Source organism: Rosa chinensis, chromosome 7 (genome assembly GCF_002994745.2).
Source record: "Rosa chinensis cultivar Old Blush chromosome 7, RchiOBHm-V2, whole genome shotgun sequence".
Classification (NCBI taxonomy): Eukaryota; Viridiplantae; Streptophyta; class Magnoliopsida; order Rosales; family Rosaceae; genus Rosa; species Rosa chinensis.
This window is the reverse complement of record NC_037094.1, coordinates 22,454,095-22,513,655: the sequence shown is the minus strand read 5'-3', so window position 1 is coordinate 22,513,655 and position 59,561 is coordinate 22,454,095. Positions and strand designations below refer to the sequence as shown.

The following is a 59,561-nucleotide window of genomic DNA, read 5'->3' as shown; positions in this document are numbered from 1 at the left end:
TGTTAATCTAAAGTCAACTCTCAAATTGAACTCTTCGACTCATTTGTGCATATTCACCACTAGGCTCTTAGTTTTGATTAGGCTTTTGGTGCAAACTAAAGTCGAGCATTTCTAAGGCTTGGTGCCTTAGATTAGCATTTTTTATTTGTTTTATTTTCTTTTATTTGCTTGGTGACTGTAGTTCCGACTACCCAAGGATTGTGGGCTAGCCACTAATCCCCGTGTTACGATAATTTTGGGCTTAATACTTCCCTATCTTAACACGATTCGTACGCTTGCGAGAGTATATGCATCAAGTCACTCAGCAATCACAATAACCATATGTCCATTTTCTGAGTCGTTCTTATGAACTCAAAAAGTCCACCTCGTCCTTCAAGAAATAAGGGGGAATCTGGAATCAAACTCCACATTGCGACTGGCAAGTGTGGCATGCATAGCTATGAAACATGCAACATGAATTCCAGTTTAAGATGAAAGCTGTATATTGAATAGGGTTTAAACTATTGATTCAGCAACCTCATTCAGTATCTATGGGCAAAGATATATATTGAATAAACAATTATATTCAATGGATTTGCTTTCACAAACAAGGATATAAGAAGGAAAGGAACTCGCAAAACCCTCGACACATCGCAAAAAAGCATCCTCTTTACAGACCCAACAAACCAAATCCATGTAATTCCAAACATTTTCACAACTGATTATCATGTTAGTAAGTAAGGTGTGTACTCACTATCAATTCCATAAACATTCTGCCAGAAATCAATGCTTTCACTATATCTATCAACATGTGTGAAAGGTGCTATGTACAACTGCAAGCATTCAACGACAAAATCAGCATTACAGAACCAAATTCATTTAGCATCTAATGTTGTACAAAAATATATAGACGAAGCTGCATACTCTAGTTGATAATCCACAAGTTAACAACATATGAGGTTGAAATGATTGTCAATTCAATGACATTAAAGCAGCAACCGTGTATAGATCTCATAACTAAAGATGTACTGTCACAATAATTGAAAGACCAAAGAGATAAAGAAAATACCATTGCATTTGAAGGAAGTATAACACCTCCAGGTTTTAGCCAGCGATCTCTCGCTGTAATGACACTTCCAACCACTCTCTGTGTTGAAAAGTAAGCATGTCAACAAAATAATTTCGAACCATATATGCCCATGATATAATTCAGAGGCACAATTATAAACTAGCAGTAATTATACATGTATAAAATTATGATAATAATTTTATCAGTTCCTGATGAAAATAATCGAATACAACACAGAACATACCTCATTTCCTGTTTTATCAGTTCTCTTTATCTCAACAACTTCCTAACAGGACAATAAAATATATTCAATCTAAAGGCAATTAAACTAAAAAAATGGCTACCAAGTAAGAGTGTCTACTGCAAGCTCCTGACATACTTTTAATTGCAATGCTCCAATTTCCTTCTTTATCCCTTTAGCAAATGGGGAAGGAAAAGTAAATACTAGGATCAAAATGTTGCCAGCACATACCCATTTGTTCTGATAGAGCACTATCATAAAGCCAATTAAACAATTTGCAATACAATATCCAATATGTATTGTGGTCTTGTCATCACAACCCTCCAATTCATATAGTCTAATTCTTTTGTTAGAGAAGTCTTCTGCAACGAGATAGTCTACAAGTATAATTTACTATAATATGAATCTAGAAGCATGTTTGCTCCAACAAGACAAAGAAGTTATTTAAATAAAATTTATGAAAGCAAGTTGTATATACAAGACGAGAAGTTAATGGAAAATTAGATTCCTTTCTCTGGCCAACTCTACATAAAACAAAGGGTAGTTGAAGTTAGAAATCAATCCAGCTGGGTATGACATTGGCTCATACAAGACAATAGGAATTGGCTCAATTTGTGAACTAATGTATCAATCAAGCTATGAAAATAAATCTTTAAGGCTATTTGGTTCACACCTGCCACCGCCCCACTTGTAGGTAACGAATTAGAAAGCAGAATACTAATGCAAGCAGTGAGAAACAAAACAGAGATTAACACTAATAGAGCAAATCAAAGAATCAAACTCACAGTATAAACTCTACTTCAGACCATGTTCACTGTCATGTGGATCATAACTGGGAATCATATTTGGAAAAACAGGAAACACAAAGCTAATAAAGGAAGGAAAACTACAATCATAGTCACCATTTTTCCGGTCACCAAACAACCTCTAAGGACTGAAAAAGCATCAAATTCCAAGCACAAAATCAAACAAACAGTAGCAAAATCACAAATTTACAAGCCATTGCGAGCGAAATTTTAATAGAAACAAACAGAACTACATGATCTTTAATTGTTCTTTCCATCATGATGGAATAGCAGCCTCTTCTCTAATATCACACAGAAAGACAACTTTATGCATATAAGAAGTAATGTAAGGCTTAAGAAACTCCAATTACCTGTGAAGGAACAGGTGCTTGGCTTCTTTTGCCAGCTTGCATTTGGACATAGTACTCCTTGAACTCAACCTAGCAATTTCTACCAAGATCCACCATGTCCTCTTCATCACGCTGCAAAAGAAAATAGTTTTCTTATAGGCCAATATCACTTAAATAACTGGTTTCGACAACCATACACACATATGGATCTCTTTTAATTGTGCACAGAATCCCTGAAATCAACCCCATTTCCGCAGTTTCCGATCACAACCTCCCTAAAACCAATCAATCTCCACAAAATCCAAAACGCAAATTCAAGACAAATTGAAGAAAACCAAACCCTAAAGATCGGATTTTGAAACTGAACAGATTAGGGGAAGTCAAAAATTGAGAGAAATATGAAGTAGATATTGTTAGCTGTAGTAATTAGTCTTCCGGTTAATTAGTGATGTTAATTAGTCTTCTGTTACGTCAAGTTAGTTAGTTAGTTTCCATTTTCATAGATGCTTGACGCATGGCGTTCATCTATACATCCATTTCTTGTATAAATAGACACAACTCCTCGATTTGTAACGATGTGAATCATTTTATATAACAAACTCAGATATTTTACTTAAGAGATTTCTTTCTTCTCTCTGAAGCAAATACTCAAACTTTCATGGTACTAGAGGCCAGGTTGATCGGTGACCTCAATCTTTCAGCTATTTCTCAGTGATTCAAGTACAGATTCAAGCTTCTATACACTCAATTTTGTTCATTCTCAAGTTTCAGCAGCAACAGATATGTTCTTCATCTTCAATCAGATTTTTCCTTTTGTTATTTTGTTGAAATTTTCTTCCGATTTGCATCATCGAAGCTCAGATCTACTATAATTAGTACACGATTTCAGTATTGGAAGCTAGTTTTCATTATCAAGTTCAGAAACTCAGATTTGTTCAAGATTCACTAAGTTTGGTTGACAATCATTACTGCTTTACATCCTTGGAGCTCAGATCTGTTATAATCAGTGTTCTATTTCACTATTAGTAGCTATTTGCTTGTACAAGATCAGAGAAGTATTAGTTTTGCTCAAACCCTAGCTCATTTGTTAAAGATTTGCTACTGCGTATATCTCAAGGCTCGGATTGTTACAATTTGTGTTTGCTTTCACTACTGAAGACTTTACTTAGTCACAAACTCATGCTAGTGTAAATCTGTTGAAAGTTGAAACCTCAATTCTTGTACCAAGCTTTACTTCAATTATAGTCATGACTACTACTCAGGCCACACAAACCACTGTGTATTTGCCTAATATTCTACTGGATGAGACAAACTACCCAACTTGGTTGTTTAGACTTGAGTCTTTTCTCAAAGGCCAGAATCTTTATGGCTTTGTGGATGGAACTATTAGATGTCCACCACAATTTGTACTTGATTCAGATGGAGTCACAAATGTTATCAACTCTGCATATGTTGCTTGGAAAACTCAGGATCAAAGTATAGTCAATATACTTGGACAAACACTTAGTCCTCTTGCTATGTCCTGTGCTGTTGGCAGTAAGTCTGCTGCTGAAATGTGGGCAAACCTCAAACTCAAGTTTGCTGCTCCTAATCGCCAAAATATTCTACAGCTGAAGTCTAATCTCCAGGGCTTAAAGAAAGGGTCAGATAATATAGAAACCTACCTGGATAAAGTCAAGGCAGCTAGAGATGCACTAGAAACTGTTGGTGTGTTTCTTGATGATGAAGACATTGTGGTTGTAGTTCTGAGAGGATTACCTTCTGAATATGCTGCAATCAAGACAGTTATTAGAGCTCATGTGACTTGTACTATGGGAGAATTGAAAACATTGCTCAAAGCTGCTGAGGTTGATATTGAGAATGAAATGCAGTCCAGCTCCACACTGAATCTCACTACTATGCTAGCTAAAAATCAAGCATCACCCTCAAGTGCTCCTGGTTCATCCACAATTTCACTTCAATCTACAAGTGCTTCCAGCTCCCTCACCATTACACATCAGTCTCCTAATATTAATGTGCCTCCTGGATTTAGTCCTTTACCCCAGACTACTCAAGCTCAGCAATCTGCTGTTACTCCACAATCTCCATATATTCCCATACCTGCACTTCCATATGGTTTTTCTCCATATACACCCTATGCCATGATGGATATTGCTTTTCCAATGGCTGGATTCTATGCAGGAAGAGGTCGAAATAACATCTTTACTGGTGGTAGGGGCAATGGTGCTGGAAGAGATGGTTTCTTCAACAATAGGAACAACAATTTTTTTGGTGGAAATGGTTTTCACAGAAACAATGGAAATTTCAACAATGGGAATTTCAACAGAAATAACAACAACAATGTTGATGGCACATCTATTACTTGTCAACTCTGTGGCAAGGTTGGACATGGTGCAAAGACTTGCAGGTCTCTCAACAATTTCAATCCTGGAGGTGCTTCAAGCTCAAATGTTGAATGCCAATATTGTGGAAGAGATAATCACACTGCTGATAGGTGCTATTATATCATTGGTTTTCCTGGTCAACAACAGCAACAACAACAACAGAATGAAGAGATCCAGGCCATGCTTGCTACAACAACTCCACCTAGTCCACCACACTTCTGGCTTGCAGACTCTAGTGCTATGAACCATATGACCAGTGAAGTTCAGCTCCTCAATAACATTGCACCATACAATGCTACTGATTCAGTTCAAGTTGGTAATGGTAACTATCTCAAGATTACACATACTGGTGATGCCATGCTTGGTAGACTTAAATTGAACAGTATTTTACTTATACCTGAACTTGCTGCACATTTGCTTTCTATATATAAGTTATGCAAGCAAAATAACTGCTCCGTTTGGTTCGATGAATTCATGTGTGTTATACAGGACAAGGTGCTGGGCAAAATATTGTACCAAGGACTGAGTAAACAAGGCTTGTATCCGATACCATTTGACTTACCTCTTCAATTACAGAAACTTTCAAGTGCATCTACTTCAACTCAGATTTCTTCCAAAGCATCTTCAGCTTTTCTTGGCAGGATTGTCAAACACTCTCTTTGGCATAAAAGATTTGGTCATCCATCAAATGAGGTTGTCAGCCAAATGCTGAATAAAGGCAACATTGTTAGTAAGCCAGATAATAGCTCTATGTGTGAAGATTGTCTTTTCGGAAAATTTCAGAAACTTCCCTTTCCCTCATCACAAACAAAGTGTTTAGCTCCTTTTGAAATTGTTCATTCAGATGTTTGGGGGCCATCACCTCATGTTTCCATTGATGGTTTTAAATACTTTGTACTGTTCATAGACGATTGTACTCGGTATACTTGGATTTTTCCCATGAAGAATAAAAGTGAAGTGTTTTCATACTTCCAATCTCTGTGTGCATTTGTCAAAAATCAGTTCACAACCACTATTAAAACCTTGAGATCTGATGGTGGTGGTGAATACATTGGTGTTAATTTCAAAGTTTTTTGAATCAAAATGGCATACTACATCAGATTTCTTGTCTCTACACTCCTGAACAAAATGGCATCTCAGAAAGGAAAAATAGACATGTGAGAGAAACAACAGTAACTCTGATGCAAACTGTATCTTTACCTCCCATGTTTTGGTATCATGCATGTGCTTTGGCCACATATCTCATCAACAGAATGCCTACAACAGTGAACAATATGGAATCACCTTTTGCAAAACTCTATCACACTCAGCCTTCTTTGGAGTTGTTGAGAGTGTTTGGTTGTGCATGTTATCCACTACTGACACCATGTAGAAGTGACAAGCTGCAATCAAAGACTGCAAAGTGTATCTTTCTGGGGTTTGCTACTGGCTACAAGGGGTATATTTGTAATCATTTGAGCACAAAGAAATGTATTATTTCCAGGCATGTATTTTTTGATGAAGATTCTTTTCCTTTTTCTCAAGTGACTCAACATTTGTCCAGCTCTCAATCTTCAAGTGATTTGCAAAGATCATCATCATCCAAGTTTTCACTATCAATGGCACAGCCTTATCTTCCTCAATCTCAGTCTTTTACTCAGTCTATTTTGCCCACACCTGTCCACCATACATCACCAGCTACTGTGAACACTCATACAGGTCCATCTCCTAACTCTATCACTTCTTCACAATTTGATAACTCTTATTCAGAACATAATGCATCCTCTGATGGTTTACCTAATTTTCTCCCCATGCGTGTTCTCAACTCTTCCTGTGAGCTGGGTTCCATTCCACCTGTTACCAGTCCCATACTATCTTCTGAAGCTTGTAATGCTACTAGCCCTTTACCTCCTTTTAGTCCAACTACTCATACTCTGATTCAGTTTGAAGAAGCAAATGGCAATCTTAATGTTAGTACTCAGCCTGGAATTGGTATTGAAATGGTCTTGGATTGTCCTAATCACACTTCAAGCTACAACAGTAATATCTCATATTCAAATATTATGCATCTTGTTGAAGGTTTGACTAATGCTGTTGTCAATGATCATAGCATGCTCACCAGGGGTAAGAGAGGAGTTATACAGAAGAAATTTTTTTTATCTATACTCACTGAACCAAGTACAGACCCTGCAGATTTTGAACCATGTAGCTATAAGGCTGCTTTAAAAATTCCAGCTTGGAAGCAGGCTATGCAGGAGGAATATAATGCTCTTATGCATCAGAATACCTGGACTCTTGTGCCCTTACCTCCTGATAAAAATCTAGTTTCATGCAAATGGATTTTTAAAATTCAGAGAAATTCAGATGGATCAATTGCAAGACATAAGGCTCGATTAGTTGCTAGAGGGTTCAGTCAAGAATATGGAGTGGATTTTGAAGAGACTTTCTCCCCAGTAGTAAGACATACTACAGTTAGACTCATTCTTTGCTTGGCTGCTAACTCTAGTTGGAAGCTTCATCAAATGGATGTTAAAAATGCCTTCTTGCATGGCATTCTTAATGAAGAAGTCTATACGTCTCAGCCTAGTGGCTTTGAAAATGGATCATCCTTAGTGTGCAAACTTCACAAATCTATATATGGCCTTAAACAGGCCCCCAGAGCATGGAATGAGAGATTTACCAATTTCTTACCTTCAATCGGCTTTAAGAACTCCTATGCTGATCCATCTTTGTTTGTCAAAACTTCTGGTACTGCTAGAGTTTATCTCTTGTTATATGTGGATGATATTATTCTTACAGGAGATAGTGAAGATCTTATCTCAGAAGTTAAGGTTGCTCTTCAATCTGAGTTTGATATGAAAGATTTAGGTGACTTACATTTCTTTCTAGGATTGGAAATCAAGTACTTGCAAACTGGTATTTTTATGTCTCAACACAAGTATGCCAGAGATCTTATTCACAAGGCTCGTATGGATGCTTGTCATTCTCATATCACCCTTTGTCAGTCAGGTGTTAAGCTCCTTAAGGATTCTGGTAGTCTACTTCAACAATCTGATATCACTCATTTTCGAAGCTTGGTTGGTTGTCTACAATATTTAACCTTTACTCGACCAGATATAGCATATAGTGTGAATTCTATATGCCAATTCTTACATTCTCCTACCGAAGAACATTTATATGCTGCCAAGAGAGTTTTGAGATATGTCAAAGGCACTATAGATCATGGCATTCTTTTCAGGAAGTTTGATATGTTTTCCTCCAAATTCAATCCTGTGCAAGCTACACTGTAGGCTTATTGTGATGCAGATTGGGCAGGTGATCCCAATGACAGAAAATCTACAACAAGTTTTGTTATTCTCCTTAACAATTCCCCTATATCTTGGTGTAGCAAGAAACAGAATGTTGTCTCTCATTCTTCCACTGAGGCTGAGTATCGAAGCATGGCTGATACCACTTCTGAACTTCAATGGCTTATTAATCTGCTTCATGATCTACATGTTGATTTAGCTTCCACTCCAGTTCTTCACTGTGACAATATTTTAGCTCTTGCTCTTGCTTAAAATCCAGTCCATCATTCCAAGCTGAAACATGTTGAAGTTGATGTGCATTTCACAAGGGAAAAAGTAAAGGCTTAGTCTATGCGGGTTCAATTTGTTTCTACTCATGATCAACTTGCTGATGTTTTTACAAAAGGCCTATGTTCTCCTCAACATACCTATCTTTGCAGCAGCTTGATGATTGTTCCCCCTCATCAAGCTGAGGAGAGGTGTTAGCTGTAGTAATTAGTCTTCCGGTTAATTAGTGATGTTAATTAGTCTTCTGTTAAGTCAAGTTAGTTAGTTAGTTTGCATTTGCATAGATGCTTGACGCGTGGCGTTCATCTATACATCCATTTCTTGTATAAATAGACACAGCTCCTCGATCCGTAACGATGTGAATCATTTTATATAACAAACTCAGATATTTTACTCAAGAGATTTCTTTCTTCTCTCTGAAGCAAATACTCAAACTTTCAGATACCTGGTTGGAGACCTCTGAGAGCACCTCCGTTTTGAGGAATTGAGCCAAGCTCTCATCCTCGTCCTCTGATATCATCATGCCGGTGGCCAGAGATTGAAAAACCTGTAAAGCTCTTCAAAGCTGAGGCCACTAGCATGCTCCAAAACCTTCCACGTCTTGTCGGTGCATTTCGGATCCACCACCACTCTGTGCCTGAACGCCTCTATCTAGAAATTCCTCTTCTTTTGGTTACTCATCGATTCTCCAATTTAGTTCCTCTGATTAGAAAAATCTCATAAAACCTAGGTGTCAATATTTGCCTGAAATCCAAGGCCTTTTCCCCTTGCTTGTCGTAATCAATGACCCAATGGAGGAATTCACCTTATAGGGCAGACTCTGGAAGTAGATCGAGGTGGCCGAGATATTCTTACTGCCGGAGGTGTAATAACCATGTTCAAGTGACCGCCGGATGGGAGCCTATGATGCGGTCGTGGAGCTAGAACACGGCGGTGTAGTAGCGGTTTCCGGGCATGCCTTCAGATCGACGGAGAGGATGACGACCTCTTGGATTATGGTCGGTGATGACCTTGAGGGGCTAGTACCGGAGATGGTGAGGGAGAACAGCCTCTGCCATGACGATGTCAAGCAGTCAATTGGTTAGAGAGACTAGTTTTGGTTTGAAGGTGAGGCATGAGCAAAGAGTGAGGGTTTGGAAGAGTAAAGTTTTGGTTTTGGGGAGACGTTGTCGAGAGAGTGAGGAGCTTTAGGTTTTGGTTTTGGGTCTGTGTCGAGAGAGAGTAAGGCGCTATCGAGAAAGTGAGGAATGAGCTTTGGGTTGTTTTTTTCTTTTTTTTACTCAAGTGTTGGGATTTCAAGCCTGGTTTATATCAATTTGGACAAACCCTATCAATAAGCACTCGCACATACATGTGGGAAACTTGCCGCTCAATTTTTCTAGGATCATACAACGGTTTTGTCTTAAAACGTCTTCTGAATTCGTTCATAATTCCATATCAGATGACAGATTTTATAAAAAAGACGTTCAAAAAAAATAAAAATCAATCAGACGACGGAAAACTATGATGCGTCGTCTGATTCAATTTTTGTAGTAGTGTAAACAACTCAAATATTACAACTAGTTTTTTGTGAGTCGAACTCATAACCTCTCACTTGTAAATGAAAGAATATGCCACTAAATCAAATGGTATTGGACGTACGGTTGATCACATTGATGGTTCAAGTACCAAAATCTAGGATCCACAAGAAATATATAAAGAGTCTATTTGTATTCAATTTGACATCTTTACACTTAATTAAGATTTCTCATGTCTTTCGTGAAGCAAATGGTGTAGCTAATAGATTAGCCCACCTTACTAGTTCAAACTATCTTAATGATGTACGGTTAGAGGAGGCTCTTGTTATTATTCAGGATGTCATCTATGAGGATTTTTGTAATTGCACTCGAGGTCAAGGCCCTATGTTCCCCTCGCTGCATTTTTTTAATATAATAAGTCAGACATGAGGATGTGCCTCCCAGCTTGGCTGGGTTCCAAACCCCTTTAATATATATATATATATATATATATATATATATATATATAAAGAGTCTATTTGTATTCAATTTGGATTAAACCAATTCAGAAATAAATAAAAAAACCAACATATGTACCTCAACTAATTGAAGGAGACTACTTGTAATTTTTATAACATTAAACCAACTAACCAAAGCAAGTTGTTAAACTTCAATGAATTTGTGGGTTAAGCTTCAGTAATTAATTTTCATATTATGCACTCTAATGGAAGATTATTTAAGAGTTAAATACTGTTTACTCCCTATATTTATAGGGTTTCGTCGTTTCAGTCCCTGACCTTCGAATTTCACCTAAAAACTCCACGAACTCTCAATTTCCTTCCAATTGGTGTCTGCCGTCAAGCCTCCGTCAAAGATTCCGTTATCTTGCTGATGTGGCAGTCGTTTAACTCTAAAATATCTATTTTACCCTCACTTTAAAAAAAAAAAAAAAAATTATATATATTTTTTCTTTTTTCTCTTTACCTCCTCTTCCAACGGAGCCCCAATCTAGTAGAGAAATTTTGATAAATAACCATATTTGGCTCCTAAATTGACTTTTGACCTACAATTTAGAAAAGAATGAAAAATGACCTTCTCTGGTAGAGAAAAGACATAAGTACCCTTAATCAACCACCAACTGTTGAAGCCTCATCTTTTTCCGGATCCCCATCCAGTTTCTGCGTTTGATTGTCTATTGGGAGGATGAGGATGTAACGCTAGCACAAAGGAGGTGAAATGGTAGAGGAAGAAGCTGAACAAGGAGAGGGAGTTTACGGAGGTTTATGGAGGGCCAAAGTGGAAAAACTTGGTTAGGAAGTTGGTGCATATTGCAGGCGGTGTAGGAAGCAAAAAGATGGATTGTGCAAGGAAAAGAAGCCGAAGAATAGGTTCAAGTATGATATGAATAGCTATAATCTCAATCTTGATGACGGCAGTGAAGGTAGAGATGGGGAGAATCCAGTTGCTGACAGCTCCTTCGACTTTGATTTCTCAGCACTCAGCAGGATCCGTTTGTTGATGTACCGAGTACATATATGCTTCTATAAAATCTGAAGGTTAGATTAATTAGAGTTAGGCTGGCTGTCATTCTTTATTTTCTTTATTTGGTAAGTGATTGTGTTCTGCATCATACAGAACAGTATGTAGTATATTCTCAGTTGTAAATTTTGGGTGAAAATTTCAAAATGAAATTAAGGGCATGCCCGTTTTGGATGCATGCAAGGCTCTTGAATTTGATGACAGTGAGAAGCAGAAGTTCTACACAATTATTTCATTTAGTAATGTTCACAATGAAATCATCGAGCTCAAGGAATTGACTAGCTATTTTAATGATCCAGTGGTTTTTTTCTCACAATGACTTGATTCCTAAAAATATAATGGCTAATGACGAAGAAGAGACTCTACTTCATATATTTTGAGTATGGATCATACAATTACAGAGGCTTTGACATTGGGAATCACTTCAATGAATATGCAGGCTATGATTGTGACTACAACTTATACCCAAGTACTTAAGGATGAACAATATATTTCTTCAGGCATTATTTGGGACCTGATAAACCATAGGAGGTATCGGACAAAGATCTTGAAGCTCTCTATGTTGAGATCAATACATATTGAGTTTTATGGGGAATAATCTGGGCAAAGATTTCTCCAATCAAGTTTGATTATGTCAATTATTTCTTCTTGCGATACAATGAATACAAAAAGTGGAAGGAAAGGTGCTTATCATTGGCAAGATCATTCCTCTCACGATCGCATAGTTTATAGAATGTAGGGTATTTATGTCTTTTGACACTTGAAAAAGGTTAGAATCCAACTACTTTTTGAAGTGGGTTATAAATCAATTCAAAGTCTTTTTTTTTAATCGAAAAAGGTCAACCCGATTTTATAATTCAGTAAGCAGTACCAAACGACACACCCCTATGGAGTCGTTAATAAAGAGTCGTCATTTAGGACTTACAGAGACCCTATTCTAAGAAAATAGAAAACTCCACAATCCAGAGTACACCCACATTTTAGGAAATTCACACACCGTTATTCTAACAAAACCTAAGTACTCAGAAGTTTTTTAAAAAATTTCAACCAAGCACTAGATTTTGCTACCCAAATTAATATTAAAAATTACTAGTAGTCATAGCTTCCTTAAAAGAATAAGGAAGGATGACTAAACTTAAAACATAAAAGAAAATAAAGAAAAGAACCCTACGGGCCTTTTGGCTCCAAAGCAACCCAGTCCAGTTCTAGCCCAATAACAAATATGGAGTCCAACAATCCAAGGTTGCAGAAACCCTAAAAGACTCCATCAAGGTTACCTCCTAGCTGCCGCCTCCACTTGGACCGCCGTCGCAGTAGTTTTCGCCGGGAGAACCTCCGCCATCGCAGAAACACTTACACAAGCCGCCAAAACCAGACAAATCAATTCAAGGTCTTAAAAGAGGCTATTTTCTAAATTTCTCAATCTAGTACTAGAGCTTCCCTCCATCACTATCACTAAACCCATATTTCATTTATGTTCTTCCTTACCTACTCAAAACCCCCAATTTCATATCTCTCTCCGGACATGACGGCGACTCTGTGTCTCAAGGCCACTCCCTCTTCCATTCTCTCGCTCTCTCTCACCTCCCAAACACCACGACCACCTCCTCTCTTTCCCCAAAACCCGCATCCCCAAATTCGCCAGCGTCACCATGTCTTCATCCCCTGTCGTCGAGCACGTCATCCTCTGCACCGATCCTCCCTCTTCGCTTTCAGTCATCAGGTCAACGCCGCAGCGATCTCCTATTTGCTGCAGATCTCCATTGATCTCGCGAGGCTCGTCCTCGATACCCTAGCATCGGTTCTTCATTTGGAGTCGGACCCACTCGTCCAGGCCAAGCCTGACATCGTGGATGAGGTTGGAGTCGATGTGCATGATCTGGTTGTTCCTCTACATCAAGAAATTGTCGCCCAGAATGCACAAGGCTTCTGTCGTCGTTGCCGATGTTTGGCCCTCCACCTCAGCTTTCGACAGGATATTTGTCGGCTTTGTCGTTGTTGCAGGTGATGATTTGTGCCGAAATTGATTGCTTTTTTACTTTGGGGTGGTGGATTGTGCAATGTTGCTGCGCTTAATTGGACTGGTGAATTTGGGAAGATAAGTTTCAGGCAAATTGAATTGTGTTTGCTGAGATTAGTACTTTTTTGTTGTTGTTGGTTTGAAATGTAGGGTAAAATTTTATTAATTCGACACATAACATGTCGATTTATGGGTCTGCCGAATTTCGAATTGAGCCGGGTACTTTGCACCATCAATCAGTTTCTTCTGATTCTTTGAAAAATAGTTTGGATAAGTTTTTATTGATTTTTTTTATGTTTTTCTTACCTTTTTGTCTGATTATTTTATGAAGGTCATGGTAAATAGGGTGGTTGGCATATGTTTTCGGATGATTCTGGTCATGGGTATGCATATTCTCGGTCCAGTGAGAAGAGGATGAGAGCTTCCGAATAATAGATGGAGATAAACAGAGGAGAGGAGAGCTGTGGAAGAAGAAGGTAAAAAGGGGAGGAATTTTTTTTTTTTTAAAGTGAGGGTAAAATAGACATTTCGGCGTAAAACGACCGCCACGTCAGCAAGATAACGGAATCTTTGACGGAGGCTTGACTGCAGGGACCAATTGGGAGGAAATTGAGAGTTCGAGGAGTTTTTAAGTGAAATTCGAAGGTAAGAAACTGAAACAACGAAACCCTATAAGTATAAGGAGTAAGCAATATTTAACTCATTATTTAATGCTCTCAACGAGTCAGCATCAATGGTTTTACATTCGCTCACTTACAAGGCTGGCAACTCTAAAGAAGTCTTCATACCCGTTATTCTTCCCTACTACCACCATATGGAAGTAGGATTCCAATTCCAGGAATGATCATGCAGAAGCCTCAAGGTTGTATTATGTAACAAGGTTGCAATTAAGTTGAAACAATCCTTGGCCATCTCTACATACCATCCTTAGGATTAAGCGGAAGCTATTTAGTAGCATTAGTTTCATGAAATGGGGCTCCTAATTATACACACAATTCCACTGTAAGTATTTCTATCAAGATCAAATTTCTTGAGAAAGATAATTTGGAACAAATGCACATATGAAACCAACACTAATCAGTACATTACTATAGCATATATGCAGTACGTACGTATTACTTGACATTTGTGGCAAAGTGAATCCGTGTGCAGTCATAGTTAACATTAGGAGTTTCAGTATTGAGCAGAAGCCCCCTTGCATTATGCTACTTATTTTAATTTTAAGTTGAACATACCTTCGAATGAGCAGATGGCTGAGAATGAGGCTAGGATTGTTTCGTGAAATGGGATTCTAGCTAGGAATGTCATAACTCATACAAATTCCTGTGGTAAGTGTTTGAATCAACATTCAGACTCCTTTTGGAAAAGACAATAGGAACAATACACTGAAGGCCATCATTTACCACAAAACTGTAAACACAGGCGATTAGTTACTACTCCACCTACAGTTTTGCTATAAGAACGTTTATGTACATGCAAAGTTTTATATCATTGTGTCATATTTGTGTTCGTATCAAGTAATTATTAATCTTAATCTATTAAACAAAGGAAAAGAAGGCAAAGCCCGAAATCCGGCTTGGGGCTGAGCCTCCCAATTAAGTTGGGTTTCAAACTCCATTAAAAAAAAAAAAAAACAAAGGAAAATGAGACAAAGCCCAGAACTCTTGAAGTAATACAAAGTGTCTTTAAATCAAATATAACCAAATTTACTCTTCTACAGGCAATAAGAACTGTTATGCCCAGCCTTTTATGCATTTTGGGGCCTTCTCTTAAGTGGGCCTTTCATCACCAAATGCAAATGGAAATCTTTTGGGCCTGCCGGACCAAAGAAAAATAGTTAACACATGGCAATATCATGATAATAACGTAAAACAAAAACATGTTGCTGAATATCATGGTTCTTATGTGATAGTAAGATTTAAGATAGCTATAATCCTCAATTTTAGTTCAGTAGTTACATCCCAATGATCCCATGGAACCAAAAAGAATCCATTTGTTTATTTTTAACACAAAACACATCAACTTAATAATAATTCTCTCTGTTATTGGATTTATATCCAATGGTAGTTGAGCATTATTTTCTTGGTCAATAACTGACCAGGTGAACACCACTGTTAACGGGTTGTTGAGGTGTTTTGTTTTCCACCATTGGATGTAAATCTAAGGGTTGTTGAGTATAAATTTTTTGGTCAACAATTGACCAGGTGAACACCACTGGTTCACAATTGCTAGTTAAATGCAATTTTTTTTCTTTCTCAATCACTCACTTTAAATGAATGAGTTATTGCAAGAATTTTTTACATTTACTTTTTTGGTAGAACGCGCCCCACGCGCGAGCGAAAAAGAAAAAACAAAAGGAGAGTTTTCTCTCCCGGCCGTACGCCGGTGGCTCCCCCGCCGCTGCGTTATGGCCTGGGAGGGGAGTTTTGTTTCTGCGTAGTAATGGGGTCCATGGCAGCGGCGAGGCTCCGGGTTGGTGGATAGGTTGTCGGCTCCGGGTGTAGTCGGATCGATCTCGATCTGCTACCCCGATTCATGGAGGTTTTACGGCTGTGGTGCAGCGACGGATCTTGGGGCTCCAGCAGTGCTCTCTTTCGCCACCATCTCTGCGTGTTGGGCTGTGGTTGTCCTGATCTAGATGCGATGGTGCTGATCCCGGAAGGGACCTGCCCGATCTCGTTTTTGGATCTGTGGGGGTTGTCAGCCTAGTACTAGGGTGGTTTTTTGTGGCGTGTCAGGGCGGGGCTGCGGCGAAGGGTTTCGGCATGATGCTGTTTTGATGCGTGATGATGGCCTGGTGGCGTTGGCGTTGCTGGCGGTCGGTGGATCTGCTGGTTGTGCTTGGCCATGGCTGGGAGGGGTGGTCTTTGGGCTGAGCCTGATTCTTGGGCCTCTCTGATGTTTTTAGTTTTTGTGTTCTATTGTTATTTTTTGGTTGTTAGTTTTTGGTGGTTGTTTTGGTAAGAATAAGTCCCTCCTCTTGTGAGCGAGGGTTAGGGTTTTAGTCTGGTCTGCTGGCGGTGCTTTCTGGCTATCAATGTGTCGATGAATCACCCTTACACGTGGTCTGGCTGTTTTGGACACGGTGTCTGAACGGGTGAAAACAGTTCATCGTTTATGTTAATGGTGAGGTTGTACCGCCATAGTTAGATTTGGTTAAGAGTTAAGGTTGGTTAGGGGTTGGGTCTTTTTGACTCATGTAAGTCACTAGTGGTGATGGTCCCGTAACGTTGGTTTTGATGATATTGTAACCTGTATGGTTATTTGGTTATTAATAGAAGGTAGTACTTTTCTCAAAAGAAAAAAATGAATGAGTTATTGCAAGAATTTTTTACATTTACTTTTTTTTCTATTGGTAGTATGAGTCTTTTAAAATATGTTGATCTGAAACACTGACAAAAAAATTAAGTTGTCAAGTAATGACTAATCAGGTTATCGATCATATTCTCAGTAGATCGAGGAGAAGACTCTGTGAGTCTTACAATCAAACATCTCTCCTTGTCCAGTGCCCATTTATTTTAACTTTCGGGGCAAGTGTACAGTTAATTTACTTTGCATTCTTTCTTGGTTCAAATGTCACTGCTTCTCTTGGAATTCACTACTTCATATGGTAGATAAGAAAGTTTGAATATCTGCAGCTGTGTAAATGAAAATGAGAAAAGTACCAAATGGTTGATGCAGGGTTGGGGATGTTTGTTTTTGAAAACAATTAATAGTGGTGCAGTTTGTGTAGGGGTTTTACTCAGCTTACTTGAGCTGGGTACGTATACTCTTAATTAAATTTTAGTTTGATGGTTAAAGAATATCAGATCATTGCACGTAGAATTTGTGGTGAGTTGACATATTTTTGCTATTTTATCTTGTCTTCACATATAGGGTGTAATTCATTTTTTTTTATTGTTACTAAAATGGAACGGTATCTGCATTTTAATAATTATTGCTTTAAAATGTCATTATCCGTTTACACAATCAACAAAAAACAAAAAAAACAAAGTATTTGTTGAACTTTTGTCAGATAATGGTGGAAATTAAAAAGCTGCAACCATCATATATCATCCAGATTTTGTATCTACTCCAATTCCAAATGGGGTCTAATTGGTGAGTGTCAATTGTTAAATGGATCATCAAATCATGCTTCTCATTTTGTGCTCCACTTTGTGTGGATGTAATCGTCGACTTATGTTTGTCCAAATGAAATGAAGAATGAAATTGAAACTCTCAAAGAATCTACAAAGTGGTTTCCTCAAGGAGTCTGTCAGAAACCTTCTCAATTTTATTTTCTTGCTATCGTTCCATATGCGACTATTCCTTTATAACAATCCATATTGGGAGTTGAGATAATTGAAATGTTTTGACAAACTGTATGTTATAGAACCATATAATGAAAGCCACTATTTCACAATAAAAACCACAACACATAAGCTTATTATTTGACTTGAAGAGTATATATGTGCAAAGTTTTTATTGGTTTGGCATTAAGCAGAGGGACTAGGCAAACAACTAGCCATAAATCCCTCTCTTTCAAGATTTAAACTACTCAAGTTGTTTGCCTTACTGATATACAATTTTTTCACATTAGATCCTTGATCTTGAAGCAACCTTACTAAACTCCTCTTAGCATTCTTTCTAAAAGGACAGTTAGACGCCAAGAACCCATCCACCAAATGCAAGTATGCCTCCAAGTCATGGCAGCAAGCCACATCAGCGTTGGGCTTCAAGTAGGGTGACATTTTTGTGTCGACCCTCAACTCTGTTCCCACGTGGGCGTAGGCCAAGGGCAGATTCTTGTCAAGCATGTCTCCGAATTTCGAGTTCTTGAGCTTCTCTTCTAGCGCTCCTTCCCCAATGAAGATGCCCGGAACCCTTGTGATCAAGTCTTGGGAGTTCACGATCCGCAAGACCTTCACGTTCTTTGCTTCCATTCGGTTTGCGAAGCCTCTGTTTCCTACTCGGGGTCCTCCAAAAGAGAACACCGCCACGGGCGGCATATCCTCAGCGCAAGTTTTAAGCTCGTCACCAACTAAGAGGGCGATGGCTGCGCCAAGGCTGTGGCCCGTGACGGTTATGCTCAGTTGCTCACCTTTGTACAACTCCTTCAATCTTTTGATTTCTTCGACCACGGACTCTGATAGACTCGGCACGTGGGCGCCGGGTGTCTTGTAGAGGCTTTGGAACCCGCACTCGACCTTTGCCTGTGCTTCCTCTCCACCCTCTTCGGTGGGGGGCATTTGAATGAGTTGGGCCCTCATGTTTTCGGCCCACTCGAGACACGTGGAGGTTCCGCGGAGGGCGATGACTATGTCTCGTCGTCCCATCCGAGCAATCTCCCGCCTGTCGTCGCAGACCGCCACATACCCGATCCAGCTCGACCGCTGGGTCATCCACCCGAGATCTGGGGCCACATCATCGACCCAGTCAGGCAACCCAACTGCTGACGTCGCATAAAGACTTTTGGTTACCTTATATGACCTATCAGGCAAGGCCACGTTACGTGGCATCTGAGTTTCCTCCACCGACATAGCCGGATTCGAGTGAAATGATTGGTAAGCCGCCTGGATGAACTCACCGTACCTGACGACCTCTCGCCGGAGATTCTCATCAAGAGGGTCAAGTAGTCCGGCCCAGTTTTTGCTACCGTGATACTCCCTCCACTTGGAGCTCAAACTATTCCGGGGAGAATACTCTGCTGTCTTGGACAGAAGCCTCCGGAGGGTCTTTAAATGCCTCGGAGACATTTCCTCCGCCGCTGCCTTCACCTGCGGCCAAAGCCTGGCGAGACTGAGCCCTTCTAGAAATCCCTTTCCCTTGTTTTCCGTAGGCCTTTTTGTTTTCCGATCTTCAATCCCGGGTTGCGGGTCTAGCTGGGGAGGTTGGGGTGGAGCCGACTTTGGGAGCAGCTTGTCGAGATTGGCGAGAGACAACTCAGTTTTTGAGATTGAGGTTGCAGCCGATGACTTAATAGTAAGACAATTCGAGGCAGAAGCTGAATAGGAACAAGAAGACGGAGTTCTTGTTAAGGGGTTCAACGGTGACGTGTAGTTCTTGAAGCTCCGGTTTGTCGCCTGAAACAGGTTCACGCTCTGAGACCCAACTAGCATCGTGAAATCGACGTGACCGGTTGAAGAGAGAGAGAGAGAGAGGGAGAGAGTATATTCAAGTCAGATATTAGTGGGATTGAAAAGATCAACTAGGGTATATATAAACTGGAGCGTTCGAAAATGGGCAGGGATTGGTGTATTACTACGGGATATGCCATTCTAATTAGGTCTGACTTTGTTGTAAAAAAATAGTATTGACCTTTTCTCAATTACGTAATTTAAAAAAGAGGGCATTTACGTGGATTCGTGTTTCGGGTGTACGAAAAGAAATGGTTCATAAATGTCTGCGACCAGGCAACGACGCTGTCTGCCTGTCTCCTTCACTTGGTGAGGGAACTAGGGCGTTCAATTGAGCTACGAGACTTCAAACTATTCGTAGCGTTTGACGATTATACCCTTTCTTGGTGTTGATTGGTTGACTAGACTATGTTTGGTTGAGGTGTGGACTTTCTTTGAGTTACGGTTATTTAAAATTGTGCTCTCTTCACATATGGATCTTCATTTGTCCGGACTTTTCTCTCTGTAAGTAGTTTAAGAGAATGCAGAAGGAAGGAGGAAGCAGCCAGTTCTTAGCATTTTCACAAGGCGGTAGTATTGGTAAACGTCTAAACGGTGTACGGACCAGGACCTTGAAGCAGCCAGGAGAACAGAAGAAGAGCAGGTTTGCACGTAGTTAATGGTGTGAACAGTAATCAAAGGGAGGAATCAGAAAATTTTCAACACAAAGAAAAAGACCTGGATGTGGGACTGGATTATTAGGTCTAATTAAATGGAGTGAACTATGTAAATGTAATATATAAACAAAAATGCAAGCTATTATCATTATTTGTTTTTATGTATCAAACAATTAAATCGGTTGTAATTTAGAGTAGTCTTTGTATATGCAAGTGATGCTAAGTGTACGACGCTTGTTGCTCAAATATAGTTTTTAGTGAAATAAAAACTCACATTATAAAACTATTTTCAAGTATTGATATGTGTCTTTTGGATTTCGAAATGCTAATTAGCAAATGAATTAATGTTGTAGGGAATAGATTATCTATATCTTTCTAAAAATGTGTTTATGATGAGGTTCCCTTAAATTTTTAATGCTCTTTTGCTAGCGGAACTAGGACTTCCTTTCCTGCCATGTAATATTTTCAATGGTCGTCCTGTTTTGACGAAATTTTTCTTATAAATAAAACTATCAACATATAAATGTGATACAAATAACATTCTTTCTAATTTTTATGTGTTCTAAGCAGTTAGATAATAGATTTATCTTTCCATTATGTTATCGCTTTGTCAAAGAAAATAGAGTAGTCAGTTGAACACTCTTTGCTAATTAGTGCATGTTATAATACATTACTTATTGTAATATGGGGTTCAGTCTCTATGTCCCCTTGTATTATATGGTTTCATTAATCAAGGGTTGAGGGCAACCGAACCGGCCTTCCCTTAAAAAAAAAAAAAAAAACCAGTTAGATAATATAATTTTTTATTGAATCAGTCATTCTTTGTTATAATATATATATTTTTTAATTCAAACCTATAAGGGCGGTAATATCATTCATTTTAAGCCTGAATGACCATTACATATCTTTCCGCTGCCATCTATAGACAAACAAAAAGTTGTCTTACCCATAGTGGTACATAGAACTAGGTCCACTTATTAGATATCAAATACATCAAAAAAGGGGTCTCTTCCTTCAGTACTACTTCAGAAAATTCACTAAAAACACATAAAAATGCATAGCTCTATAAACACTAGAGAATTATTGAAAATAGACTAAACTACTAACATAGGGTTCCCTAAACAAAATACGGATTTAAAAGAAAGAAAAACTGACTAATTAATTAACAGCCCACAAGGCCCAAAGAAAAGCAGCACCCAAAGCCCAACCTTGACTAGCCCGACCCAGTTCAAGCCTCCACTCTTCTGTAGAGAACTACCGCATGCAACTGGAGTATCTCTGATGCTATCGTCGTCGTGAGCCTACGTCCCTCGCCGCACCTTAAGGAAACATTATGACCATCACAACGTTGCCATCCAAAAGACATCAAACGAAGCTGGAACATCTATGTCAAACCCAAATCCAAAACGGGTTTGTGCTCCCTACACCCCAAGCCTCCAACAGATCCTCGAACAAGTGTCATAATCGCCGTTGAGAAAAACTCAAACCCCGTTGTCGACATTGTCCCATGAAGCAGTGTCCATGAGACCATGACCACTTTAAAATCAGAAGAGCTTTGAACCCGAGCAGAACCGCCCACTCGTTGCCTAAACCCCAAACACTGCAATTTCGGAAGCCAAGGGCAATACAAAACCATTCTCGTCTAGCATCATCCCAACACCGACGAGGCAAGTGCCAATGCTGACGGTAGACGGTATGGGACGAGAAGAAGATTCTTGGATTTCCTCACTGCATTTGCTCCCTGACCGTATGTGGCTAGGATTTTTTTCCTCATCTTACTTTCTTTGTTATAATATAATTACATTATCTAATAATATAGTTTCTCTTTTTAAAAAATAATGCTTGATATCCCATTTCAATTAAATCCATTCTACGTACCAACGTGATAAAGTAATATGGGGTTCACATCCAAAACCAATTGGCAATGGATGGAGTGGCCCAAATCCTTATAAACTCATAGACAATGTCTCATTTTTCCCATGTGGGATTTATACTCTCAACACGCCCCCGCACATGTGGCTAATTTTCAAGCCATACACGTGGACAACTTTGGGTAACGTGGAGCTTGTGTGGCCGTGAGGCATGCGCATGTGGGTAACTCGCTCTGATACCTAGATAAAGTAATCTGGGGTTTACATCCAAAACTAATTGACAATGGATGGAGTAGCCTAAACCCTTATAAACTTTATAGGCAAGGTCCCATTTTTCCCATGTGAGATTTATACTCTCAACACAACGAATAAAAAAAAGATGAAATGGTAAAGAAAAGGAATAAAAAAGATGTATGGCATTGTTTAGTTTGTTATGAAGTTCGATTTTTTTTTTTTGGTCAATGATTGTATTAGAAGATCCAAAGGATCAAGCAAAATACAAGAGGTACATAAGACCCCAGATAAAGAGGCACAAAAGGCCCCAGATAACAAAATACAAGAGGTACATAAGACCCCAGATAAAGAGGCACAAAGGCCCAGATACAGAGGCACCCAGGCCCAGCAAATGAGGCACACAGGCCCAGCAAACATTTAAATAAGAAAACCCTACAGAAATAGCTATCAGGCCCCAAGAGGAAGACATCTCCCTTCTCAGAACCCTACTGCCGCCGATTCCATATCCTAGCTGGAAGAGAAATAGCCGCCATAGCACCATCTTGCCTCTTTCAACACCGGTTGGGACACACATAGGGCTCAAGAACGCCCATGAAGCACCGAGTAACCTAGCAGTGTGTGTTTGCCGAAGCAATCGAGCCACACGCAATTAGGGAACGAATAAACCACCAACGGGCGTTAGATCGTTTAGGGGTGGTGTAGAACGAAGCAAATCTGGAATCCATAGTGACCAATTCCATCCAAGAGGATATAGACTTATTAACAATAAAACAACGAGCACAAAGAAATTACTAACTATAGAGCAACTAGGAAGAACAAACCACCGGCAAGGCCCATAAACAGATGCTCGGCCTAACCACCACACATTCGGAGGCGCTGTGGCACACCAAACCGGTTGGCAGCGCACACCGCCGACACCACGCCGCTGCGCCATAGCCCCACATCGCTGTGCTGTAACCCTGCACCACCGCACCGTAACCCAGCGCCGCACCACATCGCCGACCACCTTGGAACCCGGAAGAAAGGAACAGAGCCACCCCCGTATCGACCCTGCCATGAGAACTAGCTCCCGTCCACCTCCCCCATCCCAGAACCAGTGGAGACGCCAGAACCCGCATCGAGCACCGATCCACCAACCCCGAGCCGCATCCCTGCCTAAAAGCCACGCCAGTAGCCTGAGCCATCATCCCCTCCAGAACCGCCACTAGCCGGAGAAGAGGTGGGAAGGGAAAAATAAGATGCAAACAAAACAACAAAGGAACTGCGACTAGAAGCCCGAACAAGAGAGTGCTCCCCCGACTCTCAAGCCGGAGATCAGGATCCGATTGGATCTAGATCTCGGCAAGAGAGAAGGGGGAGGATGGTTTTAGATCTACTTTCTCTCTCTAGTTTCTAGAGAGAAGGCAGAGCTTTTTTAGTTTTAAGTTTTCTTTTACAACACGACTGTTTGATTATGAAGTTCGATTTGGTGGTCCAAATGAAACAAGAATCTAAGAAGTCATCACTACTTACAAGTTACATGCATGTTTCCCATATCTTGTATGTATATATATATGGCAAGTGGTGATTAAGTACTCTCATCCTTGTTTGAAAATGAGGGTGTGTTCTTGAGGTGTCCATGATCAAATTATATTTATTTGACTCTCATTTTCCCAAAAACTGTCAATTATAAAAAAAAATAAAAGAAAAAAAAAACTAAAAAGAATGCTATAAATTAAGATAAAACTTCTCTATAGTTATCAATGTTATTATTATAACGAGGTTATTTCTTAATAGATGTGTAGTTAAAAAAAGTGTTTCTTGATGAAAGTTGTTTAGACTGTGTACCATATTAATGGTGCAACCTGAGATTATTCTTAGAATGAGAGTACATAAATACTAAAAATCTTATGCCAAGAATCTATAAACATGCTTGATAAATTAGACATATTTTAGCTTCAAACAACAAGGTGTTCATGTTAACAAGTTATGACATTCCCACAAGCTCAAAGATGCATGTGGCAAAAACTCTAAGAAGTAAATTATTGTCCAAAAGAACTTTAGAGAAATATTTTTTTGTTCTTAAATTCATTTTATATTGTTGGTCCTATTAATAATTATTAATAAATGTAGGGAAATTTTTGAGGATGACCCCAAAAATACATTTTTATAATTGGCTCAAGTTGAGGCCATAATTTTTTATGAGTAAAAAAGAAAATTTTCCTATATAGAGTATCATTATCTAGAAGTTTTACTATATTTTATGAGACTCGTTATATATCACGAATAATGATTTGTATTCATCACGATTGTTGCTTAATATTTATGCGATTATAGCATTTAAGAGGCTAATCAAATAGCTCACGATTTGTTGGTTTAATGGCTCTGCCTTTTGTATATAGAAGGTTGGTTCAGCTCATGGGTAGCTAGTTGTTGTTTAATTAAAAAAGAGAAAAGAAAACTAATCCAAAAATAGTCTTGACTAAATTGTTACTCCATGTATTTTGCTCTTTAAAATAGTTCAGTCTCTCACATTTTAAATTCAACATATTACTTCTTGTTCTTTCAATTTCTCACCCAATAGGTCTAAAATGTCAATTATACCCCTCATTTCCTCCTATTTTTAATTTATTTTTTCTCTTTTATGTTTTATTTTTTATGCTTACTTCTTTTCCTCTTCCACCACCTCTCTCTCTCTCTCTCTCTCTCTCGTTGTTCCTCCAGGCACCACTATGACTCACCTTCACTGCCATCGTGCTCACAGGGCTCCGATGAGTCAAACCCAACCTCTCTCTTTGCTGAAACCAGTCATCTCCCTCATCTCCTCTACATCTCACTCAGCCCTACTTTAAAATTTGGATAACCATATTTTCTGGGTTCATTGAGCTCATCAGGAAGAGGAAGACATAGGTGAGAGAGAGAAAGCTAGAAGAGAGAGAATCTTTGTTCTCAGTTAACCGGAGATCCATTCTCGGCATCTTCCCCACTGGAGCAACAGTCACGCGCTCCAGGCGCTGATACCATTAACGCCTAAAACTGATTTGGACACCAAACTCTCTCTGGGCACCCGACTTTTCCTTTCTTCATGCATCCATCCCTGCATACAACGCCGCCAAGCTCATCTTCTTGCTCTCGTGAGGCAACACAACCCTCCCACCGTGATACACCACCAAGCACGTTGTAGGAGGGGGGGGGGGGGGGGGGGGGGGGTGGGGGTGTGAGAGAGAGAGCGAGCTCGGTGGTGGAAGAGGAAGAAGATGCAAGTAAGGGAGGGGTATAATAGACATTTTAGATATATTGGGTGAGAAATTGGAAGAACAAGGAACAATTTGTTGAATTTAAAAGGTAGGCACTAAACTGTTTTAGGAAGCAAAGTACAATGAGTAATTAGTATATAGTCCCATAGTCTTTCTTATAAAACCAAAAGTTTCCCAAGTTCCAACTAAACAAAATTTATTAGAACTCAAAGGTTTTTTTATTTTTTATGAAAAAAATAACTCATATACAACAACTAGTTTATTGTAAGTCGAACTCACGACCTTCCACTTATAAAGAGAAAACTTATGTCACTAGACCAAATAGTATCGGGCAAAAACCAAGATTTTAGTAGAAACCAAGAAACCAAAAATAATATAATGAAAATATAAAAAAATATGAAAAGAGGTGGACCTGGATCAATGCTTTACAAACGTTTCTAAAAATATCACATAAATAAAACATTTGTAGTGTCAATTGACCCTCCTCATATCGTGCAGTATATATAAAGTTTAAATAGTTGAATCTAAAAAGTATAGGTTCGTTAACATCTAGATTTGTAGTATAAAACTAACGCTACATCATGCATACTGCTAGCACATGCATATGGTGCTGCATGTAAACACAGGTTGTTTCAGATTCAATACAATATTTCGATTATCCACTATACTTGAGGCATAATCCAAGATGATGTTAATCTTAGTAATGATTAATGCCAATATTAAGTTGCAGTTCCATATATAATTTAATTTAATTTCTAAAGTAATATGTCATCATCACCCGTTTTCTTAGGTACCAAGTTTAGTTGCATATGATCAGCGATTAGGTCATGAATTGAGAATGGATCGATTAAGCCAATTGAAGAAGTCCTAACCCAGGTCTAAATTGAATGAAGTAAAAGGTTGAATCTTGAACGAGTATTTTTCATTAATGAAAGACTATATATTCAAGTCATCGTTGATATGTCAAAATGTGTCTGGGAGAGATTTTTTTGTCTTGATTGGTAAGTATCATTAGTCGGGATAGTAACCAAAACGTACTTATATGTTGGGAAAAATTCACCAACGGTGTCTGGACACTTAGGGGACTTTCAAAATGATACCTGAACTTACAAAGTTATCAATGTGATACCTGAACTCATTTTTTTGTATCAACGTCGTACGTACGACCAATTTCCGTCACGGAGCCATTAAATTTTGCATGTGCATCGCACGTGAGTCACTTAATGAAGACAAAAAGACTGATTTACCCTCAATTTTTTTTTTTCTTTTTCCTTTTTTCTTCTTCTTCTTCTTCTTCTTCTTCTTTTTGGGTTTCTTTATTCTCTTCTTCTCGCCTTGCCAACACCACCGCAACCAACACCAGACCACACCGGTCGATCAGTTCAACCAGCACCACCGCCACGCCCATCGAGCCCATTTTCTTTCTCAATCTCCTGCGAAACCCTCTTTCTTCCTCATGGTCCTCTTCATCTTCGTCCTCGTCCTCTTCAACAATGGGCAACCTAACCCTTTGCATCCTCAGTTTCTTCTTTTCTTCTTCTTCTCCTCTCCGTCTTTGGCCCTCGATGTGTTGATGGCTTGATCAGTGAATCCACCGACTACTACTCTAGATTTTTTCTCTTATTCTCCTCCTCCTCTGGCTCTGTCTTTGGCCCTTGATGGCTTGATCAGTGAGTCCACCGAAATACCTAATCACCGATGGTAAATAGGTATTCTGAGAACCAATTCATAAAACCCAAATTGAAATTGATAAAGCTAATTAGCTAAACCCTTTTTGATTTCTGGCCATCTGGGTACTGGGTTGTTTTTTGGTATCTGAAATTGTGTATATGTGAATTTGTGGGTTTGTTGAATTTTTGTGTGTGTGTAAACGTGAATTTGATTTCTGGGTTGGGTTTGCTGAATTTGTGTGTAAACTTGAATGGAGTTCATGGATATTGCTGATGTGCAGAGCCATTTTTTTTTTTTCATTTGTTAAGAAATTCAAGCCCCACCAAGGTTGAATTCCTGGATCCGCCCCTGGGTCGGAGGAGAGAACGAGAGTGGTGGTGGCTAAGTCGTTAGCGGCGGCGGCGGGGATGAACTCGGAGTGAGCGGGGAAGCCTCAGTGCACAATTTCAATTTGTTGTAGGATTTGAAGTACGGGAAACCATAAACATCTGCGGTGCATGAAGGTGGATTGAGACACGGCGGCGGTGTTTGATCGGCGATCGGCGGTGGGAATCGAACGAGTAAGATGATTTTGAATCTTGATGATTCAAATCAGGGGAAGAAGAAATTGAAAAAGAAGAAGAAGAAGAAGAAGCAGAAGAAAGAAAGAAAAGAAAAAAAAATAAAAATTTGAGGGTAAATCAATCTTTTTGTCTTCATTAAGTGACTCACGTGCGATGCACGTGCAAAATTTAACGGCTTCGTGACGGAAATTGGTCGTAGGTACGACGTTGATACGAAAAAATGAGTTCAGGTATCACATTTATAACTTTGTAAGTTCATGTATCATTCTGAAAGTCCCCTAAGTGTCCAGACACCGTTGGTGAATTTTTCCCTTTTATGTTCAATCTATCTAGAGTCTAGACACATATACATTCCATTACGCAATGCTCAAACAATCAAACTACGCATGATTTATAATAGGCTTATGGCTTATCGATACCCAACAAATTTAAGATTTAGACCCTCTCGCTTTTTTTTTTTTCCGGTTTATTAGATATTATTGTTGGTCGATAAATACAAATAAAAAGAGTAGGGGTGTGCAAAACATGGTACAAACCGTGCAAACCGACTAAAATCGACCGATAAATATGGTTTGGTTAAGGTTTTTTAACTTTAAAAATTGAAAATCGGTTCAATATTGAACCAAACCATTTATGGACTGGGTTGGTTTGGTTTCTCTTGTACTTAAACCGCGGAACCCGAACCGACCAGTATGTATAAAATATAAGACAAAAAGTTTATATACACACACACACACACACACACACACACATAATAAATATATATTAATTTGTCTGGATTGTTCTAGGTAAGTTCTAAATCTCCAGTTATAACTTTATTCTTAAATGATATACTATCATATTGAATTCAAGGCCCAAAGGCCTAAAACCTTAGTATATAATCGCTACAATTTTTTTGATCCTTTCATATCACATCTCTGATCTCTCAATCTCTCATTCTTTGACATCATGCATATTAAGCTAGTATTGATGGCTAAGTCGTTAAATAAGTAAATCACTTTGAATCTAATTTAGGTTTTAGTTTTGGACTATATGTTTTAGATTTTAATTATTGAATTTTAAATTTAGATAATTTAACATAATTTCAATTCTTGAGATTGAATTTTTACTATGAATTTTTTCATAAATAGCATGTTAATAGTATATAGGTGAAAACTGCCTAACCGACCAAACCAAACCATCTTTAATTGGATTGGATTAGGTCGGATTGAGTTTTTATTTTTATTTTTTTATTTTTTATGACTAGTTTTCCAAAATGCCTAAACCGCTTACTTTGACATAGAGACGGTTTGAAGTCAAAACCGATCCAACCAAATCCGTGTGCAGCCCTAAAAAAGAGGAGAAAGTAGTTGAAACCATTTAGTATGGTGCCATAAATCTCTCCATTTGTAAATGAAATGTAATGAATTCGACTCACAAAAAAGTTGAAAATTAATAATTGTAATTATAAGTTGTTGATGTGATTAAAAAAAAGAGAGAGAATATTTCCCTACACATTTATCTGTATACCATATGTACTAGCATTATGGGTGCATGTTTTTCTTGTCACATATCTAATATATATGTTGTTATATTGACAAATTAGTCCAAAAAAAAAAAAAAAAACACATTCAAACGTGATTTAGGATTAGTTGATTGAGGTCATAATATTTTTAACTCACATTAAAAGCATTTCCCTTGATATTAATTTGCTAAACTTAATGTTCTAAGAGCATCTTTAGCAGACTCTCTATTTCGACTCCTTAGCTATTTTGGAGAGCATGTTTAGTTTTTTATCAATTTTAGCAGCTGCACCAGACTCCTAAGTGACTCTCTATTATAACTTTTAGCTATCTCGCTCCTAAATATAGAGAGCGGGATGAGGCTCTCTATAATTTAAAACATTCCTTTTAAGTTATTTTATGTAATTTATAAATACATTTAAACTATTTAATCTTCATTTAAAAAATAATATAAATTCAAAACTAGCTAAAATAGAGAGCATTGATGCAGACGTAATTCTAAAGTGGCTAGCTAAAATAACTTTTTAGCTACTTTAGCTAAAATTTGACTCAAAAATAGCTAGCATTGCTAAAGATGCTCTAACAAATGTACTATTATTCTTCTCCTCTCATGATCAATGGATTAATCATCTATCTATCTCTCTCTCTCTCTCTCTCTCTCTCTCTCTCTCTCTCTCTAACAGTATGGAGAACCCAATGGCCATATATATGTACAATGAGAGAGACTTCCGTACAGCACCCGCACCACTTGACAGTGCGGCGGCCCAATCAGTTTCCAGGCAGAGGAGTATTTTGGGTATTTCACATTAAAAATCAGGGGCAATTTCAGAAAAAAAAAAAAAAAAAATTATTTCTTCTAATTAGAGGGCCGCACCGCCACGTGGTGCGGCAGCCCATACGCAAGAATTTCTCATGTACAATTATCATTATTTCATCACTACATGAACAAACAATTGGCGCACTTTCATTTTCATGGGGAGATTATGATAAAAGGTTAAAGTGCACACCATGTATGGAAGAATTATATCCTTCAATTAATTATCATGATTCATTTCTTTCTAGTTGATGATATAATATTTAGTGCAGACCAAAAGGTACCTTTCCACATTACTAGAGTTAGCACACCCGCATGTTAGTCTTATGAACAATAATGAATAATTAGATGGTAGTTATCTCTTAATATAACTCTAGTTAATCACGTTTTAAATATCGTGAATGTGAGATTATTCGATTTAGTAATATTTCTCTTTATGTTGTGGGATAAAGTTTTTAGATTCTCCGTTCCTCGATCTTTTTATGAAAATGAAAGGAACAACTAATCTAGGGTTTAGACCCGGTACTTTAATCATACATAGAGACCAAGGTCAAAATCTAACATTTACTGAATGTCTACCAACCACCAATATCGATCGATCCCACCAAATTGATATATTGATCAAAGCCATAAATTCTCTGCTCAGTGTTCACTCGTTTCAGTTCATTAATCGCAGAAACCAACTTTATGAAGTCTTGGATATTAACACACACACACACACACGTATAGCATAGCTTGACCGTATCAACTATTTAGAACTGTGAAATTTCATGAGGATCGTTGGCGCTATTCTAACTTCTTTAGTTCTTTTATTAAAATCTTCGCTTCTTTTTCCAAGCCATCACTTTTTCCTCTTTTGACAGAAGTCACAGTACCAATTTTACGACGCCGCTATGTGAGACTGACTGGCTACAAGTCTCTATAAGATCAAAGTAACTAGCTCTGAGATTGGTTTCCAACTACCAGATTCGTGTATTTGTGTATTTATTCAACTAGGATGTTGTGAATGCTTTCGAGTTTAAGGAGATATCCTCCGATGCAAAAATAATGCAGCCCTAATTTTCAAAATTAAAAAATAAATAAATTTTCTTGCGTCATTGTGTATTTGCGTCATGAAAAATAATTCATGATACACATGCATCTTGATCTCACGCGGTAGTTGTGTTAAACTTAACTTCCTTCTCCATTCCCTTACCATATATATTGATGGGGACGTCCATTTTAATCCCTTTTTCATGCTGCCTCTTTTTCGGGTTGACTTATTTAAAACAGTAACAAAGCGAAAAGGGTACACCCTTTTTTTGAGTTGGGAAATGCCTCTCACTTTCTCACTCAACGCTCCAATAATGGTGACACGGAAAGGCAGAAAACTTGATCCACATACTCACTCATCATGTTTACTAAATGAATATTTGATTAGTTTTATAGTGGGCAATAGTGGGAGAGTGGGGATCCCCACAAGGAAAATACAAATCCGTGTTAAAATGACATCTACATCTTTATATATCTATCTCTAAAATATCAAGCATGTTTGCCTCATGGCTCAACTATTGTTACTATATAGTGGATCAAGTACAACGTGCCACATGCCAATGGCGCGGATTTAACTTTTTTTCAGTTTTTTAATCATATATTAGTGATAATCTAATTACGAAATGACATGGAAACGGAAAAGGGGATTCATACATGGGACTTTTATAATCCACAAAGATACACTACTGACCCACACAGCTACCCGTAATCATATAGATGAAGATCAACAAGCGACCTCTTGCTCCAAATTAAATTAACACACGATTATAATGATTAATGAACTTAATCTATACATATTTGAGTTGAGAATGGAGACCAAAAGGGGGTGGTAGAGGAAAATGGAGAAAGATACAGATGCTCTTTCATTTTGGTAGTAGTTCGATCGAAATTAAGTGGAGGGGTACGACTCCGAGTACATCAACATGGAATGACTATTGTTTGTCCTTATAAGGTGAGGAATCAGAGCATGGTGAAGGCAGGGAAAGCTTTTAAATACGAATAATGTTTTGGTCCCTACTAGATGTCCAATGTTTTGGTCCCAACTAGATGGGACATTCTCATCTTTTACGAGTAGAATTAGTACAATAGCACTATCACACGTTCTAGGTAAGAAAAAAATTGTGTAGGCGTTTTTTGCACATAAAGACTTCACTAACAGAGGATAATATATCTAGGGTAGGTCTTGTGTTTTAAAACGATTTCATTGAGAGTTGGTGAGCTGTGACCTATTGGTAAGTTATAATTTCAATATTGTGAATGTCGTGAGTTCGATTTTCACTAACATATGTAAATATGGAGTATGCCAATGATTTTTTGAAAAAAAATAGAAGAAGAAGATTTCGTTGAGAAACAAGTTTCTATAAATTCCTCGCTAGCATCTCGAATGTATGTCAGGATTGATCTACTTGTGTAATTCTCATCTAATCTTTTTGTAATATAAATAAAAAATAAGAATTTAAAAGACAAAACAAGTACGCTCTTCTCTATTCTCCACATTTTTCATTCCTCCAACTTTTTTGCTGGGTGGGAATAAAAACTCGCTTTCGTGGTCGGTGGTCAGGTTCTGGGTGTATAATTTTCTTTGTAGCTTTAAATATATACTGGTTTCAATGGTGGTGCACCAGACTGAAAGTGACTACCGCATACGCGCATGCATCAGATAGAACACAGTCGTGAGCAAAATGACAGTGACAAAGAGATACCTGAGAAACAAGTTTTATTTTTATTTTTATTTTTATTATTTTTGCCAAAGAAAAATTTAGGTTATAGAAAAGCTGCTCGCCAACAAGGCCATGCTGAACCACCACCAAAGCCCGCAACAAGACAAACAGAAAGACCTAAAATAAAGCAGCTTTAGCGTGCAATTATGCAAATAAGCAAGAAACATGCAGACGTGAGAAAGAGAAGAGATCGAGAGATATATGGAAGGAAATCCCAACTACTAAACTTTAAATTATAAGGATATGTGAAATGCATATATATGGATTTTAGTAGTGTTTATTTCCATGACTTTCTCCTCCAAATTAGCATAGCTTAAGATGAAGGAGCTTATGGCATCTTGATTTTCACATTGACACATAGGGAAAGAATGTTATTGTTGATTACGTCAACTTCTTGTATATGACCTTGCCAAAAAGATATAAGGTTAATTGCTTTAGAGTCAGCTACTAATTAACATCAACAGAGGCTTTTCCAGATCATATATATCTGATCTTTTTGATATTCCTAATGATGAAGAGAGTTCTTTTATTGTTGCAGTAATACTATTTACACACAATTTTGTTTTCATCGCCAGAGAATTTCATATTACACATCTCACCTTATACCAGAGATATTTTAATTAACTCAAGTGCGCTGATTGATCGATAACAGAAAAAGAAGCTCCACTTTACTATTGTATTCTGTTGATTAATCAAAAGAGGGGCATAAAGATGTTTGATACCAATAGGACTACTACTCTTCTACTACTACTAATACCTAGAACTTTGGAAACGGATCGCCTCCTTCTGAGACCGAGAAGGGTTGTGTGTGACTCGGGAAAGTAAGGTAATTTTCCTACAACTTGAACATTTTTGTTGTCAATTTGACAAATTAAGTGCTTTCTTTTTTCCTTTTGGTTTAACTTTTCATATTAGGCATGGACCAAAGTTGTTAGGGAATGCCACCAGGTCAAGTTCTAGCTAGCAACATCCTAATAAATTCCTTATTGACCAAAACCCCTATGGTCGAGATTTATTTATTTATTTAATATCTGACATTCTGATTTAAAGACGAGATATGAAACATTAGTTGCATTTATAAACCTACAAATGTACAATATTTTCATCATGAGACGACAATTAATCTTCCTAATATAATGTAGAGATCGATAGACATATAGTCAAGGTAATATTTTTAACTACTACATATAGAAAAAAAATTATAATTTAATTAAATTTATTCGATACGTGAGGTTTCTAAGCAATTGTATTCAATTTTTTTAACAAAAAATGAGTGCATAGCGAATGAGTGCTTGTAATGGTCTTTCACTGTTATGAAAAGAAAAATAGGGAGAATTCTAAAGGTGTAAGACAAGTTTGAATTTTGAGAAAAAGTTGCATTAATTTCATCAAGACAAGTTGATCAATCACTCAGACTTTTCAAGTACAATGAAAGAGGTTTACATTTCTGCACTCTTTTTTTTTTTGGTGTCACCCTGCAAGCCAATTGATGATGTCCTACGATAATAACAAACTGAGTCTCATAAATCGTTATATCCAACTTCATTGACATATTAAGGAATTAACTAAATGACATGGGCTCAATTCCAAAATCTCATATATTGCCATACTTTTGCTCCCACATGTAGTACTAAAATTATCTTTAATACTTAATAATTTACATACATGGCGAGTTACGATTTAGCAGTCATCAAAGCTACTAACACTGTACTGAAAATCTTCTTCATACAGTCACCGTCAAAACTCCAAAATCACACATGCATACTTTTTGTTTGTTTTGTTGAACTCAAGATCTCTACCGATAAAAAATCTTGCTCATAGCCAAGAAAATCTTGAGCTCCAAAAAAGTCGGAGCGATTCCGAAACCTAAATCTAGGTTTCGTGAGCAGTGCGGTGGCTTCCCTTGGCTCCGATCTACAGCAGGGTGCTCCGGCGTCGTTTTCTAGACAAAGGAGGACGAGACTTCGATATCGGGTTGAGTTGTGGTCGACAGCCGTGGTCGGCATCAAGCTTGCGGGGGAGGCTCTTCTTGCATAATATGTTTTCCAGTCGGAGTGAATCGGCGTTTCGGGACTAGAGGAGGAGATCGGTTGTGGTTTCAGGACTAGAGGAGGAGGAGATCGGTTGTGGTTTCAGGACTAGAGGAGGAGCGAGATCGGAGCTTTCCTGCTACAGATCGGCATTCGGATCGGCGGTTAGTGCAACAAGTCGCTAGCACAGGCTTGGTGGGCGGTGAGATGGTTACCACAGTCCCCTGCCTGGGGAGGCCGCCAGACTGATTTGGCTGTGGCGGGTGGCTTCTCGGAAGGGCCAGATTCGGCGGCTGGGTGTGAGGCGCGTAGGGTGTGGGTAGTGGGCCTTGGGTCTCTGCCTTTCTGGGCTGCAGGGATGCAGTCTAGAGAATTGGGTCTATAGCCCAATTCCCCTATTTTCTCACACTTGGGTTGAGTTTGGGCTTTTTGGGGGTGGTCTGTCCTGCTTTTTGTCCTACATCTGTTCCTAGAATGTTGTTGTGGGTGTGTTGAACGTCGCGACGTACACCAAAAGGGTCTTAGGCGTCAAGATATTCAGGACATTGGTTCCATTTTTGGGTAGTGTAGGATTAGGGAGTTTTTTTCAATTCTGCATTTTCTTTTTCAGCAGTTCTTTTAGGATTTTAGTTTTCAAGTATGAATTTCTTTTGGATTTAGTACTCTTCGTGAGCTTGCATTGTAATATGAGGGATGCTTGTACCCTTCATGCTTGATCGAGTGAGGTCATCATGATTTCGATCAATGGATTAGTCTTCCGTTACCCTAAAAAAAAAAAAAAACTAAATGACATGGAAATGGATGAAACTGGATTCATATACACTATGAACATATTTATATATAAACACACACATCACCCTTTTATAATTATATTCAACAAAGATACACTACCGACCCACCTGAATAGTATTGTAATTAAAAAGATGATAAAAAAAAACGGCTACCTGCTCCAAATATATATTATAAACACCATTAATTAAGCTAAATAGATGGAGTTATAAGACAAGACCAAACGAATGAGTTACGAGTAGTGACGGCTAGAAGGGGTGGAGGAGGAGGAGGAAAAAGAAAGATATGCAGATGCTCTTTTGCAAGTTTGTTAGTGCAAAAGTGGAGGGGTCAGACTACATCAACATGGAATCACCAATTTTGGAATCACCATCTTTGTCCTTTCAAAGTTAAAAAGACTGAGAAAGTGAATATATACCTTTTGTAATAGAGAAGAGTCTAGATCGAGTTCCTAAAGTACTAATTGATTAACTAAACTACTAATTAATTATAGTCGAGCAGTTGAGTCATAACAATCAGCATATTTTCATCTAAATTGCAAGCTAATTTATAGTGTGTGTGTATATATATATATAGATATAGATATTTATTTATTTATTTTGACATTCTCCTTTCGGATTGTTCGTGGTATTTTAAAGACTCCCAAGACTTAGAGATTAATCTGTTGGGTGCTCGGACATTCAACAGGACATTGCAGCATTTTCACTGGCCACGTTTATAATTTAATAAATAACACTAAACCAACCCAGCATACGAACACAGGACGTGGGGGTTCCACATCTTATGATTCTTATCATATTTACAATTTTTAATATTTATATGGTAATCAATAAGTTCTGGAATCATAAAAATTAGAAAAATGATAGATTGTTGAGTTGTTTAGAAAAAGTTATGCAAAAGAAGAAAAAAAGATAACATATATAGTAAAGTTATGTCTTCGCAAACATTTTGACATTATAAGTAATCTATATGTTAGTTAAAAGAGTGGTTCTATTCAGACCTCCTAATTTACTATCTAGACCTTTTTAAATTTTTGTACATTTTTATTTCCTACTTTACCCCTTTTGAAAACCCTGTTAAGTCATTGGGGGAGAAGAGAATAATATATTCTCATCTTCTCTCTCTCTCTCAAAAATTTTCCAAATTGATGTTTGCAATGAGAAAATCTCTTTGTAAGTTGATGATCAAACAAAACCAATATAAAAAGAACCATCAAAACCAATATCCAAATTGATTTTTCAACATATATGTCACGAAGCAAATGGTGTGGCCGATAGATTAGCCTACCTTGCTAGATGTGGTAATTTAGATGCGTTTTCTTTAGAAGAGACTCCTGTTATTATTTAGGATATTCTCTATGAGGATCTTTGTAATCTTTCTTGTGTAGCTCGGGGTTCAGGTTATATGTCCCCCCCGATGCAAAATTTTAATTCAATAAATGGAACCGGGCGTGGGGTTGAGCCTCCCAGCTAGGTTGGGTTCCAAACCCTTTTCAAAAAAAAAAAAAAAAAAACCATCAAAACTACAGGTGAACCAATCTTTGGCGGGAAATTGGTGATTGACGTGTCATACTTCGGGTGGCACCTCCACAGTGAGAATCATGACCTTTGCTAAGAAACATCTTGCCCAATTTCAATTGGGAGAGATTATTCAGAGCACCGCCGTGCACTTGCACCAACATAAATGAATGGTTAGATTGCATTAAATACACTTTTTGTTTATTAAAAATAAAGTTGATAATAAATATCAAGGGTTGAGATTATTTTATAAGGGTTGGGTCACTTACACCGTCAGTGCATAGAATAATTTCCATTTCAATTGGTGATTTCGTGGTTGCTCACTCACAAGTCACAAGAATTATCTGGATTTACTCAACCTGGTCCGTACTCTCAAGACAAAGATGTATGATGGACAGAAGCAAGAGCTGACATGCATTGCCTTCGATTCTGACATTAATTGGATTTGCATCTTCTGTGGCCGATAGTAAGTGCTTCAAATGTGGCAAAACTATTCTTCATAGGCAAAAGTCATCTTTGTGGCTGTCTGCCTGGTGTTTTGTGGTGTGTATTAGGGGTGTGCAAAACATGGTACAAACCGGCCAAACCGGTCAAAACCGACCGATAAATATGGTTTGGTTAAGGTTTTTTAACTTTAAAAATTGAAAATCGGTTCAATACCGAACCAAACCATTTATAAACTGGGTTGGTTTGGTTTCTATTGTACTTAAACCGCGAAACCCGAACCGACCGGTATGTTTGAAACATAAGAGAAAAAGTTTTTATATATATATATATATATATAATAAATATATATTCATTTGTCCGGTTTGTTCTAAGTAAGTTCTAAATCTCCAGTTATAACTTTATTCTCAAATGATATACTATCATATTGAATTTAAGGCTCAAAGGCCTAAAACCTTAGTATATAATCGCTACAATTTTTTGATCATTTCATATCACATCTCTGATCTTTCAATCTCTCATTCTTTGACCTTTAATACTATCATATTAAGCTAGTATTGATGGCTAAGTCATTAAATAAGTGAATCACTTTGAATCTAATTTAGGTTTTAGTTTTGGACTATATGTTTTGGATTTTAATTATTGAATTTTAAATTTAGATAATTTACACAATTTCAATTCTTGAGACTGAATTTTTACTATGAATTTTTTTATATAAATAGCATGTTAATATTATGTAGGTGAAAACCGCCTAACCGACCAAACCAAACCATCTTTAATTGGATTGGATTGGGTCGGATTGAGCTTTTTTTTTTTGATGACCGGTTTTCCAAAATGCCTAAACCGCTCACTTTGGCATAGAGATGGTTTGGAGTCAAAACCGATCCAACCCAATCCGTGTGCAGCCCTAGTGTGTATTGTATAACCAATCCATGTACTTGTTGAGAAAAAAGAAACATCAAAACTAGTGAAAGATTGTAAATTGTAAATACAATCAATAAGTAGGGTCAAATTCTTGCAGACCCATATAGGACATGATGTTGTAAGCTACAGAGGTGGTACTACTCCCAGCAAATAACAATTTCAACAAGTGAGAGCTCATCTGCAATTCAAATCAAGTTTTCTTCTTTTTACATTTCCCAAAATAAAGGCCACGCATATAGTTAAATTCTTTTTTTTTTCTTTCCTAAAAGAGGGTAAAACGGGAAATAAATTTTTACAAAAATTAAAAGAGGTCTAAATAGCAAATTTATTAGAGGCCTGTCTAACTAGAATTACCCTAATTAAAATTTTGACACTGCAAACTATGTCGAGTTTCCACTAAAATTAATTAGTTAGTGATTATGCTCCTAATTTTTCAAACATTGTACTTTAAGAAGAAACTACTTATTAATTCTTGATATTTCAAGAATAAGTTCTTTAATTTCATTACAATTATTTATCTTAATGATACCAGATTTAGTAAATATCAATAAAAATATACATGAGAAGGCCATGACTCATCATCAGGTATACATATACATAGGACTGTTAATGGGTCGTGTCGGGTTAGGTTCGTGTTGCGTCAAGATATTTGTCGTGTCACAAAAAATAAACTCAAATTCAACCCATTTAATAATCGTGCTGAAAATTTAAACTCAAACCCAACCTATTTATTAAATGGGTTACCCATTTCCAACCCGCTTAATCTATTTACTAAATAGGTCGTGTCATGTTGGATAAAATGACCCATTTAAGGGTTAACATTGCTACCTATTTCAGTAAAAAAAATGCATAAATTGATTGAATTCACTAAAAACTCCACAAGACGAAGAATATAAATAATTATATATAATTCATAGATAACTAAATCCAATAATGGTGAAGTAAAACATTTCAAATTGTCGAATCCTAGGATCAAATACTACCAACTTCCAAAATTTCAAGATGAAGTATATCATAATCGGGTTATACGGGTTTACTTCGTGTTGGCGGGTTGACCCGTGGCCAACCCATTTATTAAATTGGTCATGGCGGGTTGACCCGCGACCGACCAGCATTTTAATTGTGCGGGTTCAACCCGCTTTATTTCGTGCGGGTTTCGAGTCGTGTTATCAGGTCGTGTCTGAATTGACAGCCCTACATATACATGCTTCTAATACAAAGTCCACATGGATCTTAAGCTAACAACAGGCTTATATTTCAAGTTTAATTCAACAAAGATAGACTACCGACCAGTACTCTTAGTTAGAAAAGATGAAAAGTGGCGTCGTAGCTGGAATTAACAAAACGTAATTAAATTGTATTTATAATTGAGCTAATTAAGCCGCTAAGGTGGAAGTAAAAAAGTGGAGTGGTCAGAGTACATCAACATGGAATCAAGCACATATATATAGCTGCTCAAGTCATCGTAGAGACTGAACCGTCCATGAAAAATAAGTACATGATCGAGCAGAGATCTTTTAAATAATTTTCTTCTACTTACACATGAGATTCTTAATGTCAAAATGTCCTTAAAAAACATCTTATCAGGGTACCTCTTTGTCTTCTTAATATTTTTCTGTAACTTTAGCACTCTCGATCGACTATGAGTCCATATATGGTATGCACCATGGTGTCATCACATATATATGCTCTAAAAAAATGCTAGCTATTTTTCAAAAAGATCTGAATCGTCTTAGAGTTTAGGCAAAAAAGCATCAAGAAAAGCGGAGCAAAAAAACCCTAGAGTGACCTAAGCCTTTTCGCTTCAAAGCCCCGTCTGACGGCATGCCCTTAAGACATCGTCGTCGGATGGGCAACTTCATTCTGTGAGTCCACCAGTGAGGGGTAGTGGTGTAGCTAGGATTAGAGCAGGAGGTTGGGTGCATCATCTGACTCGCGTACAGAGAGAGCGTGACAAGCAATTTTGTGCCTGTTCATCCGTACCCGATTGGAGCTTGGGCAGAGGATGTGCGCAAGGGTGGAGCAGCGGTGGTGGATTGGTGGTTAGAGGGGACGACCTTAGTCACCGAATTGGGATGGTGTTGCACCTCCCCTATATTAAGGTTGTGGAAATCTAATGGAGGGTGTGGCGATTCAGCCATTAAAGTCAGTGGGTGTTCATGGCTCAATGATGCAATGGTAGTGGAAGTACAGATCTGTCAACGCTGGTTGTCTGCTGTTGTGCGTGTCTAACAAGTTAGGGTAGATAGAGGTTGGGCATTTCCTAGGCTACTAGGCCCGTTCTAGTGGTCTTACTTTTTGTTTTTCTTATGTATTGTTGGTTATTTAAGGCTTTATAGTTTTTTATTCACAATCTGCGATAGAGTTCAGTGGGCTTTGTCCCGACTTGCACGCTCTGTGTGCATTGTCTGACGTAGAGAGATGGCGATTCATTATTAGATGGATGCAACCTCCTAGTGGCAGGATGAAACGAAGTGTCATTAATCTTAATTCCAATTTGCAACATATATAGTGGGAAAACTATTTTATTTGTCCAGTGATGCTCTTTGTAAGTGTGATTTTTCTAGTATGTCACCGCTTGTGATTTTTCTGGTATATCACCGTTATTGTAAAGCAAATGCAGTTTCCACAAGTGCAACAATTGCTAGTTGGTGCATGTTAGAATATATTGATATTGTAGAGATTTCTGCTATTATTGCAGGACAATCTCTTGTTGTTAATTGTAATTTCAGGGCTAAGACACCATGTTCCCCTCATGTATTCTACAGTTTCATTAATTAGGATTTGAGGACAGCCGCACCGGCCCTTTTTCTTCTTTAAAAAAAAAAGAGAAAAAAACAGCTATTTTCTGTTTCTACAGTCTTTATTTCACCTCTCGTTATGCAATATGATTTTACAATCAAAAACGTCTATTTATGAAAGTAACTGCATTCTCTTAAGACCATTTCTGCTCACTTTGCTTTCAATACTTGAAATAGTTAGATAACTAAATGAAAGTGACTGCAAAACGCTCATCAGAATACAGTTGCGAGCAAAACACAATGACATAGAGTTTTTTTATTTTTTATTTATTCATTTATTTTTAATACAAAAAATGTGATTATGAAAATGATATCGACTTAATATACCAGCTTAGCGTGCCATTTTTCAAATAAGCAAGAACCATACGTGAGGATGCAAGGAAATCCCAACTACCAAACTTAAATAATTAGATTATATGTGTTAGCGTGAGTCATGGCATAACATTAGGAGTGTAATATATATTGTAATTTTATCGTAGTTAGTACTTACCTATTCTATGTGTGGTAGAGAATAGAGACCTAAGTCAATTGTATTCATGTAATCCTCTTTATATATCTCCACTGTGAGATTAATAGATTATCAGAAAATTCATTCTCTATATCTCGTCTTATTTGACTCGGTATCAGAGCAAAGATCTGAGAGGACTTTGTCTCTTATTTTCTACTTTTAATTTTCCTAGTTCGAGGAATTAATTCAAAAACTCCATTGTTAGGGTTATTGTTTCCTTCACGGCGTTACTCTCCCGTCGTTATTCCTCTTGCGTTGACATCCGTCCAAGAACGATTAGATCTTCTTCTTCTTGGACTTCGACTTCATCAAACCAGCCGCCTTCATCACCTGTCCAGGTCGGCTTTGTCTTCCTCGTTCAGACCTAACGTTTTGCTTGGGCACCAGCACCAGAAAATCAACTCCAAGTCTGCTTCCAGGTCGGCTTCGTCTTCTCCAGATCAGTTTCCTCCACCGGGCCGTTCGGTCTTTTATTCAGTCTGGTGACTTCATCAGCAAGGTTTCCCACCAGGCTTCACCAGCCACTCTTATCCTCAATACTCTTATTGCAACGACCTTGGACATGTCTGAGAGACTTGTTGGAAACTAAATGGATACCCTAAAAAGAAGGGTTATCGTCCTAAGACAAAGGCAGCTGCAGTTCAGTTGGTCCAAGAACCAGACTTCTATGGCGTAGCTGGACAAGATCATCATACGGCAGGTGGGGCCACTCCTACTGCCTATATAGCTAGTCGCGGTAAGATTGGTATGGCTTTAAAGGTTTCTAACTTTGTTGGTTCTAATACATGGAGTATTGATTCTGTTGTTTCCGATCATATGACTTATGATAAATCGTATTTTACTGAATTGTCTTCCCCACCAGTGTCCTATGTCACCAATGCCAATGGTGAGGCATTCCTGAGTTAGGGTCAAGGTCAGTTCATATTACTCCTACCTTAGAACTTCATAATGTGTTATATGTGCCTGACTTGTCTCATCACTTGATATATGTTCCACAGTTGAATACTAAGTCTAAATGCTCTGTAACCTTTTATCCTATGTATGTGATTTTTCAGGATCTTCTCACCAGGGAGATAATTGGTCAGGGGTATCTGAGGGGCAGGTTATTCCATATGGATCAAACATAGGTAGGGAGAAACCAGGAGCACAGTCCCGCGCCGCTTTGACTTCAAGTTTTGATAAGCTAAGTGAAATTTGGTTGTGGCATCGCCGTTTAGGGCATCCGTCTTGTAGTCTTATAAGAAAAACCATGCCTACTTTCTTTATTGGTGTGGATGAGTTTGTTTTACATTGTGAAACATGTGTTTTGGCCAAGAGTCATCATGCTACTTATTCTCCTAGTGTTTCTAATAAAAGTATTATTCCTTTTGAGTTGATTCATTCTGATGTTTGGAGACCTTCTAGAGAGTCCACTGTATCGGGTATGAGATACTTTGTGTTGCTTATTGATGATTGTACGAGATTGTCATGGGTTACTCTTCTTAAAACCAAAGATGAAGTCTGTCCAGCTTTTCAAACTTTTCGTACTCTTGTTCAAACACAATATCATAGCACCATTAAAGTCCTTCATTCTGACAATGGGGAAGAATATGTTAATCATGCTTTCCAGGAGTTTTTCAAAACCCATGGGATTATCCACCAAACTACATGTCCACAAACACCAGAACATAATGGAGTGTCCGAAAGGAAAAACCGTCATATACTTGATATGGCTTGTGCTCTTCTCTTTAGTGCTCATATGCCTATGTATCTCTGGAGCGATGCTGTACATGCTTCCTCCCATCATATCAATCATCTTCCATCTAGTGTCCTTCAAGGAAAAATTTCATTTGAGATTCTTGCATCTCATGTCTCCTTACCTTCATTTCATAATCTTCTAGCTCATGTCTTTGGTTGTGTTGCTTTTGTCCATGTTCCTAAAAACCAAAGGTCTAAGTTGGATGTCCGGGTGCTTAAGTGTGTGTTTGTTGGCTACGGAGGCTATCAGAAAGGGTACAAGTGCTATCATCCACCCACCATAAAGTACTATGTCACTATGGATGTTACTTTCTTTAAGGACATAAGTTATTTTTCCTCTTCAGATACAGCCCTTCAAGGGGAGAATTCATATTTTAAAGAGCTGTATCATGGAAAGTGGGAGGAATTAGAAGGAGGAGAAGAAGTCACGCAGGCAGGAGGTTTTTTGACTGATCCAGTTGAGACCATCAACTCGTCACCTCCAGAAGTAGAAGCTCCAGACATCCAGGCACCAGTTTCAATCACTGACATTGAAGTTGAAGACACAACTGCCCCCCTTGCCATCGCTCCTACCCCTGAACCATAGCTTCCTAGTACTGAAGATCACTCATCTGAGGTATGTCCACCCACTGATAGTAGTAGTAGTGAGTCTAATGTTGGGCAATATGTGTTACCAAATAGGACTACTCGAGGTCAACCAGCCAAAAGATATGAACCTACTCTTGCTGCCAAATCAAAATACTCAGTAGCCAATTATATGTCCACTTGGAGATTGTCTAAGTCATATGAATCATTTGTGAATCAAATATCTGCTGTATCAGTACCTAACAAGGTGCAGGATGAGTTGGGGCATCCAAAGTGGAGGAAGAGATGGAGGCGTTAGAGAAGAACAATACTTGGCAACTTATGCCTTCACCACAAGGCAAGATGGCTGTAGGTTGTCGTTGGGTGTTTATCGTAAAGCATAATGCAGATGGATCAATGAATCGGTACAAAGCACGCCTTCGAGCAAAAGGGTTTACTTAGACATATGATGTAGACTACAATGAAACGTTTGCTCCTGTTGCCAAGATGAATACTATTCGGGTTCTGCTCTCGTTTGCTGCTAGTTTAAACTAGCCACTCCGACAATTTGATGTCAAGAATGCGTTTCTTCATGGAGAGTCAGCTGAGGAGGTGTACATGAGCCTTACACCTGGGTATGTAGTTGCTTCTCCTAGTGATTTTGTATGCAAGTTGAGAAAATCTCTGTATGGTCTCAAACAGTCACCTCGTGCTTGGTTTAGAATATTTTCAGAGTTCATGCTGAAGGTTGGTTACAGGTAGAGCAATTCAGACCATACCTTGTTTCTCAAGTATCAACAAGGGAAGGTAACAACTTTAATTATTTATGTGGATAATATGGTAATCACTGGCAATGATACTGTTGAGATGGATAGGTTGCAGATACAGCTAGCCTTTGAGTTTGAGATGAAGGACTTGGGTGAATTTAAGTACTTCTTAGGAATTCAGGTAGCTAGGGGAAGCGAAGGGATCTACATGTGCCAGAGGAATTACGTTCTTGACTTATTGACAGAGACAGGTCTATTGGATTGCAGACCTATTGATACTTCTATTGAGCAGAACCACTGTTTAGCTGAGTTTCCGAATCTGGTACCTATTGATCGAGCTCGTTATTAGAGGTTAGTTGGGCGCTTGATTTATTTGGCTCATACTAGACTAGATGTTGCATATGCAGTGAGTGTGGTGAGTCAGTTCATGCATAACCCGAGTGAGAGTCACATGGATGCTGTTATGCAGATTTTGAAGTACTTGAAGTCAGCTCCAGGAAGGGGAGTAATGTTTTCTAAACACAACAACATTCTTAAGGCTTGTGGCTTCACAGATGCAGATTGGGCTCGAAATATTATAGACAGGAGGTCGACGTCAGGTTACTTTACCATTGTGAGAGGTAATTTGGTTACATGGAAGAGTAAGAAACAGAAAGTTGTGGCACGATCTAGTGCTGAGGCCGAGTATAGAGGTATGGCTCATGGAGTGTGTGAATTGCTGTGGCTAAGAAATTTGTTACGTGACTTGGATTTCAAACTCAAAAGTACTATGTAGTTGTATTGTGACAACAAGGAAGCCATTGATATATCACAGAATCCAGTACAACATGATCATACTAAGCATGTAGAGGTTGTTCGTCACTTTATAAAGGAGAAGCTAGATGCCAAAATTATCAGCTTTCCTTTTGTTCCTACTGAATAGCAACTGGCAGATGTACTTACCAAATGAGTTTCCAGAAAGGCGTTTTATGACTCACTAAGCAAGTTGGGCATGGTTGATGTGTATGCGCCAACTTGAGGGGGAGCGTTAGCGTGAGTCATGGCTTAACATTAGGAGTGTAATATATATTGTAATTATATCGTAGTTAGTACTTACGTATTCTATGTGTGGTAGAAAATAGAGACGTAAGTCAATTGTATTCATGTAATCCTCTTTATAGACCTCCACTGTGAGATGAATAGATTATCATAAAATTCATTCTCTATATCTCATCTTATTTGACTATGTGGATTGGGAAATTTCACAACAGTTGTGCAAAAGATTGTTTAGAATTTAATTTCAAGACCTTCTCTTTCAAAGCATATAATGAGAGCTCGAGAAGAACTTAAACGATTCATTGTTCATTAAGTTTTTCGTCTTAGAGTTTTAAGCATATGTTGAAACTTAGACTTTTGGGAATGAATGTTGATGTTGATTAGGTCAATATCTTGTTTGACCTTACCAAACATATATTTGGCTAGCTTAAAGTTAGATAAAGATATGAACGATAAGAACGAAACAGAAATCAACTGAAATTAGGTACAAATTAACATAAATCAATACAATATGCTTAAAAAGAGAGAATGTGGCCATAATATATAAGAAAATTATTAATTTCTTAGGCTGGCTGGTGTGTTTGAATGAAGTACTTTTATTTATTTATTATTATTATTATTATTTTATATATTTAAATAAAGGACTGGTGCGGCTGCCCTCAAGTCTTGATTAATGAAACTGTCGAATACAAGGGAGGGATATTGAGTCTAAACCCCTGATTACAATAACCATCTAGAGTATGTCTCGAAATAATATCAGGAATCTCTACATAAAACATGTATTCTAACAAGCACCAACTAGTAAAGAGTGCTCTACAGACTACTCCATTTGCTTTGACATAGCAGTGACATAACGCAAACATAACTCGATTACAACGTAGCATAATTATCAATAGCACAGCTTTCCCACTATGTTACTGCTAGAGATTAGATCCGACAACCAACTTAGCTTCACCCTGCCACTAGGCGGTAGCGACCATTTGACAATGCAAAGAACTCGCTGTCGACCTAGAGCAGACAAGGCACTCTGAGTGCACACGCAAGCACAAAGCCCGACTAGTCTTACACACCTGATTTAGGGATTTATTGCTACCATAAAGAGCAATAAAACTAAACAGCATAAATAAACAAAAGCATAAAATAAACTAAAACTTATGGCATGACCCAAAAAATGAGCCCAAGCCCAAGTAGCAAGAAGATCACTACCTACATGACAAGCCCAGCCCAATACTGTTTCAGCCACCATCGATATCCCGACACCTTCGTCGCAGCTCCACCTGTTTCAGGTCGCCGCCATCATCAACGTTCCCTCAGCCTCGCAACCTAAGGTTCTAGCCATTCCAACCTAACTCAGATCTAAGACTACCCATAGATCCAAACCAAATCAGATCACCCATCATCCCTCCTCCGCTTCTGACTTCACACGATCCTAAAACCGCTCCCAGACCAGTGACTTCCGGCCAGCCCCGAGACAACATCCTCACTCATCAACCCCACCAAAGAGTACCAGACCACCGCTCGTCATCCGCCTTAATCTTCTCGACCACTTCTTTTGAATCCCAGTGATCTAGATCGAAGCCGCCCTGATTGAGAGCACTTCAACCGCACCCACAACACTCTGATGAGGTCGATGATGACGCCGATGCAGAGGGCCACTGGACGAGTGCAAAAGCAGCTAGGTTTTTACTTCCTGTTTTCGCTCTCTCTCTACGGTAAGAATTTTCCAATATTTCGATGAATGAATTACTTTTTATTTGCAGAGAGTTTGGTTTGGTTTGGGTTTTTTGTTTTGTTTTTTTTTTAATTTTTTTTTTTTTTTTTTAAGGAACGAGGTCAAACTTGTAATGAGAATGAGTGAATAGTACAAAAATAACAACCAAAACCTATTCTTTTTCTTTTGAATAAATATCATGTTAATATATATAAATGTTCAAGCCATAACAGACCATTACATATCCTCCCTCTACCGACTATGGGTAGATAAAAAGTCTGTGGACATGCCACAATGATATATAGATTAGACCTATTCATTTGAATATTCTCATGCTCACTTATTTAAGAGAGCTTACATACTAAGCAAATAAGCAAAGCATTAGTCTAAGTTTAAAAGAAAATAAAACTTAAATTTTCTCATTGCCCTTAACACTAGGGCTAAGAGGTTGAGTCTGAAATGCATAGAAGGCTTCCTATACTTTCTCAATATTCTTGTTCCTGGAAGGTTGCTTTGTTCTTTGATCCCAAAGGCCTTCCTCTCTTCTTTTTTCGCTCAATTTCAGATCCTTCCTTAAGCACAAGAATGCGACCTGGTGCCTCCAATAGGGCTAAGGATTTGCTAGCGAATTTGGAGGTAACTCTGGATGCTTTACCTTTTCTGTAGGGGCTTCAATGCTTGCCGGTGGCGCCAGTAACGCAGGGACCAGCTTGTGCTTCTTAGGTATGAGAAGGGCGAAGTAGGCCAACCTCTCTTGGTAGCAATACCCTTAGCAGGGACTAGCGCTAGTGTAGTGTTACTACATTCACCAGTCTCCTTGGGTTGCAGTACCTATTCCCTAATAACAATTGATTTACGTACCTGTTCCTTTTTACTGAAGAGAGCTCAACTAACTAGAGGAAGAATTGGAGTCTTGACACCCTGAAAGGTGAAGATACCATTGACAAATTGATTTGCAAACCCTAGCAACGGGACAACAATTTTTGGGAGTCTTTCTACCGGTTGTGCAGCGATGCTTTGCAGCAAAGGGGTAAACTCCTCCTTCATGATAGATCAAATGACAGATACTACACTTACCCACCAAGTTTTCAAAGAAAAATGAGATCTTTGCAGTGACGAGGCATCCAACTTTAGGGTTCTCTTGGAAAAGAAGGGTTTGGAGATGTCATGGGATACCCTAACCCTAGTCTTTCCAGTGGTGTTAAAGAGTTTGTCATCAAGCTCTAGAAATTTTCCAACCACAGATGCAATTTACTTGAAGGTGTGACACTCTTCAAAGTCCGGCAGCACATCTGTGATACAAACCCAGAAAAATAGCTCTGTCATGGGAACTCGATCAATAGGTGATATGCCTCAAACACCTGCAGGATCACCAATGCCTTGTTATATCTCCATGGACCACCACGGAGAACAAGCTCCCAGTAACCCTAGTACACCCACCTTTGAACCTGAAGCACATTTATTAAAACAAAAAAAAATCTAAACCTCTGAAGTAGACTAAATTTGATCAATAGAGTGAGTAGATTTCTTGCTAGTTGAAAAAGAAATGAAACAGACAAGAGAGTAGCAGATGGAATTTCACCATCTACAACCTCAGTTGGAGCAATTACCCCTTCCATACTTGTCACAATGTCAAGCTTTGAATCTTTCTATGCATCCGGAACCGCCTTCTCATCTTCTGGATAGCATTTCTACTTTTTAGTTCACTTACCTTTCACATCGTGATGCAAAACACATGCAACCTTAGGTTTTTTCTTACTTCCCTTTAGACATCCCAATTTCTTCTTTTTTGGAGAAATCAAAAGTTTTTCATGCTTTTGTTTCAAAGATAGAGGTTTGTCCTCCACTTGCAGCGATGAGGCACGCAATGGACGATACCTCTTTTGCCAGACCTATCAAGATTAGCTTCAGCCCGCTGTTTAGTGTCAATCAATAAAGCTTACACTATCTTCTCCAGATTGACAACAAAGTTCTTCTCCACCTGAGAGTCAACAATTGCTAAAAGAGTAGGAGTTGACGAGTTGTAAACAAATTGGGAGTTATAAGGAATATAATATCCTTTAGGAATCCTGCAGCCCTAAGCCCAGTTTGTAGTTGATCTGGCAAAATTAGGGTTTCAGGTTTCTTGGAGTCAGACCCCATAGTCCTTTGTCCCCCTCGTATCCCACGTCTTGCTGCCCATGCATGCATTAGTCCACGACGTCAGGCCTCTTGACGTCGCTTCCACTGTCGGCGACGCCTGGCCGTCCTGAACCCCCATGTCTGTGGCTCTCGGTATCACCACTGAAACAATGCTCAGCCGCTACAGCACTTCCTTAAGCCCCTGTGTCTCCTTCTCTTCTTTCTCAAATAAAAACAACTTGTCACAACCAATTACATCATGGTCAAACAGACCACAATCCTTGCAAAAGCCCTACATACATTCAAAGTTGAACTATAATTTCGTTTCAACCTTCGATGAGAAAGAGAAAAATTTTACAACCCTAACCCGTCGTCGAATGTCCAACTCAAGCTGGATTCGCTTCTCCTCTTCCTTCCTCTTAAGTGCAGGATGATCAAATTGGATGACCCGGCCCATGGAAGAGCCAATCAGTGAGAGTACAACCTTGTTGTGCAGCCATGGTGCTAGCCCACATACTCCAACCCAGGTCTCCAATGTCTTCAACGGAACAGCTTGTGGATGTACAATTCCGTCATACTCTACTAGAACCATCATCATGTTCTTATAGTGCCACAATCCTCCATGAAGGATCTTGTTTCTCTCTGACTCCCTATCAAATTGAAAGATAAACCTATCCCCTCATCTTGAAGAGACAGGCCTGATTTCACTATCCAAATAATCGGAATCATTCCCTTAAAGCCAGGAAACTTGTTCTTCAGTCCCAGAGACGCCCAACCATATTGGAGTGATCGTCCTGAAAAGCTGTTGCCCCTGCCGCTAGACCTGTAAATGGACCAGATTTGGATCGGATCGACCTAAATCCAAATCTGTTTACTTCAAAAAAAATTCGATCCAAACCCGCTCCGTTAACCTGGCGGATCGTTGATAGCTCGATCCAAATCCGTATCTGCCGGGTTAACGGATACCCGATCCGCTAATCCGACCCGTTATAATTTCAAATATTTTAAAATTTTAAATAGTAATATTAAATTTATATCATAATACCTCATAAGATATTAATAAAATATTAAAACAACATGAAAAGTATCACCAAAAGTAGAGTTACATTATCAACATTCTTAATGCTTCTTGGAATCTTGGGTGATAGACTGTCCCTTAGATTTCTACAAAAAATTTGTATTAGAAATTCTTCATATTTTATATTTTTAAAAAATAATATTTTATTATTACGAAAACGGGTCGGATCATTAACGGATCGGATCGACCTAGATCCGTATTTGATCCGTTAAATAAACGGGTTAACGGATTTGGATCATTAGCGGATCAACGGATCAAAACTTTCGATCCAAACCCGTCCAATAGTCACGGATCTGGAGCGGGTCCGGATCAAAATCCGGTCCATTTACAGGTCTACCTGCCGCCAATGGAGGAGATAGGATTTTAAAAAAGGGTGGGCTAAAAAAAAAAATTAATAAAAGTTTATTAATGCTTTAAATTATTTTTTTTTCCAAAGTTTTACTAGTAACATGTTTTATTATTTCCTTAAATTAAACCACATCATATATTAATTACATATTAAATAATCAAATAGCTAACTGACAAAAAAAAATCAACATTATAACGTTTGATAGAAATTCGATAACAAAAGTCTAAGACAAAAGAACATATTTACTCAAGTTGTGCTCTTGAATAGAACCAAAAATCTTTAATTATTGAATTTGTATCATAACTCTCAGCCAACTCTTATTCTGACCTAATTTCTCTAAAAAAATCAAGTTTTTTATGCGAATATGTCTCTTAAAGTATAATAGAAAATAAAACACAATCAAATACTTCAAGCAAAGAAATAACATAGATATGACCCAAAAAAAAATTAACATATGGGCTAACTTTAGAAATTTGAAGTGGGCTACTTTTTAATATTTAATTTTTTTTAACTAAAATTAAGCTATAAATTAATGTTTTTTTCAAATTTGGGGTGAGCTGTAGCCCAACGGAGCCCGTGTGTAGCTACGCCTTTGTCTCTGAGTTCCACATGAGCGGTATCAGGGAGTTAGAAAACTGCTGCAAGGCTTGCAATAGCATCAACCATGGAGATTTGATAGATTTGTCGAAGAAGAGTCAACGAGAAACCCTAGCACAGAAGATGGTTAGGTTAGTTAGAATCTAAAAATAGATGAAATACTTCTTATTTGAACTTTTCTCAAATTTTATCCATTTCCAGAGAGTTTGTTAAATGATGAAGCATTCAAATATTTCACTTAGACTTTTGTCAATCGCATAGTCAATAGTTGGACAGTCATGTATATGGTAGTGCCGGTGAGAGGGTGGTGGTGATTTTAGCGGCAATTAATTGGCTTAATACTTAGACTTTGGAAAAGGATAGCCTCCTTGTGAGACTGAGAAGGGTGGTTGTGAGTCGGGAAAATTTTGCTGTCGTTTTGACAAAACCAATTGCAGAGTGGTTAATTTGTCCGTCATATGTTTACTTTTCAGATCGGGCGTAGACCAAATTTGTTAAGGAATGCAGCCATGCCAGGTCGAGTTTCTAAATACCTAGAAGCATTCCCCGAAATTCCCTTAATGACCAGAATCCTAGAAGAGAGAGAAAGGACTAGAAGTTGACAAAGACGTGCAATCTCATAATGCATCATTTATAGTACTTCTCCAAAAAAATGAGTTGCATTAATCGAGTTTCCATGATTCTCACATTAAAAGTTTAAAACTGAAAAAGATTTATCCAACAAGAATATGCAAGACTGGTTTGGTGGTAAAAGAATCGCTACAGGAGTAACTGCGTTGATCTAATACGTATGGTATCTGATTGCTTGGGCATTTCATATTTTGCAAGGTCGTAATGGTTTTTCTTCGAATGAAAAAACAAAGTTTATAAGCAAAGAAACAATTATATCTTGAAAAACACTTCCATTTCAGCCAAACCTTTTTTCAATATATAAATATAGAAGAGAAATAATCAACATGGAATTATTTATTCAATAATAATCACGTAGTTTGATGAGAATATAAAGCTTTATATTTATATTGAAACAATGAATCATTTTCTTTTTGTGAGTTAAGTATAGAAATCATCTCAAATAAAATAACCAAATCCATAAGAAAGAAAAAAAATCCTTGCAGGGGTGTAAGTCTCCGTGTCACCCAATGCTATGTGTGATGTCCTATTATCTTTAAAAAGCCAGGAATCTGTGCGGGATGTGTTACTCCTATTCAAGGACGTTTTGCATCCCTTTAAACTAGCACCAAGGGCCCTAATATTGCCCGACTCTGACCATTGTACACAAAGTTAGGTACAGCATCGCTCTCAAATCTTCACCTTCACTCGTAAACTAGCACCAAGGGCCCTAATATTGCCCGACTCTGACCATTGTACACAAAGTTAGGTACAACATCGCTCTCACATCTTCACCTTCACTCGTAAATCGCTATTGAAAATGAGGGTTGCATATCCTTGCTGTACTTTTCCTCAGTAAAAATTATTAATTAATCAAAATTAAGATAAAATATCCTATTTGAATAATATATGTATGGATATATATATTGACTATTTTAACAAATTAAAAACTGTGATCGATGAATTGAGAAAGTCAAAAAGAATATTGTAAAAAGTACTCTAAAGGAGTGCACCCAAACACGCCTAATTGTCTGAAATGCTTATACATTTAACTGCATTATAGCTGGGAATTGGTATTTTCATTTGGGTTATTATACTTCAATTCGTGGTCTACAATCCACATAAAATAAGACCGACATTCTACGTCAGTACTGAACTTAAACCAGTAATAAATTTTGATCGAGTTTCTTCTCTGTTACCTTGCAAGCGAAGTCATGACATGTAATATAACAACAAACCGAGTCTCTGGTGAATCGTTCTATTTATATATCCACAATCCGTTCCGCATAGTTTTATCAGAGAACCTAGCTAGCTAGCTAGTCTGAAATGAACTTACAAGTCATTTAAAACTAGGCATGCCACACGTTTGGGAGTAAGTCCAAACTGACAAAGCCTCATCAATTTCCTAGTCTTCCTTGAAATCGTGTTTTACGTTTGGTGATGGAGTTCTGTCTAGCTTATCGGTTTTTAAATCATTCACACTACGGATAATAAAAAGGCCATAACGATGAATAGTAATACCTAGTTTTGAAAAAGGATCTGCCTCATGGTGAGACTGAGAAGGGCTGTGTGTGACTCGGGGAAAAGTATATATGTTCCTCCATGCTTCAACATTTTGCTGTCATTTTGACAAACCAAAGTTGTTCTTGATGTCTACTTTTCATATAGACCAAATTTGGTAGAAATTTCGGCAAGTCAAGTTACTATACAGTTAAAGCATACCGAGAAACTCCCTTATTGACCAAAACAGCAGAACCTTTGAGACGAAATATATAGGAAAACATTAAGAGCAAGTCCACTGGTCTTGCTTTGCCCGGGCAAAAGGGGAGAATGATGATGTGGTGACCAGGCAACAATCAATTTTCCCTTCCACCGGTGGTTTTTCAACCGGGCAAACTCTGCATTTCTTTGACCAAGGGCAAGAAAAATTCCAAGCCCATGCCTTTTGTCTTACCCTTGGGCGGCTGCCAGTTTGGAGAGAAGTCGAACGTGGCTGACGTCACAGGGGCTGCGGAGAGAGAAGAGAAACAGACGCCACGGAGTTGCTTTGATCTCGGCCTGGGAGCAGCGTCTGGGCCGGCTGATGCCACGGAGTGGCCGGACGAGGTGAGGCGACCTCGGGTTGCTTCGATCTCGGCCTGGGGGCAGCTTCTGGGCCGGCTGACGCCACGGAGTGGCCGGAAAAGGTCAGGCGACCTCGGGGGAGCCGGGTGCATGGACGGAGGACGCCAGAGGAGGGAGAAACAGGGGGTAGGGTCAGAACAGTAAAATAGCAGCAAGTAAACAGTAAAGTGTGAACAGTAGATATGAACAGTAAAAAGTGAACAGTGTTGCCCGGGCAAGAAAAAAACGGGTGCAAACCTATGTCCAGTATCAGTGAATAGTAACTTGACTGGTCGAATTCTTGACTTCTCGACTTTGCCTTTTCTTGACTACGGGTGCACTTGACCCAGCAGGAGAGAGAATCGAAAGGACTATAGCTGACAAAGACGCACATCAAGAACTAGAGTCGGAGATTTGCATTAAGTTTACTTTTCAGTTTTCATCTTACAGCGAAAAAAGATGGGGCCTATGACACCAATGACCAACCACCCCCAACGGCCCCCCCCGGGTCGGCGCCTATGACATCAACCCCCCGGCAAATGTATATCACAAAACCACAGATTCTGGTTCTTTTTATAAAAGTTCCTTGAAGCCACTCCATCTGTGGCAAACTAAAGTCGTATAGATGATATAATAGGCACACTATAGGCGTAGCATATTTGGTACACCCACAAAATAAGAGATTGTGATGCAAATCTATGTTGCCCACATGAAAATTTACAATTTTATAGTTGTTCAGATTAAGTCTTACATTATTATCATATTTATACATTACATTCAAAGTAAAAGAAACTGATTCAAACCCATGAGAAGGAGAGAAATGTTTCCATATAATGGTTAGTAAATAACATCGCTCTCACATCTATCTCTTAACGCGTTAATCATATAGATATCTCTTAACGCATTAATCATATAGATATTAAGTACGTGAGAAAAACAGTTACATATCCTTTTCTATCTAGCTCTATGAGAATTCATTTTCGAAAATATAAAACATCAGAACAATTAACAATGTTCACAAATTAGAGATGGTGATGGACAACCTAAAAAAGAAAAAGATAAAAAAAAAGTTTATTATCTGTGTACCTGCTTGTAAACCAAGTCATGATGTAATTAATAGGCATTAAGTTTACGTGGAATCATTCTACATATCCATAAATCCATTCTACATTTAGTACTTTTAAACATCAAATTGACCAAGCTAGCTTAGTCTGAAACGAGTTTGTAGGTCGTTTAAAATCAATACAAGCCACACGTTTGAGAGTAAGTTCAAACTGATCCAAAGCCTCACCAAATTCCTAGTCTTTCCTTGAAATCGTGTTTCACCAAACGGTGAGTTCTGTCTTTATCTAGTAGCTGTCGGTTATTAGGTGTCTTTGTTTAATTTGGGTTGTTGACAGTTTTGGATTCGTATTGCGACTAAAAGACTAATATACGAAGACCTTGTACTTCTATAGGTACGTTGATCTGATTTAGTCTGATGAAAAGTTTATGTCTTTTGTTCAATATGTATTGCTCTCTTTGATTATCATTGATGAGAAACTTCCAATCTTTTCCATTCTTTGACAACGGATTAATCAAAAGGATCTTCATTTTATTTGAAATATTTACATGGAAAATGACATCTAGTTTGTGTGTCTGGCCCACACTCTGATTACTTGTCTGAGTTGTTATAGGGTTAGTCTAACTGATATCTACGGAGATATTTCAATCATTGTATGATTCAGTTACCTTATAAGACGTAGATTCTTTGCTTGTAATCTTCTATATAAAGAGGTCCCCTATTATCAATGAAAGTACAACTCAATTCTCTCCCAATTTCATTTTTCTTAAAACATGTTATCAGCACGAAGCCCTAACCCTGAAACCCTAAAATAACCTTCAAACCCGAGTGTCCATCGCCGCACACCTTGAAGACTTTGATCCCAGGAGCCTAGAACCGGCGGCGGAACCACCGGAACCGGCCGAAAAAGCCACGAACCGGCCACGGGAAAAAATGAACCGGCCAAGTTAGCCTTGCCAGCAAGCCTCCCGTCGACACTAGCGCGCACCCTCATGCCAGTTGTTAGCCTTGACCACGCTTGCATTAGCCTCGCTACCCCCTGTTGTTAACCTTGCCCACACTTGTGATTAGCCGCTTGCTTCTGCAAGTTAGCCTTGCTGCCCTCCCACACCTGTGCGGCAGAATAGCCTCGCTCGCCTTCCGCTTACATGCCCAGCAGCAGCCTCGCCCCCGCGCACTCCCTTGTCGCCTCTGCGCAGCAGCTCCGATCTGCCTGCCCTAGGCCTCCAATACCTCGCTCACGCTTGCGCGCAAGCACACACAACAGCGCCAGCAGCACGCTCAATGCACACACAGCCCCTGCACGTGGTTTGCCTCACTACCAGCAAACTCTAGCCAGGTTCCAGCCACCGCCGGCCACCACCTCCGACAGATTTGTCCAGCGACCCTTTTTTCGAGGTAAATTTTTATAAAAGTTGCCGCTTTCAAGTAATTTACTTTCTTTTCTTTTCTCGAGGACTTTTAACCTCTCTTCTTCTACCCCCATTTCTTCTTTCATGGGGAGACCGAAGCCAAACTGTGGGGGTTCGTGCTATCTCCAACCTTGGAGCTTGTTGAAATCTCCAAACTTAGAATTTGTTGAGAATATATGATTGACCACATACACATTATTGTTTTGATCTAACCCAATACCTCTTGGAATCGAATTTCTTGGGAGCGATTACGTTCAGAAATTCTTATTGTTTTCGTGGTAGCCTTTTTGCTCGGAAAGTAACCCTTTTTCTTGTTCTATTTCAGGATGAGTACCTGAACAAACTGGATTTTGCTTCATTAGGAACAATTGGCTCTGCATATCACAGGTGGGTTCGTGATGTTTGCCAGCATCTCAAGGCCCAAGGAATCCTGGATACAATTATTAAGCCTAGCCATTACATGCTAACTATATATTGAGCAAGCTTAAGTTTTGGAAGCAAATAGAGCAGCCTTAGAGGCAAATAAGGCGAAAGCCATCATCTTAATTACTCGTCATATGGATGATTCGCTCCAATACGAGTATATGAATGAAGAAGACCCCAGAAGGATGTGGGTCTCACTTGAAGAAAGCTTTGGCACCGTCCGTGACTCCCTGCTTCCTGACTTAGAAGTGAGATGACATAATCTCCTTTTCTGTGATTTCAAGACAGTTCTTGACTATAATTCAAAAGCACTTTGCATTAAATCCTTGATGGAATTCTATAGAAAATATATCACAGATGCGATGTTGATTGAGAGGACTCTCTCTACCTTCCCCGTTTCTTCTTTGATGGTTGCTAAGAACTATCAAATCGATGTTACTGGAGGACGGATCACAAGGTTTCATGAGCTCATTGAAGCCATGAATGTTGCTGAAAAGCATGACAACATCCTTGTGAAGAATTATAATTCGAGACCGGTGGGAACAAAGTCTATTTCAGAGTCCAATTATAGTCGCGCTCCTAAGGGAGGGTGCCAAGAGTGAAATCCAAAATCTAGGAAAAATTCTAGATAGTTTAGTCCATATTCTCGCTCCAATGAGGAAGGTAACGGCCATAATAGGCGGACATGGAACCAACGCGGAAAGAGAGAGGGAGGCAACACCTCTAGCCATGTTGGAGTCGCCACCCAACACTAAGAGTCATCCTAATGATGTTTTCAAAGCACCTCAATCATGAGAGTTTGAGCACAGAGATGTATGTTCTCAATGTAGAGCATCCGGTCATTGGGCACACATTTGTAGAGCTCGCGAAAGTATTGTCACCGCCTACAAAGCATATTGTGAAGTAAGAGAAGCTCACTATGTGGAATGAGAAGATCAAGAAGGTGATCTGGTGTTAAGGTTTGAAGACTTCAAATCTGGTTGGGATCAATAGCTCACCAATTTTTTTTACGTCTTTATTTTTTCAAGAGATGTAATATGGCAATTGCCATATATTTTGTACTAAATGTCATTGGTTTAGTTTCTCTTCAAGTGGGCTCATTCAAAGTGTATGATGTCTAGGAAGGTTTTGAGATAAGTGGTACTTAAGTGAGCTTTACTCCACCAACATCTCTCTACTCACCTCGTCATATTTATTTTGGAGTTACCGAAAAAAGTTAAACAACTACCTTTATTTTGCATTAACTAATTTCGGATTAGATTTTGTTTTGGTCAAAGAAACAATGATGTACATCATTGGCTTATGAATAAAATTTCGAGTTCTTTTCATTATGACTCCATTTGCAATTCTGAGCATATTACTTTGTGACTACCATGGCTGGGCCATCAGAATTAGTTCAAGAATATGGAATAGCCCAAATTACTTTTGCCAAATGGCACCTTGATTACTGTCACAGAAACTCTTTATGCTCCTAGGGAAAATCGAACCCTTTTGAGATATTTGAGCCAATGGATTCCATGTGAAACGCATATAGAGAACGGAAAAGAGTTCATTTGCATTTTCTTTGATGATTGCGAATAAATGCTCATCTTAGAGAAACTTATGTGTCTCTCTAGTGGACTCTATCTCACCACTATTCTAGCTATTAAATCTAATAAAGTCATGAGAGAAGATCTCTTGGATTTAGACATATATTGGGTTTGTCACGACATGATAAATCATCCTAGTCATGATATGATGATCTATCTATTAAAGACTTCACAGGAATATTAATTCTTTCTAGCGAAATGAAGCAAGAATCAAAGGTTGATTACTGGACTGAGTGTGACCACCGCCGCTGCCTTTGGCGTCCGCTGCCGTCCACCACCGTCCTAGGGCTAGTAACGTCCCTATCCATGATGCCATGTATGGCATCCATCATGGTGATGAAGCCATTAGTGATGCTGTAGCCACCAACTTTGCTTCCAATAGCGTTTCAGACGCTCAGACTCAACCAAAATCCTCATTGGTTGCTTCTAAGGCCCCTCGCTTGTTCTACAAAGCTTGTTCCTTATGGTAATTATGATCGAAACTGTCCTATGCAAATGATACGAAAATACTCATTCTGTTCTTGCATAGAATCCGAGGGGATTCTGTGAACCAATTC

At 38.5% G+C, this 59,561-nt stretch overlaps 2 protein-coding genes and 2 long non-coding RNA genes across 6 annotated transcripts; 2 read left to right on the top strand and 2 right to left on the bottom strand.

The window, feature by feature from the left end:
- Positions 1 to 629: 629 nt before the first annotated feature.
- LOC112176559 (probable protein arginine N-methyltransferase 6) lies at positions 630 to 2,783 on the bottom strand. 3 transcript variants are annotated; one of them, XM_040510127.1, is made up of 5 exons: positions 2,446 to 2,783; positions 1,428 to 1,462; positions 1,293 to 1,330; positions 1,049 to 1,126; positions 630 to 812 (listed from the first exon to the last, which is right to left on the bottom strand). In XM_040510127.1, exons 1-5 carry the CDS (start codon positions 2,550 to 2,552, stop codon positions 705 to 707), a joined length of 366 nt encoding a protein of 121 aa, XP_040366061.1. In that variant the 5' UTR covers positions 2,553 to 2,783; the 3' UTR covers positions 630 to 704. The 3 variants fall into 3 exon arrangements, with proteins under 3 accessions (XP_040366061.1, XP_040366060.1, XP_040366062.1); XM_040510126.1 differs by having other exon boundaries at positions 630 to 1,126; XM_040510128.1 differs by lacking the exon at positions 1,428 to 1,462 and having other exon boundaries at positions 630 to 1,126; positions 1,293 to 1,334.
- A 15,028-nt stretch (positions 2,784 to 17,811) lies between these two features.
- Positions 17,812 to 19,571, bottom strand: LOC112179271 (phospholipase A1-Ibeta2, chloroplastic). The gene has a single exon (XM_024317639.2). The coding sequence runs from the start codon at positions 19,513 to 19,515 to the stop codon at positions 17,893 to 17,895; it is 1,623 nt and encodes a 540-aa protein (XP_024173407.1). The 5' UTR covers positions 19,516 to 19,571; the 3' UTR covers positions 17,812 to 17,892.
- Positions 19,572 to 22,504: 2,933 nt separating this feature from the next.
- LOC112180336 lies at positions 22,505 to 22,716 on the top strand. Its single transcript, XR_002928217.1, has 2 exons — positions 22,505 to 22,565; positions 22,623 to 22,716. It is a non-coding gene; the product is annotated as an uncharacterized LOC112180336 (long non-coding RNA).
- Positions 22,717 to 47,230: 24,514 nt separating this feature from the next.
- On the top strand, positions 47,231 to 52,046 carry LOC121050753. The gene is made up of 2 exons (XR_005803773.1): positions 47,231 to 47,661; positions 51,772 to 52,046. It is a non-coding gene; the product is annotated as an uncharacterized LOC121050753 (long non-coding RNA).
- Positions 52,047 to 59,561: the final 7,515 nt, after the last annotated feature.

Excerpts from the sequence above, each read along its gene's own strand:
- LOC112179271 (XM_024317639.2), bottom strand. The coding sequence starts at position 19,515 with ATGCTAGTTGGGTCTCAGAGCGTGAACCTGTTTCAGGCGACAAACCGG.
- LOC112176559 (XM_040510126.1), bottom strand. The coding sequence starts at position 2,552 with ATGAAGAGGACATGGTGGATCTTGGTAGAAATTGCTAGGTTGAGTTCA. Across the intron at positions 1,463-2,445 it reads AAGCACCTGTTCCTTCACAG|GGATAAAGAAGGAAATTGGA; the intron begins GTAATTGGAGTT and ends CATTTGCTAAAG. Across the intron at positions 1,127-1,292 it reads CTGATAAAACAGGAAATGAG|AGAGTGGTTGGAAGTGTCAT; the intron begins GTATGTTCTGTG and ends TTTTCAACACAG.